Source organism: Spinacia oleracea, chromosome 6 (genome assembly GCF_020520425.1).
Source record: "Spinacia oleracea cultivar Varoflay chromosome 6, BTI_SOV_V1, whole genome shotgun sequence".
Lineage (NCBI taxonomy): Eukaryota > Viridiplantae > Streptophyta > Magnoliopsida > Caryophyllales > Amaranthaceae > Spinacia > Spinacia oleracea.
This window is the reverse complement of record NC_079492.1, coordinates 65,132,421-65,204,509: the sequence shown is the minus strand read 5'-3', so window position 1 is coordinate 65,204,509 and position 72,089 is coordinate 65,132,421. Positions and strand designations below refer to the sequence as shown.

Below are 72,089 nucleotides of genomic sequence, written 5' to 3'. Positions count from 1 at the left end.
GAGTGTGTTTTACACCTATGTTCTCCTTGATGATTAATGGGTCTATGCAGGGCTTCTTCAAGTCTCAGAGAGGTTTGAGACAAGGAGATCCCATGTCTCCTCTGCTTTTTGTCATATGTATGGAATATTTGTCCAGAATTCTTCATAATATGAGTATGTTGCCTTTGTTTCAATATCACCCAAGATGCAAGTCTATCAAGCTCACTCATCTATGTTATGCAGATGATCTGATTTTGTGTTGTAAGGGTGAGTATCCTTCTGTCTATCTGATGTTACAAGCTTTTAAGTTGTTTTCTGACACTTCAGGCCTTCATGCTAACAAGAAAAAATCATCTATATATTGCTATGACATGTCTGATGCTGATATGAGAACAGTGGAATTAGTTTCTGGTTTCACTAGAAGTACTTTGCCTTTTAAGTATTTGGGTGTACCCATCTGCTAAAAAAGATCCAGCTGCTAAAATTGTTAGGTTATGATTCATATGACAGTTCATAAATCATGCGGAAAAACCATAAAGCCAGGAAACATATTATTTACACATAATCATTTAGCATAGTTTAGATGCATACTCTTTGTTGCGTGCCTTCCCTAGCTGCGCCCGAACCGAACAAGAACAAGTCTTTAGGACTCCAAGTGTCGTCCCTCCGTAGATAGTCCACAACACGTCCGGATCCGCCTTAAGATTGACCAACTAGAATCGCCCTTAAGGTTCTAATATTTTCGGTTGGGTAGGCAAGAATATTGGCTGATTTTTCTGCTTAAAAATCTTAGTTTTGAATACTTAAAAACTTGTATATAAATAATGACCCCTAGGCCTTTATTTATAGAGTTATGGAAAAGGAATCGCAATCCTAGTAGGATACGAATTAATTGAAATTAGAATCCTACATGAATTCTATTTAATTAATTTATCTAATTAGGAATAGGAATTTAATCACACACTAACTCTTGCAGTTTTAGGAATCACGCATGAGCACAAACTCACACACACACACGGCAGCCACAAGGGCTGCCCATGCGCATGCGAGCAGCAGCCCATGCAGCGCGGCCCACGCATCCGTGGCCTTGGTGCGCGCTGGGCTTGTGGCGTGCGTGCTTGCTGGGCGATGGCCCGGCTTCGTGCTGGGCCTTCGTCCGGCAGGCCTCGTCCGATGCTAATTCGTACGATACGCTTCCGATTAAATTTCCATTTCCGGAATCTATTTCCGATACGAACAATATTTAATATTTCCGATTCCGGAATTAATTTCCGTTTCGAACAAATATTTAATATTTCCGTTTCCGGAATTATTTTCCGATTCCGGTAATATTTCCGATTCTGACAATATTTCCGTTTCCGGCAATATTTCCGATTCTGGTAATATTTCCATTTCCAATAATATTTTCCGATACGTACCATGTTTCCGTTTCCGGCAACATCTACGACTTGGATAATATTCATATTTCCGATACGATCCATATTTCCGTTTCCGGCAATATCATCGTTTCCGGAGTATTCATTTCTTGCCTGTGACGATCTTAGCTCCCACTGAAACCAAGATCCGTCGGTTCCGAATATTCATAGATGGAGTATTTAATGCCATTAAATACTTGATCCGTTTACGTACTATTTGTGTGACCCTACGGGTTCAGTCAAGAGTAAGCTGTGGATTAATATCATTAATTCCACTTGAACTGAAGCGGCCTCTAGCTAGGCATTCAGCTCACTTGATCTCACTGAATTATTAACTTGTTAATTAATACTGAACCGCATTTATTAGACTTAACATAGAATGCATACTTGGACCAAGGGCATTATTTCCTTCAGTCTCCCACTTGTCCTTAGGGACAAGTGTGCATTTCCTAATTCCTTTGTCGCTCGATGCTTGCTCTTGAACATAAGGTAAGAGTTGTCATCCTTATTATGTCCAGAGGTGTTCCTCGGTTTCAGAGTTCAACTGATCAAATAAACAGATAATCATAGCCTATGATTCATCCGAGCACGGCCATGCATTTCACAGTTTCTAGCTCTCCGAGTGGCCTTGTACAACTTTTAAGCATCTCTTCCCGATTTATGGGAGGACAATCCCAATCTTGCGATCTTGAGATTAGACTTCGTTTGATAGGTGATTACCTGAGCGTTGCCTTTATAGCCTCCTTTTACGGTGCGACGGTTGGTCAACGTCAAGGCAACCAGTTCTCAAACAAGTAATCTCAAATCACTCAGGTATTGAGGATTTAGTGTCTAATAATTTAATGAAATTTACTTATGACAGACTTTCATCTCTTACAGTAAAGTTTCATAGGTCTTGTCCGATACTAGTCTTCCCAAAGTAAGTATCTATGCAAATGATTATGACATTGCCATGTCCACATAGTTCAAGAAACAGAACTACTAGTCATCTTGCATTCTAATCGTCTAACGTTTTCTATGCGTCCAATTTTATAGAAAACTCCGATTAGGGACCATTTTCAACCTTTGACATTCAAGTTCACTTGATAGACATTTCTTAGTCACAGGACTGGTCCTGACAGTCTATCTTGAATATATCGTCAAGTTGAAGGGACTCATCATTTAATAAACCACAAATTAAATGGAAAAATGAATTTCTTTCATTTATTGTGAATGATTAACCAATAATGTTTTACAAAGATTTAAACTCTAAAACTTTAAAACATTAAACAGAGACATCAAAGCCATTCTCCAATATGCTTGATTCCCATAGCTGCAGTGTGCGAGTTGTGCTTCGCTTGCGGCAGAGGTTTAGTTAATGGATCTGATATGTTGTCATCAGTTCCAATTTTGCTTATCTCGACTTCTTTTCTTTCAACGAACTCTCGTAGAAGGTGAAATCTACGAAGTACATGCTTGACTCTCTGGTGGTGTCTAGGCTCTTTTGCCTGTGCAATAGCTCCGTTATTATCACAATACAGGGCTATTGGTCCTTTAATGGAGGGGACTACACCAAGTTCTCCTATGAACTTCCTTAGCCATATAGCTTCCTTTGCTGCTTCATGTGCAGCAATGTACTCCGCTTCAGTTGTAGAATCCGCAATGGTGCTTTGCTTAGCACTTTTCCAGCTTACTGCTCCTCCGTTGAGGCAGAAGACAAACCCAGACTGTGATCTGAAATCATCTTTGTCGGTTTGGAAACTTGCGTCCGTATAGCCTTTAACAATTAATTCATCATCTCCACCATAGACCAGGAAGTCATCTTTGTGCCTTTTCAGGTACTTCAGAATGTTCTTGGCAGCAGTCCAATGCGCCTCTCCTGGGTCTGACTGGTATCTGCTCGTAGCACTGAGTGCGTACGCAACATCCGGGCGTGTACATATCATAGCATACATTATTGAACCAATCAATGATGCATATGGAATCCCATTCATTCGTCTACGCTCATCAAGTGTTTTTGGGCACTGAGTCTTGCTTAGAGTCATTCCATGAGACATGGGTAGGTAGCCTCGCTTGGAGTCCGCCATCTTGAACCTATCAAGCACCTTATTGATATAAGTGCTTTGACTAAGTCCAATCATCTTTTTAGATCTATCTCTGTAAATCTTGATGCCCAATATGTACTGTGCTTCTCCTAGATCCTTCATCGAAAAACATTTCCCAAGCCAAATCTTGACAGAGTTCAACATAGGAATGTCATTTCCGATAAGCAATATGTCGTCGACATATAATACTAGGAAAGCAATTTTGCTCCCACTGACCTTCTTGTATACACAAGATTCGTCCGCGTTTTTGATGAAACCAAAGTCACTGACTGCTTCATCAAAACGTATATTCCAGCTCCTGGATGCCTGCTTCAATCCGTAGATTGACTTCTTTAGCTTGCATACCTTTTTAGCATTCTTTGGATCCTCAAAACCTTCAGGCTGTGTCATAAACACAGTTTCTGTTAAAACGCCGTTTAAGAAAGCAGTTTTGACATCCATCTGCCATATTTCGTAATCGTAATATGCAGCGATTGCTAACATTATTCGAATAGACTTTAGCATTGCAACTGGTGAAAAGGTTTCATCGTAATCCACACCGTGGACTTGCCTGTAACCTTTTGCAACCAATCTAGCTTTGAAAACTTCAAGTTTCCCATCCTTGTCCTTTTTCAGTTTGAAAACCCATTTGCTTCCAATGGCTTGGTAGCCATCTGGCAAATCGACCAAATCCCATACTTGGTTTTCAGACATGGAGTCTAATTCAGATTGCATGGCTTCTTGCCATTGCTTGGAGCTAGGGCTCGTCATAGCTTGCTTGTAAGTCGCAGGTTCATCACTTTCAAGTAATAGAACGTCATAGCTCTCGTTCGTCAAAATACCCAAGTACCTTTCCGGTTGAGATCTATATCTTTGCGATCTACGCGGGGTAACATTTCTAGATTGACCATGATTCTCACCAGATTCTTCTAAAGATCTCTGAGTTTCATCCTGAATGTCATCTTGAGCATTCTCTAGAGTTTGTTGTTCGACTCGAATTTCTTCGAGGTCTACTTTTCTCCCACTTGTCATTTTGGAAATATGATCCTTCTCCAAAAAGACACCATCTCGAGCAACAAACACTTTGTTCTCAGATGTATTGTAGAAGTAATACCCCTTTGTTTCCTTTGGATAGCCCACAAGGATACATTTGTCAGATTTTGGATGAAGTTTGTCTGAAATTAATCGTTTGACGTATACTTCACATCCCCAAATCTTAAGAAAAGACACATTTGGAGGCTTTCCAAACCATAATTCGTATGGAGTCTTTTCGACAGCTTTAGACGGAGCTCTATTTATAGTGAGTGCAGCTGTATTTAGTGCATGTCCCCAAAATTCTAATGGAAGTTCGGCCTGACCCATCATTGACCTGACCATGTCTAGCAAGGTTCTGTTCCTCCATTCTGACACACCGTTCCATTGTGGTGTTCCAGGAGGAGTCAATTCTGATAGAATTCCACATTCTTTCAGATGGTCATCAAATTCATAGCTCAGATATTCACCGCCTCTATCAGACCGCAGTGCCTTAATCTTCTTGCCTGATTGATTCTCTACTTCACTCTGAAATTCCTTGAATTTGTCAAAGGATTCAGACTTATGCTTCATTAGGTAGACATAACCATACCTACTGAAGTCATCAGTGAAAGTGATAAAGTAGCTGAAACCACCTCTAGCATTTGTACTCATTGGTCCACATACATCTGTATGGATTAAACCCAATAGTTCATTTGCTCTTTCTCCAACTTTAGAGAAAGGTTGCTTTGTCATTTTGCCAAGTAAACATGATTCGCATTTACCATAATCCTCTAAGTCAAATGGTTCTAGAATTCCTTCTCTTTGAAGTCTTTCTAAGCGTTTCAAGTTTATATGGCCTAATCGACAATGCCACAGATAGGTGAGATCTGAATCATCCTTTTTGGCCTTTTTGGTATTTATGTTATATACTTGTTTGTCGTGATCTAATAAATAAAGTCCATTGACTAATCTAGCAGATCCATAAAACATCTCTTTAAAATAAAACGAACAACTATTGTTTTTTTTTTATTATAAAGGAAAATCCCTTAGCATCTAAGCAAGAAACTGAAATGATGTTTTTAGTAAGACTTGGAACATGGAAACATTCTTCCAGTTCCAAAACTAGCCCGGAGGGCAACGACAAATAGTAAGTTCCTACAGCTAATGCAGCAATCCGTGCTCCATTTCCCACTCGTAGGTCGACTTCACCCTTGCTTAACTTTCTACTTCTTCTTAGTCCCTGTGGATTGGAACATAAGTGTGAGCCACAACCTGTATCTAATACCCAAGAAGTTGAATTAGCAAGTATACAGTCTATAACGAAAATACCTGAAGATGGAACGACTGTTCCGTTCTTCTGATCTTCCTTTAGCTTTGGACATTCTCTTTTGTAATGGCCTATTCCATCACAATAAAGACAGCTTGATGTGGACTTGTCCTGCTTTGATTTAGCATTGCCCTTGGACTTTCCACCTTTCTTGAATGGTCTCTCTCTAGCCTTGAGTAAATCTTTGGCTTCACAGTCCAGTACTATTTCAGCCTTTCTGACAAGGTGAATAAATTCTGCAACTGTTTCTTCTCTTGGTTCACTTAGGTATAGTTGCTTGAAGCGACCAAACCCACTGAGTAGTGAATTGAGCAAGACAGAGACTGCCATCCTTTCGCTTATTGGTGTTCCTAGTAGACTTAGGCGATCAAAATATGAACACATAAGATCCACATGGAACCTCAGTGGGACGCCTACCCTCTGTTTAGTGCGAAGGAGCTGAACATGTGTTTCTTGGACCTCCATCCTATAACACCTGTTGGGAGAACTAACCTTTAGACCAGACATTGATTCAATCAACTCATGGACGTTCAGGTCCCTGTCCTCCGTACTTCCACGACAGATATCCCTCAGATTCTTGATGAGCGTAAAAGGTTCATAGGCTACAAACCTTCTAGCCCAATCATCAGGGATATTGTTCAGCATGAGATTCATAACCTTTTTGAGATCCGCATCCCAGGCGTAAAATCTCTCAGGGGTCATGTCTCTGGCATAGTAGCTTGGCATGGGATGTGACAGTACATACTCAAGTCCATTGAGTTTGACTATTTCAACTAGCTTAGCTTCCCATTCAAGAAAATTTGTCAGGTTCAGCTTGACCATAAGCTCAGAACCCATGATGATATTTTGATTGTTGTTTGCCATATTAAAACTACAATTGAAAAGAATAAACAAATAAATAACCATTCACAGTTTCTCTTAATAAACTTAAATTCTAGCATACATGCACAATTCAGCGTTTATTAAGCATTTTATTCAAGTTATGTGTTCCGGCAGGTGTGAATAAAATGATTCCAAGATCCTAAAATCATTGAAGAACTAAGCACAGTTTGTCGACTTAATCCTAGAACATCTTAGGTAAGCAAAAGCCTTTTGCTAATAGTCTAGAAACTATTCTTGGTTGATAGGTACGTCTAAGAACTTATTAGGTAAACCTATCGAATTTGCCACGACATAAAAGGACTCCTTACTTATATCGTTGAGTTTCACCAAAACTAACATGTACTCACAATTATTTGTGTACCTTGCCCCTTTAGGACCAATAAGTAACACCTCGCTGAGCGAAAACTATTACTAGATTGATGTAAAGGATATCCAAGCAAGTGTATATTTTGGCATGGCACCTTTTAACTCAAGTTTGGAACTTAAGGCTCTTACTATGTTGGTTAGATTTTAAGTGAACTAAAATCCTTAATCATGCAACATAATCAAGCTTTTGATCTCATGCATTTTAAGACATATTTAAAACAATAAATAACTTAAAACATGCATAAGATATTTGTGATCTAGTATGGCCCGACTTCATCTTGAAGCTTTGACTTCAAAGTCCGTCTTGAAAATCTCCGTGGGAGGCACCATTTTCTTCAAATAGGATAAGCTATAACTAATTACAACTATTTGATGGTACGCAGACCATATTTGAATTGAAAAATAACTTTGGTGCTTTAGACCAATTACATTCAAATTAATGGTACGCAGACCATATTTTCTATCCTATTTGGGCCATACTAGTCACTTCATAACCTGCAAAACAGTACATATACAATATATACCATTCACCCATTCATTATCATGAATGGCCCACATAGCTGGTTAGTAAAACACATTATGCATCACGTAAACATTTGCAGCAATTAATCAAGGGCACCAATAATCTACCAATTATTCAGTCCTTATTAATTCTAATCAAGTTGTTTTAACCTTAAGGATTTGTAGACCTAATCAAGAGTTTATGACTAAAAAGCGCTCCCACTTAAACCAATAAATTCATATGCTTTACTAATTTTAAACATAAAATTGTATTTCTAGTCTAACCGGAAACATACAAATTTAATTAAAATTTAAAGCTCATATAAATTTATAATTGAATCCAAAAATTTAATTTAATTTCAGTCGCATTTAAATTAATTCATGATTTTAATTTTAGTAAAATAATTAGAATAAATTCCATTTATTATAATTATAATATTCAAAATTAAAATCCAAGAAATTAATTCAAATTATTAATTTTAAAATTAATTAAAATTACGTGAACTGAAATTTTCAAATTAAACATTCAAAACGATCTAATCGTAACGCAAACACCCTACGCGTTGCACGCCCATGGGCCGTACGCACACAGCCATTGCTGGCCATGTGCGCGCAGCCCATGCGCTCGTCGCATAGCTGCTGCTGTCCTATCGCAAGCCTCCGCACAGCGCCCCATCGCACGCGAGCTATCGCTCGCAGTGCGCGCGCGCGAGATCGCTCGCTGGGCGCGCGACATCGCTCGCTGGGCGCGCTGGCTCGCTCGCTGTGCGCGCGAGCCATCGCTCGCTGGGGCGCGACATCGCTCGCTGGGCGAGCGACATCGCGCGCTGTGCGCGCGAGTAGTGCTGGGCGCAGCGCTCGTGGCACGCGAGCTTGCGCTCGCTGCGCGCGAGGCTGCGCGCACTTGTGCGAGGCAGCGCGCGTTGTGGCGCAGCTCGCTTGCTGCCCACACGCGACTGCCTTGGCTCGCCCCTCGCCCATGCCCATTCGTTCATTGCTCGTGGCACACGACACAAGGCAGGGCTGCTGCCTTGTGCTCGTGCACTACGCCCTTGCTCATTGCATTCGTGCCGCACGGGCGACGAGCTCCCTTGCTCGTCGTCGCATGCCCGCATTATACAACACCCCTTAAGGGTAACACGAAGCGTCCATTGCTTCGTGCGTGCAAGTTATTTGAACGAATCGCATAAAAATTTAAAATTTATATTTAAAATTAATGACAAATTAATAAATAATATTAATTTCATAATTTTAGGGCGAAAAAATCGAAAATTTATTATCCAATTGATTTCCGATTGATATGGATTCAAGTCTAGGTCATAAAAATTTAAAATTTATCGTAAATTTACAATTTTTATGGTGGTTTTTAATCATAGGTTTCTAATTAAATTACAATTAATTATGAAAATCAAATTAATTCTAAATTATTCTAATTTTCAACAAATTAATCATAATTACAAATTAGATTGCATAATTAACAAGACTAGGCATTCAAACTTGTTAAACATATGCAGTAGGTCAATCAAAAATTCAAGATTTATCAACAAGAATCGCAAATATTTAATTTAACATCTTAAATTTACGAAATTTTGCATTCGAAAAACTAAAACCTTCGAAAAGTCATAGTTAGGCTTCGAATTTGAGAATTCTGGGTTCGGCAGAAAAAAATTATTTTTGTCAAAATTTTAGAATGCCTTTTACATGCGGAATTGACACAAAAATCACTCAATTCGGATGAGTAATGAAGAAACTGCCGAAAAACTGCGTACGTATAATTAAATAAACGCAATTTGCAATTAATTAACAATTACGAAAATTAATCACCCCTTTTAATTCTTGCAAATTTGTAATATTTAACCATGTTCATGCAATTTAGATTATGAAAATAATAAGGGGCTCGTGATACCACTTTTAGGTTATGATTCATATGACAGTTCATAAATCATGCGGAAAAACCATAAAGCCAGGAAACATATTATTTACACATAATCATTTAGCATAGTTTAGATGCATACTCTTTGTTGCGTGCCTTCCCTAGCTGCGCCCGAACCGAACAAGAACAAGTCTTTAGGACTCCAAGTGTCGTCCCTCCGTAGATAGTCCACAGCACGTCCGGATCCGCCTTAAGATTGACCAACTAGAATCGCCCTTAAGGTTCTAATATTTTCGGTTGGGTAGGCAAGAATATTGGCTGATTTTTCTGCTTAAAAATCTTAGTTTTGAATACTTAAAAACTTGTATATAAATAATGACCCCTAGGCCTTTATTTATAGAGTTATGGAAAAGGAATCGCAATCCTAGTAGGATACGAATTAATTGAAATTAGAATCCTACATGAATTCTATTTAATTAATTTATCTAATTAGGAATAGGAATTTAATCACACACTAACTCTTGCAGTTTTAGGAATCACGCATGAGCACAAACTCACACACACACACGGCAGCCACAAGGGCTGCCCATGCGCATGCGAGCAGCAGCCCATGCAGCGCGGCCCACGCATCCGTGGCCTTGGTGCGCGCTGGGCTTGTGGCGTGCGTGCTTGCTGGGCGATGGCCCGGCTTCGTGCTGGGCCTTCGTCCGGCAGGCCTCGTCCGATGCTAATTCGTACGATACGCTTCCGATTAAATTTCCATTTCCGGAATCTATTTCCGATACGAACAATATTTAATATTTCCGATTCCGGAATTAATTTCCGTTTCGAACAAATATTTAATATTTCCGTTTCCGGAATTATTTTCCGATTCCGGTAATATTTCCGATTCTGACAATATTTCCGTTTCCGGCAATATTTCCGATTCTGGTAATATTTCCATTTCCAATAATATTTTCCGATACGTACCATGTTTCCGTTTCCGGCAACATCTACGACTTGGATAATATTCATATTTCCGATACGATCCATATTTCCGTTTCCGGCAATATCATCGTTTCCGGAGTATTCATTTCTTGCCTGTGACGATCTTAGCTCCCACTGAAACCAAGATCCGTCGGTTCCGAATATTCATAGATGGAGTATTTAATGCCATTAAATACTTGATCCGTTTACGTACTATTTGTGTGACCCTACGGGTTCAGTCAAGAGTAAGCTGTGGATTAATATCATTAATTCCACTTGAACTGAAGCGGCCTCTAGCTAGGCATTCAGCTCACTTGATCTCACTGAATTATTAACTTGTTAATTAATACTGAACCGCATTTATTAGACTTAACATAGAATGCATACTTGGACCAAGGGAATTATTTCCTTCAAAAATGTGATATGCTAGTGGACAAAATGGTTGCAAGAATCAAAATCTGGAGCTCCAGGAATTTATCCTACACTGCTAGAATGCAGTTGATCAACTCAGTCTTGCTTAGTTTGCATATGTACTGGGCTCAAATTTATGTGCTCCTTAAGCAAGTGTTACAGGATATTAACAAGATATGCATGTCCTTCTTATGGACTGGTAAGGCTTATAGTTCTAAACCTAGCAATATTGCTTGGGAGAACTCCTGTTGTGACAAAAAGGAAGGTGGCCTAGGGAGTGGAATACTGTAATGATGGGAAAATATGTGTGGGTTGTTGCTGCTAAACAAGATAATGTATGGATTAAACGGGTGACTTCTGTTTATATAAAAGATGGGGTATAGTGGGATTACCAGCCAAATGCTTCTGCCAGCTGGTATTGGAGGAAGGTTTGTGAAACTAAAGAGAGTCTGAAACATGTTTATTCACAGGATGAATTCAGTTCCATGGCTCATTATTCAGTTAAAGCAGTCTATGAGAAGTTGGTGGATCCTAGACACCTGGTCAACTGGGATAGATTAGTGTGGAACAGGCTGAATATTCCTAAGCATAGGTTTATTTGTTGGATGGCTGTTCAAGCTAGGCTCCAAACAACAACAAAGCTTGCCAAGATTGGAGTCAGTGCTTCTCCTTTGTGTCTTCTGTGTGGTCAGCAGGATGAGGATCATAAACATCTATTTTTCTCATGTCCTTATAGTATAGTCATCAGTGCATTGAAGGTATTAAGACTTGGTTGGGTTTTTCTGCTTCTACTATTGATCTGCAGCAGCTCCTTAGAGGGATTGGCCATAGCAGACAGTCTAAGTTCAGAAAGCACGTCTGGTATGCATTTTGGAAGCAGCAGTGTATGCTGTTTGGCAGTGCAGAAATGGTAGTTTTTGGGATAAGTGTATTCCCACAGTTCAGAATGTTGTTAATAGTACTAAGTAGATAGTAAGAGATAGAATTAAGGTAGTTATGCCTAAGAAGTTTAGTAGGAGTGATTGTATTTGGTTTATGGCTCTTTGAGCTTTTGTAGTTGTGTTTGCTTGCTCTTTGGTGACAGGGTCCAACCTAGTTGGTTCGTGTCCTTTGAGTCAAGCTTAGGTTCGTGTCCTTTGAGTCAAGCTTAGGTTGTATTTTGGTTTGAGCATTAATATTATCCTTACTTGCCTAGCACACAAAAAAAAAACTTATAACTGGCGCTGAGAAACTGCTTCTTCTAGGCTCGCGCTTCCCTTGGGCTGATCCTTTGTTGGGTTGCTCTGTTTCTTTCTCTTGGATTTGTACTTGATTGGACTCGACTTAACTGTCGAGCTTTGTTAATATAGGGCCTTTGACCTACCATATACCCTTGCTAAAGGTAAGTTTTAAAATGTGTACAACAGATAGATATGACAAACTACTATATATATAAAATTGATTCAAATTCCTCTTAAATTTATCTGACATGAGTTTGTGGGTTAGACACTTTCAAGTGGGGAGTGAGGAGGGAAGTGAGGAGGGAAGAGTAAGTGCCCCTATAGATGATACTGATCCCCAAGAGTTTGCTGGCCATTCCCAAGCTTGAATGTCTACAACATGGAAACTAATGTGTGATGGCCTAGATAGTTTTTTGTGCAAGTTTTTGATGTATTATAGAACACAGTTTTTCAATCTTTTGGGGGTAGTGATAGAGAAGCAATCCCAGGAGGAATGCCCACTGGTTGTAAACTTGATTAACAGCTAATATAATATCTACTTTTGCGTTAAAAAAAGATCCTCAACCTTTAGGTTGGAAGGTACACTTTTTTACATGGTCCAAATGTTAGCTTGGTCATATGATACATGTTGTTGAGACTAATATGTAAGACAAATATTATTAACCATATTTTACCACTAATATGTAAGACAAAGATTATCATGTTTATACGATTAGATTTTGTTTTAATTTATATTTACAAATACCAACGTTTTAATACATGAGCTATACATATTCAATATACTTAGTTTGTGTTCAAAGATGTAATTTAGAGACCGTAAAAAGTCAATGGAGACAAATAGAGTATAGTATTCATGATACTAAAAGAAGAAAACTTGTTGTCAAAAAAAAAGAGAAAACTAGTGGTCAATACAAGTCGAAAACAGTGATGTGGCAACTTATGCAACACATCAAACAATAGTCACGAATTTTATTACTCCGTATTTCAGGAATATTATTATAATCTCACTAAATCATATCACAAATATAATATGCCCCCATCCCTTTAAATACAAGGAAGAAAAGAACCCATCAATAAGATAATATTAAATATTTAAAGAATAAACATAAAAATAAATAAAAAATTCCACTCAAAAAGTAAAGATTAGATTACATTAATTTAATTCATGTATTAATTATTTAGATTAATAAATTCCATTTGCTTTGTCTAATCACCCCCTCCCCCAAATGTCAACCATATTCCGGTATATAAGTACCACATTCCCTAGTGTACCAAAAATAGTCCAATATTTTCCACACTCTTATAACTCAAAAAAACACTTGTACATCAAACCAAAGTGAAAATATTACAAGAAAAATAAACTAAAAGCTAAGGCTTTGCTATTGTAACATACAACAACATGGGAGAGGAGTTCCAAGGTGGAGTTTGCGGCGGCACATGGTGGAATCCGCCCCATAATTTATTCTCCGGTGGGTTATCATCACCGTGTTCGGTTTCTCAGCTTAGTGGTGGTGGTGGTGGCGGTGGCAGCTTTGACATGGGTGGCTTTGGGTGGTCCAATGAAGTAGTTGTAAAGGGCAATATCAAGTCTAACAATAACAATAATTATAATAATAATAATAATTCAGTTTTTGATAACTTGGTTTTTCCTGATCAAATGGATTCTTCCCTTGATATTTTAGGCTTTGGCCTTTCACCTACTTGTTCAACCACAGATTGGAATCATCATAATCTTCTGTAAGTCAAATTATAGAATATAGATGATCTTTTGAGGTCTATATTTTGATTATTAAGTAATTATTTATTTACAAAATCGTGGTGTTTAAACTCACTAATTAGTTGTTTTTTATTTTATGTTATGCAGTTGTAACAATGGAAGCAACAACGAGGCTAACTTTGATTCAATGTTACAAGATAGTTTGAATAATAATGATTCAATAAGATTATGTTCTTATGAAATGGGAGGAACAACAACTTCACCAAATATTATTATGAATTCATGCAACTTTTCTACTCAAGATGCATCACCACCGTTGGCTAGCAATAGCTCCGGTGATTCGAGTACTATCACCACCTGCGACGGTGGCGGCCTTGCCACGAGCTTTCCGATGAACTCCTCCGCTTCATACTTAATCCAATCCTTGTTTGATGATTGTGATGAATCTCATCAAGTACTTCAACAACAAGAACAACCCATCAATATGCCTCATCATCAATTTATCAACAACTCATCTAACAACAACAACAACAACTATGGTTGTTCTTTGGATTCGAGTAACGAAGTTATATCGTCTAATTCTTGGGTTAAAACTAGTCCTATACCTTTGTTACAAAGTAATAAGCTTGATGGAGGGATTAGTGCGTTGATTAATGATCATGGACAAGTGTTTAGTGGCCAATACTCTCCAACAACCCTTAATAGCATCCGTGCTAGCTTGTTGAATTCTTTGCAATCGAGATCTCGAGCCCCTTCTTCTTCTACTAGCCTTGCTAACAAGGTAATGATCATAATATATGTCTCGAGAGAAGGTTATCCTGATTTATTTTTTTAAAATAATAATATTGTAGGTCTATATTTGTGATACTAGGGTTTCTAATTAAGGAAGTTCTTCAACTTGAACATGCATTAATTTTGGTATAAATTTGAACTTGTAGGTTAATAGTGAAGAACACCACCGTGATTCAAAGAAAAACACTAGTAACAATGATCAACCACCAACTAAGAGGCTGCGGATTGAGACTCCTTCTCCCTTGCCAACGTTTAAGGTATGTACATTTACTTAATCATTTTTAGTAAATTTATGTATAATAAATTGTGTTATACTTCATCCGTTTCTTAATAGATGCATCATTTGATTCGCCAGGTCCGTAAAGAGAAGCTAGGAGATAGGATAACTGCCCTTCAACAACTAGTTTCGCCTTTTGGGAAGGTATACTAGCTTTAAACAAGATAATGAGTTTACATGCTTTTTTTTGGTAGAGAGAACATTGTTATTCTCAAGTACGATTCCACTCTATATTATTAACAAAAAACGCGCTAATTATATGAACTTATGATTCTTGTACTGTGTTTGTAGACTGATACAGCATCGGTTTTACACGAAGCGATCGAGTACATCAAGTTTCTCCATGATCAAGTTCATGTAAGTTGTATTATATTATCATGTTCATTTCCTAATGAAATAAAACTATAATTAATTATGTAAAGTTTAAGAATATATTTAAGGATTCGTTATTAATTATTGATTGTATTATTATCTTCAGGTATTAAGCACTCCATATTTGAAAAGTGAAACTGCTATGCAACAACAACAGGTAACAAACAAAACCTAGTTGTTTGTTTATGATTAAATTTAATATTTATCATAATTGTTTAGTTAAATACAAATTAATAGAGTGATTGTAGGAGAAAAAATGGCCAGATCAAAGGAAGGTCTATGTTTGCTCAAAAAATGACAAGAAATTGCCTAATAATAATAATTAATTTATTAAATAATTTTTGGTCATTAGTTATTAATCCAATGAGAATAGATCCAACTAGGGTTCAACTAGTTTAGTTGTATAAAACAAAAAAGGAGAATTGAATTAACTATACCAAGATTGAATATATAATATGTATTTCATGTACTATTAAAAAATATATAATACTCATAGTAGTAAGTAATTAAGTATTTCATGTCTTTTGTAATATTCTTAATTTATTTATCAGTAATCATAGCGGGGCTTTAATGATGCGGTGATTCATGAGTCTGAATCTCATGTCATACAATCCATGTACCACTTGTGTATCACTTCTTTCTATTAATTGATATTAATGTAAATTTAGAAATGAAAAAAAAGTGGTTTACTAATTACATATATTAAGCAATGGGAAGAAGTGATACGTAAGTGGTACACAATTTTTTTATTATTATTTGTCACTTCAAACATCACTACATAATTCGTACACAATAAATATCAGCTGGAAGAAAAACCTACTCAATAAATATTGATTTAAACAAATGCAAAAACTAACGATTTGTTAATTGATTTGTGTTCATTATACCCTTTGCTTGTGTTTGATTTTAAATTTGAAAGTGAAAATGACTAACTTTTACTACTTTTACCATTCAAACATTTATGACTAGCTTAATTTAATTTTCATAGTCTAATTGATAACATGAGAAAAGAGCACCCTTTCTTTATTTGGGTTTGTAAGGTAAACTTGAAGGGAAGGAGTACAAATCATCATTAAAAAGGACCTATGAGACATTGAGACTTAACCTACAAATAAAGTTCAAGAATGTTAATCACGTTTATTTGAATTGAGGATTGATTTTTTTTTTGTTAATGAATCTTGTAGGAAAGTGACAAACTAAAGGATGATGAAGAATCTAAACAAGATTTAAGAACTAGAGGGCTATGTCTTGTGCCTATATCAAGCACCTACCCGGTCGCCCAAGAGACCCCAGTTGATTTTTGGACACCTACATTTGGAGGAACGACAACAACATTCATGTAGCTTATAGTAGTATATAGGTGATGATAATGGAACTTGATCGATACCCTTTTCAACCACAATTGTTAAAAACAAAGTAATTAGTACTGTTGTCTATATGAATATTATAGTTACTACCTCCGTTCAGAATCAGTTGTCATACCGACGTACAATTAATTCCGGACGGAGGGAGTATGATAAAATAAGAGTTAGGATGGAATGGTATGGTATGCAAGGTGCCACATTTTGCTTTAGGGTGAACAATTGTTGGATCAAAGCAAGAGGTAAAGTGGGGAAAAAGGAGAGAAAAAAATAGGATGAAAAGGGGAAAGAAAGGAAGGGACCCTTTGAAAAGATACATATGACAGGCAAATGTTTGGTCCACTATTACAGGAATAATGATGTTTGTAGGACATACCTAAATAGTTAGGGACAAATGTGGTTGTTTTTTTTAAAAAAAAAAAAAAAAATTAATTTTGATTTTGATTTTTAATGTTTGATTAATTAATTGAAGTACTTTGGTTGTAATAATAGAAGGGTTAGGAGCAGGAACAAGTGCTAAATTTAGCTGGAACTTTTTTAGACCTTTAAATTAGTTTTTTTAGGGTAGAAAGATTATTGTAAAGATTTGGCTTAAGTTAGCATAATATGTTCCTGCTTCTTGTTTATGTAAAAGGAATATTTTGCAATACTTGCATCAACCACCCCTTTTTCTATTGCAAATTTGGAAAGAAATGAAGTAAATTAATTTATTTTGATCGTTTTTGTTACAAGTAATTATGTTCATTGATTGTTTGTTGGATCGTTTCTATGACCAGCTCACATGAGTTATCTCTCTCTATTTCGTTAGTGTAAATTATCAATATACTTCTTGCGTAACTTTTACGCGGGGTTTGATAACTTTTAACTTATTTTGATTAACTTTTTTTATTATGAAATTGTTTTTGATTGATAAACTTTTTAAATTGTTACATGCTTACCTTTATACATTAAGAGTGATTTTAAAGAATAATTTTTATTGAAAAGAAAAAATTTATCACTAAAAAATAAATATTCTTTACATTATATCTGGTAAATTTACACCCACCTTGCAATATTTATTGTACACCAGATATAATTAAGAGATTGTGGTAACCTAACTATATAATTAGGCCGGGGTAATTTTCTGCCAGGAGCAATATATTTCCTTGTTATTATTGTAAATATTGTTTTGGCAAAATCTCTATCAATCACCGGTACATGTCGATCTGAACAATTTAACTAGAGAGGTCAGACTGGCCAATAGAAAAATTAGGTAATATACTATGAGAATTATACAATTGTACTCAAATTTTCGAAGGAGGAAGGGGGGTAGGAAGCTAGGAACTATAAATTCATCACTAAATTTTACGTTTAAGACAGGGGGCTTGTCCCACTCAAGCCATAACGAGATAGAGTACGACCAATAACATTATTATTATTATTATTATTATTATTATTATTATTATTATTATACAAATAAAGATTTTATACAAATAACATTATTTGAGAATAATTAAATTTTAAAAAGCATTGGGTGATAATCCTCGGCCGTAAAGTGAGCAAGCAAGAAAATCTTACACACGAAAATATGCGGGAACTTATGTCATAAGTGATCCCTAAGTTGAAATGCTTCGAATTTTGTGATGTGTTTGGAATGTTATGGTGAAGTCAGACTTAGATGGATTCCCTCTTCCTGATATTAGAAAGATTTTTTAAACAAAGAAAGTCTTCATATGTATGTGGAAGTCTTGTTTAATCTTATAGGAAAAAAATATGCAATTAACTGTTGATCCGTTGATTAATTAGTATTCAGTCGACGATCTATCGATCACTCATTAACATAGTTAAAGGCATTTGGAATATCCCTTGAAAACTTCAACACTTCAGTGTAACGACATAAAGCATTCTTTTGATATTTTCATCGATCAATGAAAAATTCACCATGTCTTTATGAAAGCAAATAGAATAGTCGGTCTAATAAATTATTGATTGGAGAAGCAACTGATCTGATAAACTGTTGATTGGATAGCAAATGTAGGAAATTTGTCACCTCTTTACTAATAATATGAGAAGGCTTGATTAAGAAGTAAACAACTAAATTGATATGACATAAATAAAAGCATTTCTTTAACGGTTGAAAAGCAATCATATTATTGACTAGTATATTCTCTTTGGCTCATGCATGCTTCTCTATGATCAAAGTTTTCAGCTTTTCAAATTGATGCAATATATTGTTAGACATAAAAAGACATATCATTACCAAATTCGTTAATAAAGAATCAAGACAAGTACTCCCTTGGGTACCCTTTGAGTGTCCCCAAATCAAACTCAACTAGCATTTGGTACACGCGATGCATGTGAACATTTAAAATTTTTAGTTTTTGTACGTAATTGGAGTTATAATATTTTATAATTGTTTTTAGATAAATTTTAAGTAAGTGTATTATTGATAATTTATATAAATGTGAAAATGTTCAAGAACTGGCTTATACTTAGTATGATAGATAGAGATTTATGTTTTTAGAATTTTAAAATTAATTAGGGTGTTTTTAAAAGGTATCTAAGGCATCATTGTGATGTTACTAAAGATTGTATAAACTTTAATAATTAAAGAGTAAACCTTTGAATTCTTTTTTTTTCCTTCAAAATATATTATTTTTTCTTTTGAATCACCTTTAAATTTCTTTTTGTGGCTTATCAAATGTTTGTTTGTCTTCAATTAGAAGTTTTTTTTACCCATCTAAAAGGGAATTTTCTTTTTGGAACTTGGCTGTGAATTTAATTTTAGATTCCTGTAGGCATCTGAAATGGGTTAAAGACTTAAAAGTAATGTTTGTGGTTTGAGGTCCTGACCTAGTGGTTAAAATTGAGGGTGTATATCTTATATGTACCATAGATTTTAGGTTCGAATTGAATCTCCCCATTCTCAAATTTATAATTTGTATTACCCTTATAACTCATCAAAATCTAATTAGCGGAAGTATCGTACGTGTTCTCTATGCTGTCTTTCTTTTGTTATGTCAAGTTATTTTGAGTCATATTAGCCGACCCTAAATCATTTTATTGTTGTTGTTGTTTTATGTACGGAGACGAACGTAGAGTACTTAATTTTGAAGTGGTGGATTTAGAATTTTTCAGGATTTTGATTCTTGTAAAAGAAAGAAAAAAAATGGGGCTATCTTGATTGTACAAGTGTAGGAAAAGAAAAGGTATATATATGGGATCTCCAGATCTCGATATAACTGTTTTTTTTGACGTGGAAGAACAATTTCATTAATAATAAGCCATACGGCATCTACAATGATAAAATAGATCTGCATACCACATATTCAAAGAAAATACATAACTGTTACAATCAAAACAATTACATACTAATCTGCATCTTAAAGCACATCTCGTACTCCACCGCTTCTAGCTTAACGCGAGCAGTGATTTTCGATGTTTTCGCATCTTTCCAAGTAGAGCCCTTCGCAATTTGCGCACGAATTGTTCTGAAGTTGATGATAAACCCTAAACCTGTACGAATCCTAATTTCCTTCCCAATTATTGAAACACTAAAAAAATCCCATACATCTATGAAAATCAAGAACCTAGAAAACTCTAGGAAAAACCCAAATAAATTGGGAACAACCCAAGAATAAATTGGGAACAAATCAACGGAAAACAAAACCAAAACAAGACAAACCATAAAGAAAAATAATGCAAAAATAAGAAAAATGGTCGGAAATAGTCTAATTATATTTCCAAAGAAATTAGACTATTTTCGGCCTAAGCGGCACAGAAAATTGAAACCCTAAAAGATGAGAGAGAAGAGAGAAAAAGGAGAGAGAGAGAGGGGAGCGGCGATATAACTTGAGATCTTCAAATCTGCGCTATTGTAGATCATTCATGTGGACGCTCCAAATTCCTTCTCATTCTTCTTATTATTATAGATCCTTCTAATTGGATATCCATTTCTCTCCATCTATTTTTTTAAAAATATACTACGTAGTATGTAGTAATACAACCTCTAGTTTTTATAATCGTTTGTGTATTTGAGAATTGAGATGGACGTACTACTCTCTGTTTGTTAATGTTCTTTTTATATAAAATTTTGACACATACTATTTAGCATCTATGAGGATTTTAGTTTAATATTTATGAAAAAATATAGTTATATGAGATCTTGTTTGGTTCGTCTTAATGAGTGCTACTACCTCCGTTTTTAAAAGTTCTTTACGCTTTGGAATATGTGTCCAAGTTATGCAGTAGTCCAGTTCTTTATTACTAATTACTTCCTCTGTTCCACAGTAGATGCATCGTTTCTCATTTGTGCACTATTCAACAATCAATTTTGACAATCATTTTTTCACTGTTGTGTAAGAAAAAACATAGTCAAGTGAGATCTTGTTAAATTCGTATTAATGCAAGGATTCCAAATATCAACTTTTTATAATTTTGACTTATACGCATTTAGAGATATTAATGTTCAAAGAAGCGTATTGGCATACGTGCAAATAGAAATAATGCATTCTTTGCGAAACGGAGAAAATATTTGTTAAAGATTTTACGTATAATTAAGATTAATTTAGTTAATGCATAAAAATAAAAGCTCGAATACGCGCCATCAAAAAGGTTTTGTTTTCTTTTAACCTTCGGAGGATGATGCAATACTTGCGTATGTATTGCGTCATAGACAACATAATGCTCATCGATGGGTACAATAGCAAGTTACAAAAGAAAATGTAACTATCTAAGCTAGTACAATAAGGAAGCTACAAAATGGTGGTGCAACACCTCCAAATCCACACAATCTTCTCAAATTACAAACCATAAATTTGTACCAAAATCCACTGAGTTTATGACAACTTCATATTGTTTGGTGTGGTCCCATGTAAACTAATGCATGAAACTTAATCAAAAGATAGTTTGGTAGAGCCCTTAAAATTCTTTTAAGAAGTTCAAGACAAGTCTAGATTGATTGAAATTGGAGGGAAACTTCACTCATGTGTGTGTGATAATGAGAAGAAGACAAAATATACTCCTAAATACTTAGTCAAATAATGATTTTCAAAACCTACAAAATTTAATTCTTTATCAAATATCTCAAGTTGAAAATGATAAACAATGAAGAATTAACCAAATTCAATTTACTTTAGGGCCCTACTTCAACAAATTCTTATTTATATTTGGTGTACGATAAATATTGTACACCGAAGTTAAAGTTAACGTAAAATGGTTAAAAGTTACCCATATATATGTAAAGTTATCTATTTTTTAGTGATAAAATTTATCAATTTAATAAAAAATATTTCTTCAAAATTACTAATAATGTATAAAATTAATCATTTATCAACTTTTTTTTAATAATATAAAAGTTAGAGAAAAATGGGTAAAAGTTATGTTGGTGTACAATAAATTTATTGTACACCTTGTGTGCATGCAAGACCTTTTTCTACACTATATAAAGATCATGTTGTTAATTTATTAGGTCAGAATTCCTTTTTTTCAATGCTAATTTAACAAGCTAATAGTACAAAATCTATCTCGTTTCCAAATACACCTAGAGATAGGTTGTATCCATAGGTAGGTTTTTTTCTCATTTGATCAGTTTAGTTTATGTGGAGAGGTTTAAATGGACAAAAGATGATAAAATTAGAAGGAAAAAAGTCGTTAGAAACATCTAACTCTAGCTTTATCCAAGCACTAGTATAAAAAATGACAAATGCTTGGGTGAAAATGCCCATAAGTGTTGTCAGTTCGGCTTCAAGAACAAGATTGAAGTTTTCTAAATCTTGTTACCTTTTTAGGTATATTTAAGGATGCATTCTTTTCACCGAATAAAACTTGAACTTATTGAAACGGATTTAGATTGAATTTACTATGATAAACGAAGTTAGATCTAACAGAAACTTATTGGACCATCAAACTTGATTAGAAGAGAGTGTGACTAAACTTATGAGACCTAGTTGAAACTTATTGAACCTGATTGAAACTTATCTAACTTAATTATTGAATTTAATCTTTTTTTTTTCAAGGTGTAGAGAACACCCCTAAGTTACTTAGGTCATGTTGTACTAAAAAAATATGGTTGATCATGTAATTGTTTTTTTATAAGCATATATTATTAATTAGTGTGAAATATTTTCCATCACATATTAAATATTTTCCTTTCAGAAAAGTAAAAATACATCAAAAAATCAATAATAGGAAATAAGTTTTAAAAAATGAATGATTGTGGGCTTTGTACAATTGGAGATTTGGAGTATTGTACTCGACCCAAGAACCAAAATCCATGTCAATTGGGTGTGCCATTATTGAGAGGATATATAATGTGGATCTTCTGCACGGCCCATTATCTATGCATCGACCCGAGCGTACTATTGGCTTGTTGCTACTTGCTAATTTGGGTTTTCATTCTCCACATGTAGTGTAATAATGAAAATAATGAGTATTTGAGGGCTGAGAATCCCTGACCCAATTCAACAATCCGTGGACTATAGACCGTGGTGCACATAAAGCATGATGCACCAAAAGAACATATGTGCATAAACAAAAGAACATGACACTACGGCAAAAGAACATGCGATATAATATTTCACTTTTTTGTTATAAATATAATATATTATTTTACTCCCTCCGTCCCTTAATACTTGCACCGCTTTCCTTTTCGGGCCGTCCCTTAATACTTGCACCGCTTCTATAAATGGAAATCTTTACCAATATTATATTATTTCTCACACTTACCTACTACCCCACCTACACCCCTATTCCCTACAAAAAATCATTTAAAAATCAACACCCCTCACTCACCACTCCTCACCCCTTACACATTTCCCACTAACTATATTAAAAAAATACTACACTATCAACAAACACCCATTAAATTAATAAGTCAATTCAAATGTCTTAAACTCCGCACCGGTCAAACCGGTGCGAGTATTAAGGGACGGAGGGAGTACTATTTATTAAAAACCTAAATAAAAAAAATACTCATGTTCTTTTCTCGTAACCAGATGTTCTTTCAATTATATAATAGTGTTCTTAAGGTGCACCATTCTCTATGTGCACCATGATCCACCTTCTAAATTGCGCCAATTCAATAGTCCGACTTGAACCGACTTAAAGTTATTAAGGGAAATCGAACTGGACCTATACATATCGAATTGGGACGACCTAAATTCCACCCGATCTGGCCATTATCACTAGTCCTAATATCAATTTCTACAAAATTTTGATATTTTAAGACACAATTCGAAATCGACTTGAAATGAAACCCAACCCTAACTCATTGTCCCGAAATTGCCACCCCTTTTGAACTTGAACTCCTTTCAATTTCATACTTTATGGTAACTATCTGAATTTACATGTTACGTTTGTACAAAGTGAGTATGTCTCTTATGACACAACCATCTGCATAAGACGGTTAATGTCATTATTAAAAAAAAATAAACTACTCCATATTTGATTGGAGAGTATAATTAATAAATAGTAGAAAATAACTATTTGCTTAAAAATATAACTATTTGGTAAGAAATTGGTCTTATACATGACCATCTTAAATAATATCTATACCTAGTATCTAAAAAGGATAACCATAGATTATTAGAAGCCATGTATCATCTCTCATTTTCATTCATCAATTCGTTTTTTTTTTTTTTTGTTTTTTTTTATTTATTATTGTTTCTAAGTTTTACAACTTTAACTCATCCCCACTTCATCTTCCTTATTCAACATTAAATTACCAATAGTCCAATATACACATTAACCTCTTCCACTTCACCACTTTAACATTTAATATTAATTCAACATATAATTTTATATTTTTCAACCTTCAAATTACACCTATATTTAATTCATATATTACTAAAAATCACAAGTCCTCGCTAATTAAAACTTTAAAAGATAGGTAAACAACCACTATACAGCCGTCCGTTCTTTGAACGGACTCAAAAGCTAGTTTTGTATCAACGGAGGGACTTCAATTCTCACGCTGGTACTGTTGTTCATTAGACTTTTAAGAACATTGCATAAACAGAAAACAAAATAACAAATGATGAGGCAATTACTAATTCTTTTGTTCAATTTTGCAACATATATACTTAGGCTGAGCAAATTCTTACAGATCAAATCAAGGATATACCGAAACAAACGTATTTGACAATGCAATCAAGTACCAGATTTCCAAACAACATACTTTATATTACACAAAATACATCAATTCATATGACACAAAGTACTTAATTTTATATGACACAAAACAATATGCAGGTATCTACTAGTAATAAGGCTCAAGCATCACCCTTAAGCTTCTTTGCAATGGTGGCAAAGTATTTTCCCTGGTGGAAAGCTTGCTCGAGTTCAAGCTCAGAAGGTTGTCTTGATCCATCACCGGCAAAAGTTCCTGCACCGTAAGGTGATCCTCCTTTGATATTCTCCATCTCGAACATGCCTGCTCCAAATGTGTACCCGATTGGAACAAAGATCATTCCATGGTGGGTGAGTTGTGTGATGGCTGTCAACCTGCATACATCCAAATATTACAATATGTCCTTAGTTTTAAAAGGCGTGAGGCGCACACAAAGGAGCAAAATTCCCCGAAGCCTAGCTACAAGGTGCAAGGCGAAGACACGCAACTTTCGTACCCAAGGTGTACAAATTTTGAAATTTTTTGTGATATTGGGACTAAGGAAGGTTCAAGTAACTTTTTAGTCACTCGTTATTCAATTAGATTCTCAAAAAAAGTGCGCCACATCTTACATAAAACAGCCTAAAGTAGAAAAAAAAGAGGAGTTTGCATGACCCTGTCGTTGAAAAAGACACGGAAAATATGGAAAAATTTAGGGTTTTCTCTCTCCTCTTTTCAATATAGTAAATTCTAACTTTTAGGGAACCATTAAAGTCACGTGGTTTTGGCGCGTAAGGCGCTGCACCTAAGAAAAAGGCGCAAAGGCGCGCGCCTTTTGGAGGGTGCCTGAGCCTGTCATGGCTAGACGCCAGGCCCTGTAACTAGGCGTGCTTTTTAAAACTAAAAACATGTTTACTCTGACAGGAGAGGAACCCGGACAAGAAAGGAGAAAACTTTCAAGAAAAGAGAAACTCACGGGGTAGTTTCCTGTCCGCCACCTTGAGATCCCGTACTGTAAAAGATGCCTGCAGGTTTCCCTGCAAGTTGCTGTGTTCTCCAAAGTCCTCCAGTAGCATCCATGAATGCTTTAAATTGAGCTGCCATCATACCAAATCTAGTTGGGAAACCGAAAAGAAACCCATCTGCTTCAGCAAGCTCGTTAGGTGTGATGATCGGAACATCACTCTTTGGGGGTGCACTCATTTTTGAAAGCACGTCCTCAGACAGTGTTTCGGGTACCTTCAGAAATATAATAACCGAGAATTTTCATCAAAATGTCATTATTATCTTACAATACAAACATGTAATTAACTATACAAAGTTCAAGTAGTTAGAAAATAAGGTAAGTTTTAAAATGCACACCTGCCAGAGTTTTGCTTCAACTCCTTCAACAGACGAGGCTCCTTTTAGTATCTCTTCTGCTAACTTCTCGACATGGCTATACATTGAATAGTAACTGCACCAGACTAATTTTCATTAATTCCGAACAGAACAAAAAATTGATTGCATCATGCCTTTGAATCGGAAGTGACTCTTAAAATCGAATCGTAGAATCATAAATCGAATCGTTGACCATGTTTGAATCATGAAATCATAAGACTCTACGATTTGAATCGCGATTTTAATAACCATGATAAAGATGAACAAAGTCAACTACAGCACAGTCATACTCATGCCAACCTCAACCTGGATTAGTGGATTATCAGTCACTGTATGCCTCCATGAAGAGGAAATTTATATATAGAAACGCCTGGATGTTTGATGGGGCGAGAAATGTTTCTTAAAAGGAAAGAAGTCATTTCAAAAGAGAAAATAACTCTATAAACCCTGATACCTAAAGAGTATTGCACAAATAATCCAAGTATGGAATAGGGATCAAGCTATTACTGTTGTATGAGGCACATACAGGCGTGTATAATCTGTTAAACCGGGGAAAACAAGGGATGAACTCATTGTGTAATCTTTTACCCATAAAAAAAAAAAGAAAAATGTCATAATCCAACTGAAAGTAGTGAATTCTAGAAGGTGCAAGCGTGGTAGGTAAATAACCAGATATCACACTCTTGTTGCAAGATGGCAACCATAGAAGCAAAGCTTTCTCCTTGCCAAAATTTCAACATATTTGACAGAAAGTCAAAACATATGACAAATGATAGTCATTTCTCTTTCGCAAAGTTTCACATCTAATGTAGAGAGACTACAAAAGTACAAAGTTCTTCATTTTTCCGGTCTGCATCATTATAACAACGCTACATCACCTATTTACATTATGAGAAACGTATCGTTCTTCCTAGGATTTAGTTAAATATATCATCCCGGGATGTAATATAAAACTAAAATTTCCAAGATAAGTTAATTAATGGAAAAACTAAAGAACGATTAACAAATAACAAGTTGTAGACATATTGGTCTAAAAGGACCACAAAGGGTGTAAAGTCAAAAGGTGAGAAAGGAAGATAGCAACTTCCCACTTTGTAACAAACAATGCATCTTCGTACCATGCCTCCCAAAAAGCTACTTTCTCCAACCAGGATCACATTATTGATGCATCTTACTTCCTCCGTTTTTTTTTTAAATGACACAATTATTTAGGCACGTTTGCCAATATACGATTTTAAACATTATTATATTTAGTCAATGGACATTAAAAAAATTATAAATATTTGATATTTAAGACGAATCTAATAAGATCCCACAAGACTATGTTTTTTATTAAATATAAATCACAAAAAGAAGTCAAATGAGGTTGTGTGAATAGTACCTAAAACTCAATTGTGTCATGTAAATAAGATTAGAGGAAGTATAATTTTGGGAGACTAGATGTACTATTTGCACCCAACTAAGTACCCAAAATGGTATCAACTTATAATTTTGGGTTAGCCATTTGACTCTCTTTATTCCCACTTGAATTACCAACAAGCAAAGTTAGAGGTACGGACATAACAAATGATCAACAACGCAACACGGATACTTCAAATTAGACCATGTCCAACCTAACACCACTAGACTATTCAAGTACCCGAGTTTGAGTAACACTCCCTCAGTCTCAGAATACTTGCACCGGTTCGAGTCGATACGTTTGCCAATGCGCAACTTTGACCACCAATATCTTTAACTACATATTATAAAAACTTATGAAATATTAATATTTTGAAAATATATGTTAAGATGAAGGCAATAATATATTATATGCTAACTTTTGTTTTCATATACTACAAATAAAATAGGGTCAAAGTGAATTATGTGAATAGTGCAAAAAGTCAAATCGGTGCGTGTATTCCGGGACGGAGGGAATACAATACAAGGTAAGAGAGGAAAAAGAACTCATACTCTTCCAGTTAGGAATATGAAGGCAACAATGGAGACACATAATCTGGGTTTGAGTACCATAGATTGTGGAATTTGTGACTCAATCGTGGATATTTCAAACAACCCCAATTCAAATTGATCATTTAGGTTATTATAAGTTCCAAAGAAATGTTTTTTTTTTCTTTTTTTTGGAAAACAGTGTAGAGGAAATGAATTTCGACATCCATTTTACCCAGATTTAAAAAAATAAAAAAAAAAATACGATGAATGAAATCATTGGATTAAGCAGGAATATCAACCAACATGCAATCTGTAAAACTATGGAGTATATAACAATGAAACAAAAGACAATTAACCCATTAAAAAGAACAGAAATTCAACTTTCATGAAAATTAAACAAGAATATCAACTCTAAAACAATAATGAACTGCCCACCACAAGCAACCCCAGAAATTTCAAAAATACAGATCCAATAAGCTCTATAATCATAATCCAATGTAGAACATACAAGGTGTACCCAGGTGATACCGTGGTACTAAGACTTGTGATCGAATTTCATCTAAGTTCCGTGACACATTTAAACCCAAAAGAAAATTCATAATCCAATCACAAAAACGCAAACAAGAAAAACCCAGAAGAAATTGCATTTTATAAACGCTATAAATTTCAATGAGATACAGAATTAATCAATTAATTAATTAATTAAAAAAAAGGGAGAGGATTTAGGAAAGAAAATTACACGATGTAGATTTTGGCCGCCATTTCAGAGATGTAAATCCTTGTGTTTGTTCTGAACTCTGGTTGTAATTGTTGCGGGAAAATCAACAAGCATGTATTAATTAATTAATTAATTAATTAATTAATTAAATATGAAATGATATGAAATGTTGGAATAAAAGGTATTTATAGAAGGTGTTTAGGTAACCGTACTAGGAACAATTGTGTCATCTACGAGGGCTGCAAAGAAAGGACGCTTACCTACTTCTCTGGCAGCTTTTTTTGAGGAGTAAACTATACTGGAGGTCCCTAAACTTTGGCAAAAGGAGCAGTTTAGTCTTTCAAGTTTCAAAATGAGCATTTTAGTCCATCAAAATGGATGGAATCAGCTACTTTTGTTAACACCGTTTCATTTTCTATTAATTTCAATAAAATAATAATAAAACCGCTTTAAAGAAAAGGAAAATTAATTTACACGTGTATAAATAAATGAAAAGGGCTGATTTTAATTATTACTTAGCTTTTTCAACTTACTTAACTTTTTCATATGGTTTTTTCTCCATTTACCCGTTTCACCTTTTTATATTCCCCTTTTCTAGGTTTTTCCACAACTCTTCCTAATCAAATCGAATTTAGTGAGTAACCCAAGCAAATTTACTCTAAATTTTCAGCAATTATCGCCATAAACTTCAGCTAATTGTTGTTCTTCCACAACTCTAAAGTTTCAAATTCTCTTCTCCCAGATGTCTGCTATTACCACTAGTTCTTCTTCTACCTTTTTCTCTCTCTTTCTCTCTCCTCTTTTATTATGGATTCTCTTCAATCTGCTTCTCTTTCTTAATTCCTGGATTTCTCCAACAATTCCATTGTAATTTCACATTTTCACTGATTTCCCCCTTTTTTTGTTCCCCTGTTTTTTTATTTATTTTGGGTTGGTTTCGATTTTTTTTCTTATTTATTCTGGGTTGGTTTCAATTGAAGAGATTCTGGATGGGTTTCGTTACCACATCGTGACCCACACCCCTGCTTCCCCATTTTCTCTCTCCTCCCTTTCTGAAAAAAATTGATCTCCGATCTCATTTGGGGAAACCACTTTCTTCTTCATAATCCTATTCAATAATTCCGAGAAAAATAGTTGCTTCAATATTTCAAAACTTACTCCGTATTTCAAAAGATTGTTACCAAGAAAAATAGAACGATGATGATTGATGGTGATCATGATGAAGATCAACGATGATTGATGGTGATCATGATGAGGATATCAAGCTCAAGTTGATAGATGATTATTGTGATCTTTGAAGGTGCACGATTATTGTGATCTCAAGCTCAAGTTGATAGATGATTGATGGTGATCATGATGAGGATTACAGTGGAATTTTACACTTAGACCCCGCATTGTTTTTTGATCCACAAAGTTATGTTAGCTAGCTAGGCTGTTGATAAGAATATAATTGAAAGAGTATGGTTGAGCAGAGTACTAGTAGTCGTAGGCTCGTTAGATTTCATGTATGAGTTGCTGACTTGCTGATTAAACATGAGATTGAAGATGATGATGATGATGATGCATGGAGTTTATGGGTTTGAGCTCGGATGAATTTTACCGGAAATGTAAGTTACTTGGGTGTGCACACAAGGTGTTTGATAAATTGTCTCTGAGAAATGTTGTTGATTAACCTATGCTTGTTGGGTGTGTTAATTTGGGGGATTTGATTAGTAGGAAGCGTTGATCCTTTTCTTTTTTTTATTAAGTGTTGAATAATTTTGGTACAAATGGCCTTGTTAAATACTTTGAACTGCTAGTTTTTTGTAAAAAGCTAACTTAAAAGGGTTTCCCTTTATTTAATTATTGTTAATATGTAAAAGTAACTGTTATTTTGTCCTTTTCTGCCTTTTATATTAATTTGCCTTTATTTTTAATTCATTTAGCAGACGTTAGTAACAGAAGTCAAAAAACAGCGGTTTCCGTCCATTTTGAGCGACCTAAATGCTCCTTTTGAAACTTGAGGGACCTAACTGCTCCTTTTGGCAAAGTTTAGGGACCTCCAGACCTATTTACTCCTTTTTTGAGACGTATTTCATGACACATCGTATACGATGAGACGGGGATCTGCTTCGGATCGGTTGGAGTCTGTTCGGGTCAAGTTATGTTTGAGGTTTAAAAGTCTAAGGTTTGGTGGCAGATCAATTTAAATGGAGTACTCCCTCCGTTCCTTTTTGTTGTATCCGTTTCCTTTTTAAGCGTTTCTTTTTGTTGTATCCGTTTCTATTTTTGGACATACATTTTATCCTAAAATACCCTTACATTTCTATCTAATTACCAAAATACCTAAAGATTCTACCCGTATTCCCACCTAAATTTCCCCACCCCTATTATTTAATTCTTTTCTCTTCCCCATATACCCACTCTCTCACCTCATTTATCACCCATCATTATCACTCCTCACTCTTACCTTATTTCTTTATTAATTTCTGTATTTTTTTATTTTTATTTTTTTTATTATAATCTCTTACATACAATCATTTTTCTTACACCCAATCATTACACTTATGCCAATACAAACCAAGATTCCAATTTTCTTAAAAACCCCCCACTTTGCCAAATGGATACAACTTAAAGGAACGGAGGGAGTAATAACTATCGGGTTTATTGTTAACTGGTTTTAAAGCCCGTGCATCAAACTGATTTTTTTTTTTTTGTTTTTTTGGTTAAGGAGTGTTAATTTATTTATTTTTTTGCTTTTGTTATTGGATTGCGCTTTTTTGTTATATCGGGTCGTAGGAATTCAATATTTATACATTTAAAAATATACGGAGTAGATACACGATTTTCATGTCAGACATAAACACATACTACCTCCGTTCCTTAATGTTCTTTACGCTTTGTTATATGTGTCAAAAGTATGAAAACTTTGACCGTGGATTCTCACTGTTATATACATCAAAATGTTATCATGTAAGATCTTGTTAGTTTGGTCTCGTTGTGTATTTTTACAATATCAAATTTTTATATTTTTTTCACATACGGAAATGGATATATAAGTCGTTAAATATTGCATTGGAGTCCGTGCAAATAGTAACCGTAAAGAACATTAAGGAACGGAGGTAGTATTTGGTTATGCAAATTAAAAAAATATTGTAAGAGTAGTTTTATATGCTAAAAGTAATTTTTCTACTTTCAATTATTTTTTCTTTAAAATAAATGATTTCCTTTAAATATTTGTCATCCTCGCTATCCCATTCTATCAATTTGGTCTCATTCTTTCCGAAAATAAAAACCATAATCTTATTTAAACTTTATATACTCTCTATATTAGTACCAAATTTATTAAATAATAAGAGTTATGATTTAAATTAATAAAATTAAATATATTTACAATGTTTCATGCGTAGTGTTTGATTAATAAAAAGTTTACTCCGTATCTAATTTCAAAATAGAAACTTTATCTTTTGAAAAAAGTGAAAATCTATATCATTGTTTTTTATATTTATCATATAAAAATCAACTACTTTTTGGGTTGGGGCGATACCCCCGGGTTCTTACATTAATAACATTCACACTTAGTTAGATTTATTTTGCAATGATAACATGAAACATGTCATATTCTAGTGGTAAAAGATTTATTGTTTAAACTCAAGGTTGGGGGTTCACTTTTTTTTTAATGTATATAAAGATTACATAGGGTAAAAAGCTCATAAACAGAGTGGCACGTATCACATAATATTTCTTTCAAACGCTTTTTACTATATAGTATAGATGTAATTATATCTCAGTTTGATTAAATAAAAATGTTAAGTTCAACAATTAACTTATAATCTAGTGTAAATATATACTTTTCCTAATATCACTTCATCTATCTTCTATTATTAAAAACTTATAAAAAAATATTATTATTATTAAAAGTAGCAAATATGGTCGGGACTCGGGAATGTAACTTACAATTTTAAAATGGAAGAAAGATATTCTCTCCATCCCAATTTAATCGTTATGACATGTACGTTGCCACTAACTTTTATTACCTATCTTTATCTAATATCTCTCGTCGCATATATCTACTTTTCTATCATAATACAATAAATAAGACAAGTTTGATACAACGATTAATTTTTTTTATTTTTTTGCCTTTTATTTGGATAGGAGGATACACAACAACTAACTTCAATCAACTAACTTGAATCCAAACTCTAATGGAATTTTTATCATAGGGATCTATCATGCATGAAGTGTCCTTGTAGACAGTGGCGGAGCCAGGATTTCACGGATGGTGGGTCACCATTCTACGCCGCTCACCATACAATCATAAATCAATGTTTAAATTGAAAAAAAAAAATTAATACTTAAAAAAAAATATTCCAAATGTAACAAGTATTAATTATTACAACCAAACTTCAAAATTACAACTGCTCTCTACGGGTTTTCATGTTTTGATATCTATTAATTATATCATCCATATTAACATTCAAAAACAAATATTTATGCTTAAAACAAATCTATTAATTATATCATCCATATTAACATTCAAAAACAGGGAGAGTCAACACCAACTTCAAAAGCAAGTAGACCTGGTCATGAGTTTTATGCTTCCCCGTCTCAACAAGTTTCCTAGAAAGCTCATTAATAGTCTTCAAATTCCAGAATCTATCATCTGTTCTCATAGTAACAATGAAATTTTGAAGTGCACGATCAAAGACAATTATTTCATCACTTGGAAAATCATTGGGATAGAATTTAGCAAGTTGAATCAATTTTTCTTTGTCAAAAGAAGCAAATTGATTAGAGGGATTAAAGCAAGACATACACACAAGTAATTCTTTAGTTACCTCGGAGAACCGATTTTCAAGTTCTTGTAATTGAAGATCAATCGCACTTAGAAAAACATCAACTCATAAATGATGAAGATTTGTCACTTGTGGGCCATTACCTCTAGCCATCCTTCTCCCAGGAACAACATATCTCTCCTCCATATTTGGAACCTCAATGCCATGTTTAACCATAAAAGAAGTGACTTTCTCCATATGAGAATCCCATTCTTCATCTCTCATCTTTTGCAAATTGAACTTCGTTACATCAACCATAGCCATTGCATTTACAATGTCTTGATCATGTTTTTGCAATGCCACATTCAATTCATTTGTAATCCCAAATATAGCAACCATCAAGTGTGCCACAAACACAAAATCAAAAGACATCAACATGTATGTAATAGCTTGTGCTCTATTCGAATCAGTTGTATTAGAAACTCCAACAATTGCATCAAGTGACTTAAGGATCGTGGGATATAAATCAAGCACATTCAAAATTGATTTAAAGTGAGTGCCCCAACGAGTGTCACAAGGTCTACCCAAGCCACGTTCTTGATTTAATCTCGTTCCTGTTTCAAGTTCACCTAAGGATAATGCTTCTACAACACGTTGAGCTTGTATTTCTCTAAGAAATTCTTTCCTCTTAGGTGAACCCCCCACAAAATTCAAGAGATTTGCAAGTACATCAACAAAAAGCCAAGCACAATCTGAATTCTTCTTAGCAAGGGCAACTTGTGTCAACTGAAGTTGATGAGCAAAGCAATGTACAAAGTATGCTTGTGGACATTCATTCAATATGAAAGTTTTGAGGCCATTGATTGAACCTTGCATATTGCTTGCCCCATCATAACCCTGACCCCGAACTTGAGAGAAAGTTAAAGAGTACTCCATGAGTAATGACTCAATAGCAGCTTTAAGAGTCAAAGAAGTAGTATTGGGAACATGCACAACACCAAGAAAACGTTCACACACTTCCCCCCTTTTATTAACATATCTCAAACAAAGAGCCATTTGTTCTTTATCAGAAACATCGGCAGACTTGTCAGCAAGGATAGCAAAAAAACCCTTATCACCCTTCTCACCCATCTCACCCTTCATATCTTCAAGTATTGCATTAGTTGTCTCTTTTGCACAAGCATTGATAATATCTTTTTGAACAACAGGAGAAGTAAGTTGACAATTACTAGGGGCCTTTTTCAAAACAACTTTTGAATATTCAACATCATGTTCTGAAAGTAGAGTCAATAATGCAATAAAGTTACCTCTATTCAATGAACTTTCAGATTCATCATGACCACGAAAAGACAACCCTTGGAGTAAAAGTCATCTGATGGCTGTAATTGAAGCCTCCAATCTCTTACGATAAGCACTCATAGTTTCCTCTGTTTGCTTTGATAAAGCGGTGACAATGCTACCCTTTAGTTTCTTGAATAACTCCATAGCCATCACAGCCTTATGGTAAACACCCATGTGTGTACTTGCATGATCTTTAATTGTAGATAATCTATTCCAAGCGCGGAAACCCTCACCAACAAAAGCTTCAGCTCCAACTGAATGTTCATCCTTGAACAAATAGCAAATAAAACAAAAAGCAGCATCTTTGGAGACACTATACTCAAGCCAAGTTCGCCAAGTATCAAACCATTTAACATTAAATCGACGTTTTTTCATACCAAAAAGTGATTGAGGAAACTTGAATTCTTTAGGTTGACAAGGCTTTCTTTGAATGTAAGTTCTCCTCACTAAATCTCTATCACATGGATGAAAATCAGTCATCTTTCTCCTCATTCTGGGGTCATGTGGAAGATTGACAATATCAAGTTCACTTAACCTTTCACCACTAATAGGAGCTCTAAGATAGGAACTAACTTGAGGAAAAGATTGATCATCTTGATTTTGAGAGGAATTATGTGATGGAGAATATTGTTGCTCACTTGCTTGATGTGGAGAAATATTTTGTTCACTTGCATGAGGCGAGGGAGGATTTTGTGGAGGAGGGGGATTTTGTGGAGGAAGATGATCTTGTGTAGGAGGATGATCTTGTTGAGGAGGCGTTTTTTTAAGAAAAAAACTAGAAATATCCTGTGTTTTCTTCCTTTTCATTCTGAAAATTAAGTCACAAATACAATCAAGTACTTAACATTGAAACAATATAAAAATCCTAAATCAACAAATTCCTAAATCAACTATTTTAATATCAAAATCAACAAATTTCTAATTCCTCCACAATTCAACAATTCCTTAACAATTTAATTCAATTCAATTCAACAATTCAATTCCTCACAAATTCAATTCAATTCAACAATTCAATTCAATTCAAAAATTCAATTCAATTCCTAATTCCTCAACAATTCAATTCAATTCAACAATTCAATTAAATTCAATTCAACAATTAAAATGTTTAATAATTAAAATTATTACCTCAATGCTCAAAACTCAAATCTGAAATCACAATTCACGAGTCACAATTCAAGGCAGAAGGTGAGAAGACACTGCTCGACGGCGGCTCGTCGGCTCCTCCTCGAGTCCTCGCCAGTCGCCTCCTCCGCTCCTCCGTCGCCCGTCGGTGCTCGGCGCCTCGGCTAGTCGCTGCTTCTCAGCTCCTCCTCTTCCTCGCCTCCTCAGTGCTCGACGGCGACGGTGCTCGCCTGCTCGGTTCTTATTCCCCGAATCCCAGCGACCACGGCTGTTCTGCTGCGGATGAAAATATCTGGGTTTGTTCTTCGTTGGTCGGAAGACTCGGAACTCGAATGACCTGGTGGAGACGTGGAGTGGTGGGCCGGTTGCGGCCTGCCGGCCTGCGTGGCTGGCTGAGTGGCTGGCTGCGTCGATTCATCGAAGAGGGAGGGAGTCAGCCGTCAGGGATTAGGTTTTGTGTTTGCTTTCCAACTTTCACAAACCCTGAGAGATAGAGAGCGCGTTATTTTTTTTCAAAATTAATTTTTTTTTTTTTTTTGAAAAAAAAAATATTGGTGGGTCACGTGACTTAGGTTGCCCAAGCCTAGGTCCGCCACTGCTTGTAGAAGCTTTATTTTGGAACATGTGCAAGTAGTACTTTGTATCACCGTATGATTTTTCAGTTTGTGTACCCAAATATATGGCGAGGATAGACATTTTTATCCAAAAAACTGATAATTGTGAGGGATCGAAAAATACAGACGTGTGTATCTTTCCGAAGGTAGTGGCTCGAACGACTTTTCCCTCGGGATGTGGCAATCATATTAAGTAAAACAGGGACTAATTGCGGACATTAGCCTCTTTTTACTAGTCTGTAGGAGTCGCCATTCAGTTTTACAACAACATTGAAGAAAACTGGCAAAACCCAGTTATCGTGATATGCCTAGAGTGCAAACATATTTGACTCACAACGGCCATAGGTTCCCTTGTGATCTTTGTTGTGGATCGAGATCGCTCAACGTACATCTAGCGGAGTAGAGATTGAGAGTTTGGGGGACGTTTACTAATACGGGGAGTGCCCAACATTATCCCACGCGACGGTCCTTACTAGTTTAATGTGACGACGAAAGGGACATGCGTTATGCAACATTACTAATCTGAATTCGTTTTAATGCACATATAATTAACTAAGCAACGTCAAAATAGTGATTTAAATTGATTTAAGGTGCTTAGCAATAAACCAATTTGTCCAGAGATAATCTTATTAAGTGTGATTTAATAAGACAGATTTATATGGTGATGAAAGCGGTAAAAATGTAGATTTCAGGTTACAGTAAAGCGCTGGCTATACTGCAATTCTCAGGAACACTAACACTTATCTAGCTTTCCTTTTAGCTTTCGAACCTCCTGGTAACTGACTGACTATGGGATGGGATTCTTTCAGTGTTTCGTGTGTTTATGCTAGAGATTGGATCAGAACTTCGGCAACGTTTGGACTGAACTGGGCGATCGAGCGAGCAGGGTCTGCTTAACAGTGTGTTAATGCAACAGACGGTCTAGAATACGGGACAGAGAGAGAGAAGTTTCGTCAATACTCAAGCTTAGGGTATTATGTGGTGATTGTGTGGTATTTTCCTGATTTTAGAGGCTCTATTTATAGTGTAGCATGCCGGAATAAGATAAGTTTGAAGAAATAAGAGTTTTATGAAAAGCCACTTGCAGCTCTAGAATTTTATAGCGCTCTGATCAGGGTGCTATTATTTTTCCATCGCTTACCAGGGAAGCGCCATATCTTGTTAGGTTATGATACATATGACAATTCATAAATCATGCGGAAAAAACCATTTAGCCAGGAATACATATTATTTACACATAATCATATAGCATATTTAGATGCATACTCTTTGTTGCGTGCCTTCCCTAGCTGCGCCCGAACCGAACAAGAACAAGTCTTTAGGACTCCAAGTGTCGTCCCTCCGTAGATAGTCCACAACACGTCCGGATCCGCCTTAAGATTGACCAACTAGAATCGCCCTTAAGGTACTAAAGATTTTCGGCACTCTTAGGTAAGAAATGTGTCTGAATTTTCTCTCAAAAACTCACTTTGAATACTTGAATAATCTCTTAAAATATGTGACCCTAGGCACGTATTTATAGAGTTATGGAAAGGGTTTTGGAATCCTATTAGGATACTAATTTATTTAATTATAACCCTACTAGGACTCTAATTAAATAATCATTATCTAATAGTTTTAGGATTTAATCACACTTCGAATCCTGATTGCTTCAGGATTCCCGCACAAGCAATGCACGAGCACCGTACACCCGCGCAAGCCTTGCGGCCCACGCTAGGCGCACAGCGCTCGGCCCATTGCTGCGCTCTGCGCGCGCGCCCAAGGCCTTGGCTGGGCCTGGCCTTGCGCTGGGCCTGGTCGAGGCTTGGCGTGCGCTGGTGTGCGTTGGCTCGCTGGGCGACGGCCTGGCTTCGTGCTGGGCCTTCGTCTAGCGGGCCTCGTCCGATGCTAATTCGTACGATACGCTTCCGATTAAATTCCCGATTCCGGAATTCATTTCCGATACGAACAATATTTAATATTTCCGATTCCGGAATCAATTTCCGTTTCGAACAAATATTTAATATTTCCGTTTCCGGAATTATTTTCCGATTCCGATAATATTTCCGATTCTGACAATATTTCCGTTTCCGGCAATATTTCCGATTCTGGCAATATTTCCATTTCCGATAATATTTTCCGATACGTACCATGTTTCCGTTTCCGGCAACATCTACGACTTGGATAATATTTATATTTCCGATACGATCCATATTTCCGTTTCCGGCAATATCATCGTTTCCGGAGTATTCATTTCTTGCCTGTGACGATCTCAGCTCCCACTGAAACCAAGATCCGTCGATTCCGAATATCCATAGATGGAGTATCTAATGCCATTAAATACTTGATCCGTTTACGTACTATTTGTGTGACCCTACGGGTTCAGTCAAGAGTAAGCTGTGGATTAATATCATTAATTCCACTTGAACTGAAGCGGCCTCTAGCTAGGCATTCAGCTCACTTGATCTCACTGAATTATTAACTTGTTAATTAATACTGAACCGCATTTATTAGACTTAACATAGAATGCATACTTGGACCAAGGGCATTATTTCCTTCAGTCTCCCACTTGTCCTTAGGGACAAGTGTGCATTTCCTAATTCCTTTGCCGCTCGATGCTTGCTATTGAACATAAGGTAAGAGTTGTCATCCTTATTATGTCCAGAGGTGTTTCTCGGTTTCAGAGTTCAACTGATCAAATAAACAGATAATCATAGCCTATGATTCATCCGAGCACGGCCATGCATTTCACAGTTTCTAGCTCTCCGAGTGGCCTTGTACAACTTTTAAGCATCTCATCCCGATTTATGGGAGGACAATCCCAATCTTGCGATCTTGAGATTAGACTTCGTTTGATAGGTGATTACCTGAGCGTTGCCTTTATAGCCTCCTTTTACGGTGCGACGGTTGGTCAACGTCAAAGCAACCAGTTCTCAAACAAGTAATCTCAAATCACTCAGGTATTGAGGATTTAGTGTCTAATAATTTTAATGAAATTTACTTATGACAGATTTTCATCTCTTACAGTAAAGTTTCATAGGTCTTGTCCGATACTAGTCTTCCCAAAGTAAGTATCTATGCAAATGATTATGACATTGCCATGTCCACATAGTTCAAGAAACAGAACTACTGGTCATCTTGCATTCTAATCGTCTAACGTTTTCTATGCGTCCAATTTTATAGAAAACTCCGACTAGGGACCTTTTTCAACCTTTGACATTCAAGTTCACTTGATAGACATTTCTTAGTCACAGGACTGGTCCTGACAGTCTATCTTGAATATATCGTCAAATTGAAGGGACTCATCATTTAATAAACCACAAATTAAATGGAAAAATGAATTCTTTTCATTTATTGTGAATGATTAACCAATAATGTTTTACAAAGATTTAAACTCTAAAACTTTAAAACATTAAACAGAGACATCAAAGCCATTCTCCAATATGCTTGATTCCCATAGCTGCAGTGTGCGAGTTGTGCTTCGCCTGCGGCAGAGGTTTAGTCAATGGATCTGATATGTTGTTATCAGTTCCAATTTTTCTTATCTCGACTTCTTTTATTTCAACGAACTCTCGTAGAAGGTGAAATCTACGAAGTACATGCTTGACTCTCTGGTGGTGTCTAGGCTCCTTTGCCTGTGCAATAGCTCCGTTATTATCACAATACAGGGCTATTGGTCCTTTAATGGAGGGGACTACACCAAGTTCGCCTATGAACTTCCTTAGCCATATAGCTTCCTTTGCTGCTTCATGTGCAGCAATGTACTCTGCTTCAGTTGTAGAATCCGCAATGGTGCTTTGCTTAGCACTTTTCCAGCTTACTGCACCTCCGTTGAGGCAGAAGACAAACCCAGACTGTGATCTGAAATCATCTTTGTCGGTTTGGAAACTTGCGTCCGTATAGCCTTTAACAATTAATTCATCATCTCCACCATAGACCAGGAAGTCATCTTTGTGCCTTTTCAGGTACTTCAGAATGTTCTTGGCAGCAGTCCAATGCGCCTCTCCTGGGTCTGACTGGTATCTGCTTGTAGCACTGAGTGCGTACGCAACATCCGGGCGTGTACATATCACAGCATACATTATTGAACCAATCAATGATGCATATGGAATCCCATTCATTCGTCTACGCTCATCAAGTGTTTTTGGGCACTGAGTCTTGCTTAGAGTCATTCCATGAGACATGGGTAGGTAGCCTCGCTTGGAGTCCGCCATCTTGAACCTATCAAGCACCTTATTGATATAAGTGCTTTGACTAAATCCAATCATCTTTTTAGATCTATCTCTGTAAATCTTGATGCCCAATATGTACTGTGCTTCTCCTAGATCTTTCATCGAAAAACATTTCCCAAGCCAAATCTTGACAGAGTTCAACATAGGAATGTCATTTCCGATAAGTAATATGTCGTCGACATATAATACTAGGAGAAAGCAATTTTGCTCCCACTGACCTTCTTGTATACACAAGATTCGTCCGCGTTCTTGATGAAACCAAAGTCACTGACTGCTTCATCAAAACGTATATTCCAGCTCCTGGATGCCTGCTTCAATCCGTAGATTGACTTCTTTAGCTTGCATACCTTTTTAGCATTCTTTGGATCCTCAAAACCTTCAGGCTGTGTCATAAACACAGTTTCTGTTAAAATGCCGTTTAAGAAAGCAGTTTTGACATCCATCTGCCATATTTCGTAATCGTAATATGCAGCGATTGCTAACATTATCCGAATAGACTTTAGCATTGCAACTGGTGAAAAGGTTTCATCGTAATCCACACCGTGGACTTGCCTGTAACCTTTTGCAACCAATCTAGCTTTGAAAACTTCAAGTTTCCCATCCTTGTCCTTTTTCAGTTTGAAAACCCATTTGCTTCCAATGGCTTGGTAGCCATCTGGCAAATCGACCAAATCCCATACTTGGTTTTCAGACTTGGAGTCTAATTCAGATTGCATGGCTTCTTGCCATTGCTTGGAGCTAGGGCTCGTCATAGCTTGTTTGTAAGTCGCAGGTTCATCACTTTCAAGTAATAGAACGTCATAGCTCTCGTTCGTCAAAATACCTAAGTACCTTTCCGGTTGAGATCTATATCTTTGCGATCTACGCGGGGTAACATTTCTAGTTTGACCATGATTCTCACCAGATTCTTCTAAAGATCTCTGAGTTTCATCCTGAATGTCATCTTGAGCATTCTCTAGAGTTTGTTGTTCGACTCGAATTTCTTCGAGGTCTACTTTTCTCCCACTTGTCATTTTGGAAATGTGATCTTTCTCCAAAAAGACACCATCTCGAGCAACAAACACCTTGTTCTCAGATGTATTGTAAAAGTAATACCCCTTTGTTTCCTTTGGATAGCCCACAAGGATACATTTGTCAGATTTTGGATGAAGTTTGTCTGAAATTAATCGTTTGACGTATACTTCACATCCCCAAATCTTAAGAAAAGACACATTTGGAGGCTTTCCAAACCATAATTCGTATGGAGTCTTTTCGACAGCTTTAGACGGAGCTCTATTTATAGTGAGTGCAGCTGTATTTAGTGCATGTCCCCAAAATTCTAATGGAAGTTCGGCCTGACCCATCATTGACCTGACCATGTCTAGCAAGGTTCTGTTCCTCCGTTCTGACACACCGTTCCATTGTGGTGTTCCAGGAGGAGTCAATTCTGATAGAATTCCACATTCTTTCAGATGGTCATCAAATTCATAGCTCAGATATTCACCGCCTCTATCAGACCGCAGTGCCTTAATCTTCTTGCCTAATTGATTCTCTACTTCACTCTGAAATTCCTTGAATTTGTCAAAGGATTCAGACTTATGCTTCATTAGGTAGACATAACCATACCTACTGAAGTCATCAGTAAAAGTGATAAAGTAGCTGAAACCACCTCTAGCATTTGTACTCATTGGTCCACATACATCTGTATGGATTAAACCCAATAGTTCATTTGCTCTTTCTCCAACTTTAGAGAAAGGTTGCTTTGTCATTTTGCCAAGTAAACATGATTCGCATTTACCATAATCCTCTAAGTCAAATGGTTCTAGAATTCCTTCCTTTTGAAGTCTTTCTAAGCGTTTCAAGTTTATATGGCCTAATCGACAATGCCACAGATAGGTGAGATCTGAATCATCCTTTTTGGTCTTTTTGGTATTTATGTTATATACTTGTTTGTCGTGATCTAATAAATAAAGTCCATTGACTAATCTAGCAGATCCATAAAACATCTCTTTAAAATAAAACGAACAACTATTGTCTTTTATTAAAAAGGAAAATCCCTTAGCATCTAAGCAAGAAACTGAAATGATGTTTTTAGTAAGACTTGGAACATGGAAACATTCTTCCAGTTCCAAAACTAGCCCGGAGGGCAACGACAAATAGTAAGTTCCTACAGCTAATGCAGCAATCCGTGCTCCATTTCCCACTCGTAGGTCGACTTCACTCTTGCTTAACTTTCTACTTCTTCTTAGTCCCTGTGGATTGGAACATAAGTGTGAGCCACAACCTGTATCTAATACCCAAGAAGTTGAATTAGCAAGTATACAGTCTATAACGAAAATACCTGAAGATGGAACGACTGTTCCGTTCTTCTGATCTTCCTTTAGCTTTGGACATTCTCTTTTGTAATGGCCTATTCCATCACAATAAAGACAGCTTGATGTGGACTTGTCCTGCTTTGATTTAGCATTGCCCTTGGACTTTCCACCTTTCTTGAACGGTCTCCTTCTAGCCTTGAGTAAATCTTTGGCTTCACAATCCAGTATTATTTCAGCCTTTCTGACAAGGTGAACAAATTCTGCAACTGTTTCTTCTCTTGGTTCACTTAGGTATAGTTGCTTAAAGCGACCAAACCCACTGTGTAGTGAATTGAGCAAGATAGAGACTGCCATTCTTTCGCTTATTGGTGTTCCTAGTAGACTTAGGCGATCAAAGTATGAACGCATAAGATCCACATGGAACCTCAGTGGGACGCCTACCCTCTGTTTAGTGCGAAGGAGCTGAACATGTGTTTCTTGGACCTCCATCCTATAACACCTGTTGGGAGAACTAACCTTTAGACCAGACATTGATCAACTCATGGACGTTCAGGTCCCTGTCCTCCGTGCTTCCACGACAGATATCCCTCAGATTCTTGATGAGCGTAAAAGGTTCATAGGCTACAAACCTTCTAGCCCAATCACCAGGGATATTGTTCAGCATGAGACTCATAACCTTTTTGAGATCCGCATCCCAGGCGTAAAATCTCTCAGGGGTCATGTCTCTGGCATAGTAGCTTGGCATGGGATGTGATAGTACATACTCAAGTCCATTGAGTTTGACTATTTCAACTAGCTTAGCTTCCCATTCAAGAAAATTTGCCAGGTTCAGCTTGACCATAAGCTCAGAACCCATGATGATGTTTTGATTGTTGTTTGCCATATTAAAAACTACAATTGAAAAGAATAAACAAATAAATAACCATTCACAGTTTTTCTTAATAAACTTAAATCCTAGCATACATGCATAATTCAATGTTTATTAAGCATTTTATTCAAGTTATTTGTTCCGGCAGGTGTGAATAAAATGATTCCAAGATCCTAAAATCATTGAAGAACTAAGCACAGTTTGTCGACTTAATCCTAGAATATCTTAGGTAAGCAAAAGCCTTTTGCTAATAGTCTAGAAACTATTCTTGGTTGATAGGTACGTCTAAGAACTTATTAGGTAAACCTATCGATTTTGCCACGACATAAAAGGACTCCTTACTTATATCGTTGAGTTTCACCAAAACTAACATGTACTCACAATTATTTGTGTACCTTGCCCCTTTAGGACCAATAAGTAACACCTCGCTGAGCGAAAACTATTACTAGATTGATGTAAAGGATATCCAAGCAAGTGTATATTTTGGCATGGCACCTTTTAACTCAATTTTTAAGTTTGGAACTTAAGGCTCTTACTATGTTGGTTAGATTTTAAGTGAACTAAAATCCTTAATCATGCAACATAATCAAGCCATAATTTTATGCATAATTAAGACATATTTAAAGCAATAAATAACTTAAAGCATGCATAAGATAAAGGTGATCTAGTATGGCCCGACTTCATCTTGAAGCTTTGACTTCAAAGTCCGTCTTGAAAATCTCCGTGGGAGGCACTATTTTCTTCAAATAGGATAAGCTATAATTAAAACTAATTACAACTATTTGATGGTACGCAGACCATATTTGAATTGAAAAACAACTTTGGTACTTTAGACCAATTACATTCAAATTAATGGTACGCAGACCATATTTTCTATCCTATTTGGGCCATACTAGTCACTTCATAACCTGCAAAACAGTACATATACAATATATATATACCATTCACCCATTCATTATCATGAATAGCCCACATAGCTGGTTAGTAAAACACATTATGCATCACGTAAACATTTGCAGCAATTAATCAAGGGCACCAATAATCTACCAATTATTCAGTCCTTATTAATTCTAATCAAGTTGTTTTAACCTTAAGGATTCGTAGACCTAATCAAGAGTTTATGACTAAAAAGCGCTCCCACTTAAACCAATAAATTTATATGCTTTACTAATTTTAAACATAAAAATGTATTTCTAGTCTAACCGGAAACATACAAATTTAATTAAAATTTAAAGCTCATATGAATTTATAATTGAATCCAAAAAGTTTAATTTAATTTCAGTCGTATTTAAATTAATTCATGATTTTAATTTTAGTAAAATAATTAGAATAAATAAAATTTATTATAATTACAATATTCAAAATTAAAATCCAAGAAAATAATTTAAATTATTAATTTTAAAATTAATTAAAATTACGTAAACTGAAAAATTTCAAATTAAACATTCAAAACGATCTAATCGCAACGCAAACACCCTACGCATCGCACGCCCATGGGCCACACGCACACAGCCATCGCTGGCCATGTGCGCGCAGCCCATGCGCTCGTTGCATAGCTGCTGCATCTTCCATCGCAAGCCATCGCACAAGTGGTGCTCGTTGCGCGCGCGCCAGCGCTCGATGCACGCGAGCCATCGCTCGCTGTGCGCGCTCGCCAGCGCTCGCTGCGCGCTCCAGCGCTCGATGCACGCGAGCCATCGCTCGCTGTGCGCGAGCCATCGCTCGCTGTGCGCGAGCAATTGCTCGCTGCGCGCGATCGACGCTGGGCGCAGCGCTCGTGGCATGCGAGCTTGCGCTCGCTGCGCGCGCTTGCGCGAGGCAGTGCGCGTTGTGGCGCAGCTCGCTTGCTGCCCACACGCGACTGCCGTGCCTTGCCTTCGCCCATGCCCATTCTGTTAGGTTATGATACATATGACATTTACATAGATCATGCGGAAACAACCATTAACCCAGGAAACATATTATTTACACATAATCATATAGCATAATTAGATGCATACTCTTTGTTGCGTGCCTTCCCTAGCTGCGCCCGAACCGAACAAGAACAAGTCTTTTAGGACTCCAAGTGTCGTCCCTCCGTAGAAAGTCCACAGCACGTCCGGATCCGCCTTAAGATTGACCAACTAGAATCGCCCTTAAGGTACTCAGAAAATTCGGCACTTTTGGGGCAAGATGGGTGTTTGAATTTTCTCTCAAAAACTCACTTTTGAATACTTTGAAACTTGTCTGTAAATTATGACCCCTAGGCCTTTATTTATAGAGTTATGGAAAAGGAATCGTAATCCTAGTAGGATGCGAATTAATTGGAATTAGAATTCTACATGAATTCTACTTAATCAATTTATCCAATAGGAATAGACATTTAATCATACACTGACTCTTGCAGATTCAGGAATCTCGCATGAGCTCAAACTCACACACACACGGCAGCCACAAGGGCTGCCCACGCATGCGAGCAGCAGCCCACGCAGCGCGGCCCACGCATGCGCGGCCTTGTGCGCGCTGGGCTGTGGCGTGCGTGCTTGCTGGGCGATGGCCTGGCTTCGTGCTGGGCCTTCGTCCGGCAGGCCTCGTCCGATGCTAATTCGTACGATACGCTTCCGATTAAATTTCCATTTCCGGAATCTATTTCCGATACGAAAAATATTTAATATTTCCGATTCCGGAATTAATTTCCGTTTCGAACAAATATTTAATATTTCCGTTTCCGGAATTATTTTCCGATTCCGGTAATATTTCCGATTCTGACAATATTTCCGTTTCCGGCAATATTTCCGATTCTGGTAATATTTCCATTTCCAACAATATTTTCCGATACGTACCATGTTTCCGTTTCCGGCAACATCTACGACTTGGATAATATTCATATTTCCGATACGATCCATATTTCCGTTTCCGGCAATATCATCGTTTCCGGAGTATTCATTTCTTGCCTGTGACGATCTTAGCTCCCACTGAAACCAAGATCCGTCGGTTCCGAATATTCATAGATGGAGTATTTAATGCCATTAAATACTTGATCCGTTTACGTACTATTTGTGTGACCCTACGGGTTCAGTCAAGAGTAAGCTGTGGATTAATATCATTAATTCCACTTGAACTGAAGCGGCCTCTAGCTAGGCATTCAGCTCACTTGATCTCACTGAATTATTAACTTGTTAATTAATACTGAACCGCATTTATTAGACTTAACATAGAATGCATACTTGGACCAAGGGCATTATTTCCTTCAGTCTCCCACTTGTCCTTAGGGACAAGTGTGCATTTCCTAATTCCTTTGTCGCTCGATGCTTGCTCTTGAACATAAGGTAAGAGTTGTCATCCTTATTATGTCCAGAGGTGTTCCTCGGTTTCAGAGTTCAACTGATCAAATAAACAGATAATCATAGCCTATGATTCATCCGAGCACGGCCATGCATTTCACAGTTTCTAGCTCTCCGAGTGGCCTTGTACAACTTTTAAGCATCTCATCCCGATTTATGGGAGGACAATCCCAATCTTGCGATCTTGAGATTAGACTTCGTTTGATAGGTGATTACCTGAGCGTTGCCTTTATAGCCTCCTTTTACGGTGCGACGGTTGGTCAACGTCAAAGCAACCAGTTCTCAAACAAGTAATCTCAAATCACTCAGGTATTGAGGATTTAGTGTCTAATAATTTAATGAAATTTACTTATGACAGACTTTCATCTCTTACAGTAAAGTTTCATAGGTCTTGTCCGATACTAGTCTTCCCAAAGTAAGTATCTATGCAAATGATTATGACATTGCCATGTCCACATAGTTCAAGAAACAGAACTACTAGTCATCTTGCATTCTAATCGTCTAACGTTTTCTATGCGTCCAATTTTATAGAAAACTCCGACTAGGGACCATTTTCAACCTTTGACATTCAAGTTCACTTGATAGACATTTCTTAGTCACAGGACTGGTCCTGACAGTCTATCTTGAATATATCGTCAAGTTGAAGGGACTCATCATTTAATAAACCACAAATTAAATGGAAAAATGAATTCCTTTCATTTATTGTGAATGATTAACCAATAATGTTTTACAAAGATTTAAACTCTAAAACTTTAAAACATTAAACAGAGACATCAAAGCCATTCTCCAATATGCTTGATTCCCATAGCTGCAGTGTGCGAGTTGTGCTTCGCTTGCGGCAGAGGTTTAGTTAATGGATCTGATATGTTGTCATCAGTTCCAATTTTGCTTATCTCGACTTCTTTTCTTTCAACGAACTCTCGTAGAAGGTGAAATCTACGAAGTACATGCTTGACTCTCTGGTGGTGTCTAGGCTCTTTTGCCTGTGCAATAGCTCCGTTATTATCACAATACAGGGCTATTGGTCCTTTAATGGAGGGGACTACACCAAGTTCTCCTATGAACTTCCTTAGCCATATAGCTTCCTTTGCTGCTTCATGTGCAGCAATGTACTCCGCTTCAGTTGTAGAATCCGCAATGGTGCTTTGCTTAGCACTTTTCCAGCTTACTGCTCCTCCGTTGAGGCAGAAGACAAACCCAGACTGTGATCTGAAATCATCTTTGTCGGTTTGGAAACTTGCGTCCGTATAGCCTTTAACAATTAATTCATCATCTCCACCATAGACCAGGAAGTCATCTTTGTGCCTTTTTAGGTACTTCAGAATGTTCTTGGCAGCAGTCCAATGCGCCTCTCCTGGGTCTGACTGGTATCTGCTCGTAGCACTGAGTGCGTACGCAACATCCGGGCGTGTACATATCATAGCATACATTATTGAACCAATCAATGATGCATATGGAATCCCATTCATTCGTCTACGCTCATCAAGTGTTTTTGGGCACTGAGTCTTGCTTAGAGTCATTCCATGAGACATGGGTAGGTAGCCTCGCTTAGAGTCCGCCATCTTGAACCTATCAAGCACCTTATTGATATAAGTGCTTTGACTAAGTCCAATCATCCTTTTAGATCTATCTCTGTAAATCTTGATGCCCAATATGTACTGTGCTTCTCCTAGATCCTTCATCGAAAAACATTTCCCAAGCCAAATCTTGACAGAGTTCAACATAGGAATGTCATTTCCGATAAGCAATATGTCGTCGACATATAATACTAGGAAAGCAATTTTGCTCCCACTGACCTTCTTGTATACACAAGATTCGTCCGCGTTCTTGATGAAACCAAAGTCACTGACTGCTTCATCAAAACGTATATTCCAGCTCCTGGATGCCTGCTTCAATCCGTAGATTGACTTCTTTAGCTTGCATACCTTTTTAGCATTCTTTGGATCCTCAAAACCTTCAGGCTGTGTCATAAACACAGTTTCTGTTAAAACGCCGTTTAAAAAAGCAGTTTTGACATCCATCTGCCATATTTCGTAATCGTAATATGCAGCGATTGCTAACATTATTCGAATAGACTTTAGCATTGCAACTGGTGAAAAGGTTTCATCGTAATCCACACCGTGGACTTGCCTGTAACCTTTTGCAACCAATCTAGCTTTGAAAACTTCAAGTTTCCCATCCTTGTCCTTTTTCAGTTTGAAAACCCATTTGCTTCCAATGGCTTGGTAGCCATCTGGCAAATCGACCAAATCCCATACTTGGTTTTCAGACATGGAGTCTAATTCAGATTGCATGGCTTCTTGCCATTGCTTGGAGCTAGGGCTCGTCATAGCTTGCTTGTAAGTCGCAGGTTCATCACTTTCAAGTAATAGAACGTCATAGCTCTCGTTCGTCAAAATACCTAAGTACCTTTCCGGTTGAGATCTATATCTTTGCGATCTACGCGGGGTAACATTTCTAGATTGACCATGATTCTCACCAGATTCTTCTAAAGATCTCTGAGTTTCATCCTGAATGTCATCTTGAGCATTCTCTAGAGTTTGTTGTTCGACTCGAATTTCTTCGAGGTCTACTTTTCTCCCACTTGTCATTTTGGAAATGTGATCTTTCTCCAAAAAGACACCATCTCGAGCAACAAACACTTTGTTCTCAGATGTATTGTAGAAGTAATACCCCTTTGTTTCCTTTGGATAGCCCACAAGGATACATTTGTCAGATTTTGGATGAAGTTTGTCTGAAATTAATCGTTTGACGTATACTTCACATCCCCAAATCTTAAGAAAAGACACATTTGGAGGCTTTCCAAACCATAATTCGTATGGAGTCTTTTCGACAGCTTTAGACGGAGCTCTATTTATAGTGAGTGCAGCTGTATTTAGTGCATGTCCCCAAAATTCTAATGGAAGTTCGGCCTGACCCATCATTGACCTGACCATGTCTAGCAAGGTACTGTTCCTCCGTTCTGACACACCGTTCCATTGTGGTGTTCCAGGAGGAGTCAATTCTGATAGAATTCCACATTCTTTCAGATGGTCATCAAATTCATAGCTCAGATATTCACCGCCTCTATCAGACCGCAGTGCCTTGATCTTCTTGCCTAATTGATTCTCTACTTCACTCTGAAATTCCTTGAATTTGTCAAAGGATTCAGACTTATGCTTCATTAGGTAGACATATCCATACCTACTGAAGTCATCAGTGAAAGTGATAAAGTAGCTGAAACCACCTCTAGCATTTGTACTCATTGGTCCACATACATCTGTATGGATTAAACCCAATAGTTCATTTGCTCTTTCTCCAACTTTAGAGAAAGGTTGCTTTGTCATTTTGCCAAGTAAACATGATTCGCATTTACCATAATCCTCTAAGTCAAATGGTTCTAGAATTCCTTCCCTTTGAAGTCTTTCTAAGCGTTTCAAGTTTATATGGCCTAATTGACAATGCCACAGATAGGTGAGATCTGAATCATCCTTTTTGGCCTTTTTGGTATTTATGTTATATACTTGTTTGTCGTGATCTAATAAATAAAGTCCATTGACTAATCTAGCAGATCCATAAAACATCTCTTTAAAATAAAACGAACAACTATTGTCTTTTATTATAAAGGAAAATCCCTTAGCATCTAAGCAAGAAACTGAAATGATGTTTTTAGTAAGACTTGGAACATGGAAACATTCTTCCAGTTCCAAAACTAGCCCGGAGGGCAACGACAAATAGTAAGTTCCTACAGCTAATGCAGCAATCCGTGCTCCATTTCCCACTCGTAGGTCGACTTCACCCTTGCTTAATTTTCTACTTCTTCTTAGTCCCTGTGGATTGGAACATAAGTGTGAGCCACAACCAGTATCTAATACCCAAGAAGTTGAATTTGCAAGTATACAGTCTATAACGAAAATACCTGAAGATGGAACGATTGTTCCGTTCTTCTGATCTTCCTTTAGCTTTGGACATTCCTTTTTGTAATGGCCTATTCCATCACAATAAAGACAGCTTGATGTGGACTTGTCCTGCTTTGATTTAGCATTGCCCTTGGACTTTCCACCTTTCTTGAATGGTCTCTTTCTAGCCTTGAGTAAATCTTTGGCTTCACAGTCCAGTACTATTTCAGCCTTTCTGACAAGGTGAATAAATTCTGCAACTGTTTCTTCTCTTGGTTCACTTAGGTATTGTTGCTTGAAGCGACCAAACCCACTGTGTAGTGAATTGAGCAAGACAGAGACTGCCATCCTTTCGCTTATTGGTGTTCCTAGTAGACTTAGGCGATCAAAATATGAACACATAAGATCCACATGGAACCTCAGTGGGACGCCTACCCTCTGTTTAGTGCGAAGGAGCTGAACATGTGTTTCTTGGACCTCCATCCTATAACACCTGTTGGGAGAACTAACCTTTAGCCCAGACATTGATTCAATCAACTCATGGACGTTCAGGTCCCTGTCCTCCGTACTTCCACGACAGATATCCCTCAGATTCTTGATGAGCGTAAAAGGTTCATAGGCTACAAACCTTCTAGCCCAATCATCAGGGATATTGTTCAGCATGAGACTCATAACCCTTTTGAGATCCGCATCCCAGGCGTAAAATCTCTCAGGGGTCATGTCTCTGGCATAGTAGCTTGGCATGGGATGTGATAGTACATACTCAAGTCCATTGAGTTTGACTATTTCAACTAGCTTAGCTTCCCATTCAAGAAAATTTGTCAGGTTCAGCTTGACCATAAGCTCAGAACCCTTGATGATGTTTTGATTGTTGTTTGCCATATTAAAACTACAATTGAAAAGAATAAACAAATAAATAACCATTCACAGTTTCTCTTAATAAACTTAAATTCTAGCATACATGCATAATTCAATGTTTATTAAGCATTTTATTCAAGTTATGTGTTCCGGCAGGTGTGAATAAAATGATTCCAAGATCCTAAAATCATTGAAGAACTAAGCACAGTTTGTCGACTTAATCCTAGAACATCTTAGGTAAGCAAAAGCCTTTTGCTAATAGTCTAGAAACTATTCTTGGTTGATAGGTACGTCTAAGAACTTATTAGGTAAACCTATCGAATTTGCCACGACATAAAAGGACTCCTTACTTATATCGTTGAGTTTCACCAAAACTAACATGTACTCACAATTATTTGTGTACCTTGCCCCTTTAGGACCAATAAGTAACACCTCGCTGAGCGAAAACTATTACTAGATTGATGTAAAGGATATCCAAGCAAGTGTATATTTTGGCATGGCACCTTTTAACTCAATTTTTAAGTTTGGAACTTAAGGCTCTTACTATGTTGGTTAGATTTTAAGTGAACTAAAATCCTTAATCATGCAACATAATCAAGCTTTTGATCTCATGCATTTTAAGACATATTTAAAGCAATAAATAACTTAAAACATGCATAAGATATTTGTGATCTAGTATGGCCCGACTTCATCTTGAAGCTTTGACTTCAAAGTCCGTCTTGAAAATCTCCGTGGGAGGCACCATTTTCTTCAAATAGGATAAGTTATAACTAATTACAACTATTTGATGGTACGCAGACCATATTTGAATTGAAAAACAACTTTGGTACTTTAGACCAATTACATTCAAATTAATGGTACGCAGACCATATTTTCTATCCTATTTGGGCCATACTAGTCACTTCATAACCTGCAAAACAGTACATATACAATATATACCATTCACCCATTCATTATCATGAATGGCCCACATAGCTGGTTAGTTAAACACATTATGCATCACGTAAACATTTGCAGCAATTAATCAAGGGCACCAATAATCTACCAATTATTCAGTCCTTATTAATTCTAATCGAGTTGTTTTAACCTTAAGGATTTGTAGACCTAAAAAGTGCTCCCACTCAAACCAATAAATTCATATGCTTTACTAATTTTAAACATAAAATTGTATTTCTAGTCTAACCGGAAACATACAAATTTAATTAAAATTTAAAGCTCATATAAATTTATAATTGAATCCAAAATTTAATTTAATTTCAGTCGCATTTAAATTAATTCATGATTTTAATTTTAGTAAAATAATTAGAATAAATTCCATTTATTATAATTATAATATTCAAAATTAAAATCCAAGAAATTAATTCAAATTATTAATTTTAAAATTAATTAAAATTACGTGAACTGAAATTTTCAAATTAAACATTCAAAACGATCTAATCGAAACGCAAACACCCTACGCGTTGCACGCCCATGGGCTGTACGCACACAGCCATTGCTGGCCATGTGCGCGCAGCCCATGCGCTCGTCGCATAGCTGCTGCTGTCCTATCCGCAAGCCTCCGCACAGCGCCCACCGCACGCGAGCTATCGCTCGCAGCGCGCGCGCGTTACCGCGCTCGCTGGTGCGCGAGATCGCTCGCTGGTGCGCGCGAGCCATCGCTCGCTGGGGCGCTGCATCGCTCGCTGGCGCGCGATATCGCTCGCTGGTGCGCGCGAGCCATCGCTCGCTGGTGCGCGCGAGCCATCGCTCGCTGGCGCGCGAGATCGCTCGCTGGTGCGCGCGAGCCATCGCTCGCTGGCGCGCGAGATCGCTCGCTGGTGCGCGCGAGCCATCGCTCGCTGGCGCGCGAGATCGCTCGCTGGTGCGCGCGAGTGATGCTGTGCGCAGCGCTCGTGGCACGCGAGCTTGCGCTCGCTGCGCACGAGGCTGCGCGCTGTTATGCGAGGCAGCGCGCGCTGTGGCGCAGCTCGCTTGCTGCCCACACGCGACTGCCTTGGCTCGCCCCTCGCCCATGCCCATCCGTTCATTGCTCGTGGCACACGACACAAGGCAGGGCTGCTGCCTTGTGCTCGTGCACTACGCCCTTGCTCATTGCATTCGTGCCGCACGGGCGACGAGCTCCCTTGCTCGTCGTCGCATGCCCGCATTATACAACACCCCTTAAGGGTAACACGAAGCGTCCATTGCTTCGTGCGTGCAAGTTATTTGAACGAATTGCATAAAAATTTAAAATTTATATTTAAAATTAATGACAAATTAATAAATAATATTAATTTCATAATTTTAGGGCGAAAAATCGAAAATTTATTATCCAATTGATTTCCGATTGATATGGATTCAAGTCTAGGTCATAAAAATTTAAAATTTATCGTAAATTTACAATTTTTATGGTGGTTTTTAATCATAGGTTTCTAATTAAATTACAATTAATTATGAAAATCAAATTAATTCTAAATTATTCTAATTTTCAACAAATTAATCATAATTACAAATTAGATTGCATAATTAACAAGACTAGGCATTCAAACTTGTTAAACATATGCAGTAGGTCAATCAAAAATTCAAGATTTATCAACAGGAATCGCAAATATTTAATTTAACATCTTAAATTTACGAAATTTTGCATCCGAAAAACTAAAACCTTCGAAAAGTCATAGTTAGGCTTCGAATTTGAGAATTCTGGGTTCGGCAGAAAAATACTATTTTTGTCAAAATTTTAGAATGCCTTTTACATGCGGAATTGACACAAAAATCACTCAATTCGGATGAGTAATGAAGAAACTGCCGAAAAACTGCGTACATATAATTAAATAAACGCAATTTGCAATTAATTAACAATTACGAAAATTAATCACCCCTTTTAATTCTTGCAAATTTGTAATATTTAACCATGTTCATGCAATTTAGATTATGAAAATAATAAGGGGCTCGTGATACCACTGTTAGGTTATGATACATATGACATTTACATAGATCATGCGGAAACAACCATTAACCCAGGAAACATATTATTTACACATAATCATATAGCATAATTAGATGCATACTCTTTGTTGCGTGCCTTCCCTAGCTGCGCCCGAACCGAACAAGAACAAGTCTTTTAGGACTCCAAGTGTCGTCCCTCCGTAGAAAGTCCACAGCACGTCCGGATCCGCCTTAAGATTGACCAACTAGAATCGCCCTTAAGGTACTCAGAAAATTCGGCACTTTTGGGGCAAGATGGGTGTTTGAATTTTCTCTCAAAAACTCACTTTTGAATACTTTGAAACTTGTCTGTAAATTATGACCCCTAGGCCTTTATTTATAGAGTTATGGAAAAGGAATCGTAATCCTAGTAGGATGCGAATTAATTGGAATTAGAATTCTACATGAATTCTACTTAATCAATTTATCCAATAGGAATAGACATTTAATCATACACTGACTCTTGCAGATTCAGGAATCTCGCATGAGCTCAAACTCACACACACACGGCAGCCACAAGGGCTGCCCACGCATGCGAGCAGCAGCCCACGCAGCGCGGCCCACGCATGCGCGGCCTTGTGCGCGCTGGGCTGTGGCGTGCGTGCTTGCTGGGCGATGGCCTGGCTTCGTGCTGGGCCTTCGTCCGGCAGGCCTCGTCCGATGCTAATTCGTACGATACGCTTCCGATTAAATTTCCATTTCCGGAATCTATTTCCGATACGAAAAATATTTAATATTTCCGATTCCGGAATTAATTTCCGTTTCGAACAAATATTTAATATTTCCGTTTCCGGAATTATTTTCCGATTCCGGTAATATTTCCGATTCTGACAATATTTCCGTTTCCGGCAATATTTCCGATTCTGGTAATATTTCCATTTCCAACAATATTTTCCGATACGTACCATGTTTCCGTTTCCGGCAACATCTACGACTTGGATAATATTCATATTTCCGATACGATCCATATTTCCGTTTCCGGCAATATCATCGTTTCCGGAGTATTCATTTCTTGCCTGTGACGATCTTAGCTCCCACTGAAACCAAGATCCGTCGGTTCCGAATATTCATAGATGGAGTATTTAATGCCATTAAATACTTGATCCGTTTACGTACTATTTGTGTGACCCTACGGGTTCAGTCAAGAGTAAGCTGTGGATTAATATCATTAATTCCACTTGAACTGAAGCGGCCTCTAGCTAGGCATTCAGCTCACTTGATCTCACTGAATTATTAACTTGTTAATTAATACTGAACCGCATTTATTAGACTTAACATAGAATGCATACTTGGACCAAGGGCATTATTTCCTTCACATTCGTCCATAGCTCGTGGCCCACGACACAAGGCAGGGCTACTGCCTTGTGCTCGTGCACCATGCCCCTGCTCATTGCATTCGTGCCGCACGGGCGACGAGCTCCCTTGCTCGTCGTCGCATGCCCGCACTATACAACACCCCTTAAGGGTAACACGAAGCGTCCATTGCTTTGTGCGTGCAAGTTATATGAACGAATCGCATAAAAAATTTAAAATTTATATTTAAAATTAATGACAAATTAATAAATAATATTTAACTTCATAATTTTAGGGCGAAAAATCGAAAATTTATTATTCAATTGATTTCCGATTATTATGGATTCAAGCCTAGGTCATAAAAATTTAAAATTTATCATAAATTTACAATTTTTATTGTGGTTTTTAATCATAGGTTTCTAATTAAATTATAATTAATTATGAAAATCAAATTAATTCTAAATTATTCTAATTTTCAACAAATTAATCATAATTACAAATTAGATTGCATAATTAACAAGGCTAGGCATTCAAACTTGTTAAACATATACAGTAGGTCAATCAAAAATTCAAGATTTATCAACAAGAATCGCAAATATTTAATTTAACATCTTAAATTTACGAAATTTTGCATTCGAAAAACTAAAACCTTCGAAAAGTCATAGTTAGGCTTCGAATTTGAGAATTCTGGGTTCGGCATTTGACGCTACGTGTTACCCTTAAGGGGTGTTGTATAGTGCGGGCACGCGACGACGAGCAAGGGAGCTCGTCGCCCGTGCGGTACGAATGCAGCGAGCGACAAGCAAGGCGCGCGCGCAAGTCCCAGGCCTGGGCGTGTGTGTTGTGCGGTGGGCGAGGGCGATGGGGCAAGGCACAAGCGAGTGAGCAAGACGCGTGTGGGCAGCGATGGGGCTACGCCACAGCGCGCCTGGCTCGCCCAAGCAAGCAAGACAGAACGCGCAAGCAGGGAACGATCCCTCGCCCAGCGCGCTCTGCCTTGTGCAGCAAGCAGACGCAACAAAGCAATGAGGGTGCGCGCAGCGTAGCTTGCGTTGGCTGCGTGTGCGTGTGGCGTTGCTGCTTGTGCCTTGTGCAGCGATCAGTCGAGCGGGGCGCAGCAGCCTCGTGGCTCGATGGGGCTTGGGCGCAAGCCCAAGTGCCTCGTCTTGCTACGATTGTTACGTTTTGATTTTAATTTTAGATTTTCAGTTCGGAAATAATTTTAATTAACTTTAAAATTAATAATTTAAATTGTTTTCTCTGAATTTAATTTTGATTATTATAATTATTATAAATTTTAATTTATACTAATTATTTTACTAAAATTAAAACCTTGAATTAATTTAAATTTAATTGTTTAATTCAACTGAAAATAAAATTAAATGGATTCGATTATAATTTTATATGAGCTTTAAATTTTAATTAAACTTGTATGTTTCCGGTTAGACTAGAAATACATTTTATGTTTAAAATTAGTAAAGCATATAAAGTTATTGGTTTAAGTGGGAGCCTTTAGTCATAAACTCTTGATTAGGTCTACAATCCTTTAAGGTTAAACAACTTGATTAGAATGAATAAGGACTGAATAATTGGTAGTTTATTGGTGCCATTGATTAATTGCTGCAAATATTTATGTGATGCATAACATGTGTTTTACTAACCAGCTATGTGGGACATTCATGATAATGAATGGGTGAATAGTATATATTGTATATGTACTATTTTGCAGGTTATTGAAAAGTGACTAGTATGGCCCAAATAGGATAGAAAATATGGTCCGCGTACCATTAATTTGAATGTAATATTGGTCTAAAGTACCAAATTTTATTGCTTTTAAATATGGTCTGCGTACCATCAAATAGTTGTAATTAGTTTAATTATAGCTTATCCTATTTGAAGAAAATGGCGCCTCCCATGGTGAAATTCAAGACGAAGTTTCCAATCCATTTTCAAGACGGACTTTGAAGTTGAAGCTTCAAGATGAAGTCGGGCCATACTAGATCACATTTATATCTTATAAATGTTTAAGTTATTTATTGCTTTTAAATATGTCTTAATTATGCATGAGATTATGGCTTGATTATATTGCATGATTAAGGATTTTAGTTCACTTAAAATCTAACCAACATAGTAAGATCCTTAAGTTCCAAACTTAAAAATTGAGTTAAAAGGTGCCATGCCAAAATAACACTTACTTGGATAACCTTTACATCAATTTTAGTAATAGTTTTCCGCCATAGCGAGGTGTTACTTATTGATTCTAAAGGGGTAAGGTACACAAATAATTGTGAGTACATGTTAGTTTTGGTGAAACTCAACGATATAAGTAAGGAGTCCTTTTATGTCGTGGAAAAATCGATAGGTTTACCTAATAAGTTCTTAGATGTACCTATCAACCAAGAGTAGTTTATAGACTATTAGCAAAAGGCTTTTGCTTACCTAAAATATTTTAGAATTGAGTCAAAATACATAATGTTCTTAGTTCTTCAATGATTTAAGGATCTTGGAATCATTTTATTCACACCTGCCGGAACAATAAATTCTAATAAAATGCCAATAACTTGTTTAAATTGCATGATTGCTTTAATTTTCAAGTTATTACTCATGATAAATGTTTAGAATTTTCATGCTTCAATGTATGTTTTGATTATTTTTTATAATTAAATATCTTGCACTGTAGTAAATCCTTTTAGAAAGGTAACAGTAAATTTCCTCGATTGGTTTTGAATCCAAGAACGATTCACGGAAATGAGAGAAAATGAGCAATACAAAATGTACGTTTCTTTTAGCGACTTTTATTGTTGTTTTCGAGTATCAAAGTCGAATGGGAAACCGATTGGTGCTTTTGAATTCAAAATACAATGTAGTTTTGAGATCATAAAACATTGAGTTTAAACGCTCAGCTTTACCAATGGTTAACAACCTAATATCTTCGACCATTTAATTCTCGAATGAGTCTAGCCCCTAGACATTCGAATAAGATCGATGCTTAGAGAATTTTAGAAGCTTCTGGTAAGATCATCTAGTTGAAACAAAATATTCAACATAAATCAAATGGTAAGAACTTTGTTGGAGTGACATTAGACATGTCTAAACAATGTATAAAAGTCATTACTAAAGAATTCAATTCTTAAGACTATAAGAAAGGGTACAAGAAATAGGAAAACAAGGAACAAATGAAAGAAATTTTACAATTTCGTTTCTACCTATAAGTTTATGTTTAAAGAGAAGTGACCTAGCAATCAAAATTCCTTGGTATCATATACCGCTTGAGGTTCTTACTTCGATAATAACTCAAACAATGGAAGCTAGGATACACTAATGACCTACAAGTGGGAAATGAAGCATGAAAATGCTACATTAGTTGTAGGGTCATCTAGTTTGTTTTAAGTCCTTTCAAAGGCTGGAACTTAATGGCTATTTTGTTCCATAATCAGCATACCTAAATTTCTGCTTCAAACACAGAAAGACCACATTCAGAAGAACGAAAACAATGCTTGTTTGTATGTTATTTGAATGATATGGTCATTTACGGGTTGGGTCAATATGCTTGATTAAAACAAACAACTCTTTAACAATAAAAACTTTACTAGGTTCAAAATCAATCTCTTGATTTGAGTTCCACTAATCTTTGGCATTGTTATTTAGACCATATCAACAAGTGAACATTCAAAAGCACTATTTTGATGGACTTTAAAAAGTTGATTGATTTCTAGATCGATTTAAGACAAGCTAGTCTTACTTGTTGAAAGTAACAAAAGATATGAACTATTAGACAATAGAGTTCAAAGCTAAAGAAAGATTTTATGACTTTATTATTTCACCTAGATTTGAGTTCAAATAGATTTATTTACTCAAAGTGATATAAATTTGAATCTGTTTGGCTAGTTCAAAGATTCATAGAAAAGTATAAAAACGTCCACTTGGTAAGAAATCATAACGGTCTAGGATAGATCATGTTAATGATTACTTGAGACCAAAAATGATCATCATCAATGATTGTGTGTTGTAATTTCACGATCTAGCTCCATAAGATATGACATATCTGAAGGAAATAATGCCCTTGGTCCAAGTATGCATTCTATGTTAAGTCTAATAAATGCGGTTCAGTATTAATTAACAAGTTAATAATTCAGTGAGATCAAGTGAGCTGAATGCCTAGCTAGAGGCCGCTTCAGTTCAAGTGGAATTAATGATATTAATCCACAGCTTACTCTTGACTGAACCCGTAGGGTCACACAAATAGTACGTAAACGGATCAAGTATTTAATGGCATTAAATACTCCATCTATGAATATTCGGAACCGACGGATCTTGGTTTCAGTGGGAGCTAAGATCGTCACAGGCAAGAAATGAATACTCCGGAAACGATGATATTGCCGGAAACGGAAATATGGATCGTATCGGAAATATGAATATTATCCAAGTCGTAGATGTTGCCGGAAACGGAAACATGGTACGTATCGGAAAATATTATTGGAAATGGAAATATTACCAGAATCGGAAATATTGCCGGAAACGGAAATATTGTCAGAATCGGAAATATTACCGGAATCGGAAAATAATTCCGGAAACGGAAATATTAAATATTTGTTCGAAACGGAAATTAATTCCGGAATCGGAAATATTAAATATTGTTCGTATCGGAAATAAATTCCGGAACTGGAAATTTAATCGGAAGCGTATCGTACGAATTAGCATCGGACGAGGCCTGCCGGACGAAGGCCCAGCACGAAGCCGGGCCATCGCCCAGCAAGCACGCACGCCACAAGCCCAGCCAAGGCAGCGCCCAGGCCTACCGCAAGGCAGGCCCAGCGCGCGCCAAGGCCACGGATGCGTGGGCCGCGCTGCGTGGGCTGCTGCTCGCACGCGCATGGGCAGCCCTTGTGGCTGCCGTGTGTGTGTGAGTTTGTGCTCATGCGTGATTCCTAAATCTACAAGAGTCAGTGTATGATTAAATTTCTATTCCTAATTGGATAAATTAATTAAATAGAATTCATGTAGGATTCTAATTTCAATTAATTCGTATCCTACTAGGATTACGATTCCTTTTCCATAACTCTATAAATATAGGCCTAGGGGTCATTATTTATACAACAAGTTTCAAAGTATTCAAAAGTGAGTTTTTTGAGAGAAAATTAAAACACATCTTGCTCATAAAAGTGCCGAATTTTCTAGTACCTTAAGGGCGGTTCTAGTTGGTCAATCTTAAGGCGGATCCGGACGTGCTGTGGACTATCTACGGAGGGACGACACTTGGAGTCCTAAAAGACTTGTTCTTGTTCGGTTCGGGCGCAGCTAGGGAAGGCACGCAACAAAGAGTATGCATCTAATTATGCTATATGATTATGTGTAAATAATATGTTTCCTGGGTTAATGGTTGTTTCCGCATGATCTATGTAAATGTCATATGTATCATAACCTAACAGTGGTATCACGAGCCCCTTATTATTTTCATAATCTAAATTGCATGAACATGGTTAAATATTACAAATTTGCAAGAATTAAAAGGGGTGATTAATTTTCGTAATTGTTAATTAATTGCAAATTGCGTTTATTTAATTATACGTACGCAGTTTTTCGGCAGTTTCTTCGTTACTCATCCGAATTGAGTGATTTTTGTGTCAATTCCGCATGTAAAAGGCATTCTAAAATTTTGACAAAAATAGTATTTTTCTGCCGAACCCAGAATTCTCAAATTCGAAGCCTAACTATGACTTTTCGAAGGTTTTAGTTTTTCGAATGCAAAATTTCGTAAATTTAAGATGTTAAATTAAATATTTGCGATTCTTGTTGATAAATCTTGAATTTTTGATTGACCTACTGCATATGTTTAACAAGTTTGAATGCCTAGTCTTGTTAATTATGCAATCTAATTTGTAATTATGATTAATTTGTTGAAAATTAGAATAATTTAGAATTAATTTGATTTTCATAATTAATTGTAATTTAATTAGAAACCTATGATTAAAAACCACCATAAAAATTGTAAATTTATGATAAATTTTAAATTTTTATGACCTAGACTTGAATCCATAACAATCGGAAATCAATTGGATAATAAATTTTCGATTTTTTCGCCCTAAAATTATGAAATTAATAATATTTATTAATTTGTCATTAATTTTAAATATAAATTTTAAATTTTTTATGCGATTCGTTCATATAACTTGCACGCACGAAGCAATGGACGCTTCGTGTTACCCTTAAGGGGTGTTGTATAATGCGGGCATGCGACGACGAGCAAGGGAGCTCGTCGCCCGTGCGGCACGAATGCAATGAGCAAGGGCGTAGTGCACGAGCACAAGGCAGCAGCCCTGCCTTGTGTCGTGTGCCACGAGCAATGAACGAATGGGCATGGGCGAAGGGCGAGCCAAGGCAGTCGCGTGTGGGCAGCAAGCGAGCTGCGCCACAGCGCGCGCTGCCTCGCACAAGAGCGCGCAGCCTCGCGCGCAGCGAGCGCAAGCTCGCGTGCCACGAGCGCTGCGCCCAGCATTACTCGCGCGCACAGCGCGCGATGTCGCCCGCCCAGCGAGCGATGTCGCGCCCCAGCGAGCGATGGCTCGCGCGCGCAGCGAGCGATGTCGCGCGCCCAGCGAGCGATGTTGCGCGCGCGCACTGCGAGCGATAGCTCGCGTGCGATGAGCGCTGGCGCGCGCAGCGAGCACAATGTGTGCGGAGGCTTGCGATAGGGAAGCAGCAGCTATGCGACGAGCGCATGGGCTGCGCGCACATGGCCAGCAATGGCTGTGTGCGTACGGTCCATGGGCGTGCAACGCGTAGGGTGTTTGCGTTACGATTAGATCGTTTTGAATGTTTAATTTGAAAATTTCAGTTCACGTAATTTTAATTAATTTTAAAATTAATAATTTGAATTATTTTCTTGGATTTTAATTTTGAATATTATAATTATAATAAATGTTATTTATTCTAATTATTTTACTAAAATTAAAATCATGAATTAATTTAAATACGACTGAAATTAAATTAAATTTTTGGATTCAATTATAAATTGATATGAGCTTTAAATTTTAATTAAATTTGTATGTTTCCGGTTGGACTAGAAATACATTTTTATGTTTAAAATTGGTAAAGCATATGAATTTATTGGTTTAAGTGGGAGCGCTTTTTAGTCATAAACTCTTGATTAGGTCTACAAATCCTTAAGGTTAAAACAACTTGATTAGAATTAATAAGGACTGAATAATTGGTAGATTATTGGTGCCCTTGATTAATTGCTGCAAATGTTTACGTGATGCATAATGTGTTTTACTAACCAGCTATGTGGGCCATTCATGATAATGAATGGGTGAATGGTATATATTGTATATGTACTGTTTTGCAGGTTATGAAGTGACTAGTATGGCCCAAATAGGATAGAAAATATGGTCTGCGTACCATTAATTTGAATGTAATTGGTCTAAAGTACCAAAGTTATTTTTCAATTCAAATATGGTCTGCGAACCATCAAATAGTTGTAATTAGTTATAGCTTATCCTATTTGAAGAAAATGGTGCCTCCCACGGAGATTTTCAAGACGGACTTTGAAGTCAAAGCTTCAAGATGAAGTCGGGCCATACTAGATCACAAATATCTTATGCATGTTTTAAGTTATTTATTGCTTTAAATATGTCTTAAAATGCATGAGATTACGGCTTGATTATGTTGCATGATTAAGGATTTTAGTTCACTTAAAATCTAACCAACATAGTAAGAGCCTTAAGTTCCAAACTTAAAAAAAAAAAATTGAGTTATAAGGTGCCATGCCAAAATATACACTTGCTTGGATATCCTTTACATCAATCTAGTAATAGTTTTCGCTCAGCGAGGTGTTACTTATTGGTCCTAAAGGGGCAAGGTACACAAATAATTGTGAGTACATGTTAGTTTTGGTGAAACTCAACGATATAAGTAAGGAGTCCTTTTATGTCGTGGCAAAATCGATAGGTTTACCTAATAAGTTCTTAGACGTACCTATCAACCAAGAATAGTTTTTAGACTATCAGCAAAAGGCTTTTGCTTACCTAAAATGTTTTAGAATTGAGTCGACAAACTGTGCTTAATTCTTCAATGGTTTTAGGGTCTTGGAATCATTTTATTCACACCTGCCGGAACAATAAATTCGAATAAAATGCTAATAACTTGTTTGAATTGCATGGTTGCTTTAATTTCAAGTTATTATTCATGATAAATGTTTAGACTTTGCATGCTTCAATGTATGTTTTAATTATTGTTTATAATTAAATATCTTGCACTGCAATAAATCCTTTTAGAAAGGTAACAGTAAATTTCCTCGATTGGTAGTGAATCCAAGAACGATTCACGGAAATGAGAGAAAGTGAGCAATTTAAAATGTACGTTTCTTATAGCGACTTTTATGGTTGTTTTCGAATATCAAAATCGAATGGCAAACCAATTGGTGCTTGTGAATTCAAAATACAATGTAGTTTTGAGATCATAAAGCATTGAGTTTAATACGCTCAGCTTTACCAATGGTTAACAACCTAATATCTTTGTCCATTTAATTCTCGAATGAGTCTAGTCCCTAGACATTCGAATAGATCGATGCTTAGAGAACTTTAGAATCTTCTGGTAAGATCATCTAGTTGAAACAAAATATTCAACATAAATTAAAATGGTAAAGAACCTTGTTGGTGACATTGGACATGTCCAACAAAGTATAAAAGTCAACACTAAAGAATTCAATTCTTAAGACTATAAGAAAGGGTACAAGAAATAGGAAAACAAGGAACAATGAAAGGAATTTACGATTCCGTTTCTACCTATAAGTTTATGTTTAAAGAGAAGTGACCTAGCAATCAAACTTCCTTGGTATCATATACCGCTTGAGGTTCTTACTTTGTAATAACTCAAACAATGGAAGCTAGGATACACTAATGACCTACAAGTGGGAAATGAAGCATGGCAATGCTACATTAATTGTAGGGTCATCTAAGTTTGTTTTAAGTCCTTTCAAAGGCTGGAACTTAATGGCTATTTTGTTCCATAATCAGCATACCTAAATTTCTGCTTCAAACACAGAAAGACTCACTTTCAGAAGAACAAAAACAATGTTTGTTTGTTTATTTGAATGAAATGGTCAATATGCTTGATTAAAACAAACAACTCTTTAAAGAACTTTACTAAGGTTCAAATCAACCCCTTGATTTGAGTTCCACTAATCTTTGGCATTGTTGCTTAGACCATATCAACAAGTTAACATTCAAAAACTCTATTTTAATGGACTTTTGAAAGTTGGTTGATTTCTAGATCAACTTAAGACAAGCTAGTCTTACTTGTTGAAAGTAACAAAAAAATGTGAACTATTGTTAGAACGCCTAGACAATAGAGTTCAAAGCTAAAGAAAGATTTTATGACTTTATTATTTCACATGGATTTGAGTGAATATAGGTTTATTTACTCAATGTGATATAAGTTTGAATCTGTTTGGCTAGTTCAAAGATTCAGAAGTATAAAATCCACTTGGCAAGAAATCATAAAGATCTAGGTTAGATCATGTTCATGATTACTTGAGACCAAATATGATCATCAATGATTGTGTGTTCACAATCTAGGTCCATAAGATATGGCATATCTACGTTGGAATGATCGAAGTCAATTAGTACTTGATTCGATCAATGATGAATCATAAAGACTTTTCCTATAATTTCTAAAACAAAATGCTCAACTACCACCAAACTAAACCAAATTCGTCAAAGCTATTGAAAAGTAATTTCAGAATATCTTTTCATAATATATCTAAAGAGTTCCTAAACTCAGTGGGAGCTTAGTGTTTGTTATTCAACAAACTAAGGCCCAAGCATAGATATATGTTTCATTGTGATTTATTCAAATGAGACACAAGGGTATTGTTTCTACCACGAATTTTTGAGAACATAATGTTTGTTTGCTCGAAATAATGTCCTTTTGGAGATTCGTTTCCAAAATGACAAGTGGGAGAAAATAGACCTCGAAAGTTTTCGAGGAGCGAACAACAAACATAAACGGACATTCCGGAGGCTTTTCGAAGTACTTCAGAAAATCCGAACTTATTCTTTAAGGACTTTAGAAGTGGCTTTAAAGAATAGATATCTCTTAGAAGACTTTACAAGTGCTTCAAGGAGAACAGAATATTCAAAGGACTTTCAAGTGGCTATTGATATTCTATTGTTTGATGCTCTATACCCAAGTAGGCATAGAATTCAAGTCACTGAAACTATGAGATTCTTCTATTAGATAGTGAAGAAACATAGAGATCAGGTCAATGAAACTATGAGATTCTTCTATTAAATAGTGAAGAAACCTACAACTTGCAGTCAAACTATTATCATATAGATTAATGAGTTTGTGACTTGTAAGAAAGCTATGACGAAACCCAGATTCCCTAAAATGGTTAGAGGCCATATATAGACTCAAATGTTTTAAATGGTTAGAGGCCATAAAACATACTCAATGTTTTGATGACAAAATTGAAATTTTGTTGATTTGCAAGAATAGTTTCACACCTATTGGTTGCAAGTTTGTTTTAAGGATAAAAACCATCAAACATGGAATTGTGTTCACACACAAAGCTAGATTAGTTGCTAAAGGTTACAAGCAAATTCATGGCATGGATTGTGTTGAAACCTCATGCAAAATCGTAATGCTTAAGTCTATAATTCAAGCAATGATTGCATATTGGTACATATGGAAATTGGATGACAAAACGTATTCCTCAATCAAATGATGGAATACAATATGTACATGGTATGTCATAGAATTTGTGGATCCAAATAAATGCTTGAAAAGAAAGCTAGCTTACGAAATCTAAGTACAGATTTAAGCAAGCAATTGGGAGTTGGAACTGTATTTTAGTGAAGCTAATAAGTATTTTAGTTTCATAAAATGTACATGATTCTTATAGATGTATAAGAAGTTTAGTGGGAGTACATAAAACTTAATTGGTCCTATGTGTATCACACACATATCTCTCTATTGTGAAATAACATTCAAATGCTAATGACTTAGATTTGAGATTATTCATCAATGATGGACCATGGCGAAACTTAGTACATACTGGGTATTAAGATCTATTTACAAAGATCTTATGATATTGTTTTGGATTAAGTAATGGCATTTACTAAATCAAACACGAAAGTCTCCATTGGAGATATTCGACCCATGTGAATAAATCTAAGTAAAGAATGTTTGAACTATGTATAAGCATTTACTAAGTTAAAACATCAAAGAATCTAATGAGATTCTTCACCTATATTATATGTCAAAGAATTTAGCTGGATTCAGTATCTACTGAAATTGAATGAGCTAAAGTTACATGAAAAGAATTCAATTGGGAATTATTCTGCAAAAGAATTTATCATGTATGATATAATATGAGGATCGCCAAAAACGTATCGTATGACTTTAGCCATGACGAACATATACCAATCTCTATTGATCTAAGTGAAGATCAACTAGATTGAGATCAAGAATACTTATGGTACTTGAAAAAGGTACATAGGAATAGTTCTTGATTCAAGGAAATAAAGATATGCTAAATATTGATGCTACACGCATAAACACTGGCAAAGGATCAAGCAAGACCCTTTGGAGTTAACCATTGATAAAGACGAGCTGTAGAGCATCGTGTTTTGAAAATGGCAACATGGGTTGGAGACCATGAGTTGTTGCGTGGGAAATTAAAATAATGATTTCTATGTTCTAAGATATAGTTGAGAGTATTCCACATATCTGTGAACTGCTTGGATAAGTAATTCCAAACAAAGCATCACTAGCAACCTATAAAGTTGAAGTAAAAGAAATTATTGCCTAAGAAGCAATAAAACAGGGTTGTTTAAAGTTCTTCACTGAACTTGGGTAGATCACCTATCTGCTGGCTTGATGATTCTTCATTGAAAAATGCGTAGAACCACTCTTGAAGCAAGAAAAACGTCTGCTAACTTGATGGTTCTTCATTGCAAAATGAGTAAAACCACCATCGAAGTAAGAAAGACTAGATCACATAATAAACAAACTCGAAAAGATCTTATCATCATATCTCGAAGAACATTCGATGAAAAGGATATTAAGATTGGCAAAGCATGATAACTAAACCTATGCAACAAGTGAGAAGCAACACTCACGTTGTAGCACTGGAAATCAAGCATAGCTTTGAATTCCATGAATTGTTTTAGAAGATGGGTTTGAGGCCCATGGTTATAAAACATTGGGGTTGAACATTTATCATATATGAAATGTATTTTCATATTCCATTTAATCTTGGTTTAGTATTAAATGATGAGTCCCTTCAAATTTGACGATATATTCAAGATAGACTGTCAGGACCAGTCCTGTGACTAAGAAATGTCTATCAAGTGAACTTGAATGTCAAAGGTTGAAAATGGTCCCTAGTCGGAGTTTTCTATAAAATTGGACGCATAGAAAACGTTAGACGATTAGAATGCAAGATGACTAGTAGTTCTGTTTCTTGAACTATGTGGACATGGCAATGTCATAATCATTTGCATAGATACTTACTTTGGGAAGACTAGTATCGGACAAGACCTATGAAACTTTACTGTAAGAGATGAAAATCTGTCATAAGTAAATTTCATTAAAATTATTAGACACTAAATCCTCAATACCTGAGTGATTTGAGATTACTTGTTTGAGAACTGGTTGCTTTGACGTTGACCAACCGTCGCACCGTAAAAGGAGGCTATAAAGGCAACGCTCAGGTAATCACCTATCAAACGAAGTCTAATCTCAAGATCGCAAGACTGGGATTGTCCTCCCATAAATCGGGATGAGATGCTTAAAAGTTGTACAAGGCCACTCGGAGAGCTAGAAACTGTGAAATGCATGGCCGTGCTCGGATGAATCATAGGCTATGATTATCTGTTTATTTGATCAGTTGAACTCTGAAACCGAGGAACACCTCTGGACATAATAAGGATGACAACTCTTACCTTATGTTCAAGAGCAAGCATCGAGCGACAAAGGAATTAGGAAATGCACACTTGTCCCTAAGGACAAGTGGGAGACTGAAGGAAATAATGCCCTTGGTCCAAGTATGCATTCTATGTTAAGTCTAATAAATGCGGTTCAGTATTAATTAACAAGTTAATAATTCAGTGAGATCAAGTGAGCTGAATGCCTAGCTAGAGGCCGCTTCAGTTCAAGTGGAATTAATGATATTAATCCACAGCTTACTCTTGACTGAACCCGTAGGGTCACACAAATAGTACGTAAACGGATCAAGTATTTAATGGCATTAAATACTCCATCTATGAATATTCGGAACCGACGGATCTTGGTTTCAGTGGGAGCTAAGATCGTCACAGGCAAGAAATGAATACTCCGGAAACGATGATATTGCCGGAAACGGAAATATGGATCGTATCGGAAATATGAATATTATCCAAGTCGTAGATGTTGCCGGAAACGGAAACATGGTACGTATCGGAAAATATTATTGGAAATGGAAATATTACCAGAATCGGAAATATTGCCGGAAACGGAAATATTGTCAGAATCGGAAATATTACCGGAATCGGAAAATAATTCCGGAAACGGAAATATTAAATATTTGTTCGAAACGGAAATTAATTCCGGAATCGGAAATATTAAATATTGTTCGTATCGGAAATAAATTCCGGAACTGGAAATTTAATCGGAAGCGTATCGTACGAATTAGCATCGGACGAGGCCTGCCGGACGAAGGCCCAGCACGAAGCCGGGCCATCGCCCAGCAAGCACGCACGCCACAAGCCCAGCCAAGGCAGCGCCCAGGCCTACCGCAAGGCAGGCCCAGCGCGCGCCAAGGCCACGGATGCGTGGGCCGCGCTGCGTGGGCTGCTGCTCGCACGCGCATGGGCAGCCCTTGTGGCTGCCGTGTGTGTGTGAGTTTGTGCTCATGCGTGATTCCTAAATCTACAAGAGTCAGTGTATGATTAAATTTCTATTCCTAATTGGATAAATTAATTAAATAGAATTCATGTAGGATTCTAATTTCAATTAATTCGTATCCTACTAGGATTACGATTCCTTTTCCATAACTCTATAAATATAGGCCTAGGGGTCATTATTTATACAACAAGTTTCAAAGTATTCAAAAGTGAGTTTTTTGAGAGAAAATTAAAACACATCTTGCTCATAAAAGTGCCGAATTTTCTAGTACCTTAAGGGCGGTTCTAGTTGGTCAATCTTAAGGCGGATCCGGACGTGCTGTGGACTATCTACGGAGGGACGACACTTGGAGTCCTAAAAGACTTGTTCTTGTTCGGTTCGGGCGCAGCTAGGGAAGGCACGCAACAAAGAGTATGCATCTAATTATGCTATATGATTATGTGTAAATAATATGTTTCCTGGGTTAATGGTTGTTTCCGCATGATCTATGTAAATGTCATATGTATCATAACCTAACAATATCTACGTTGGAATGATCGAAGTCAATTAGTACTTGATTCGATCAATGATGAATCATAAAGACTTTTCCTATAATTTCTAAAACAAAATGCTCAACTACCACCAAACTAAACCAAACTCGTCAAAGCTATTGAAAAGTAATTTCAGAATATCTTTTCATAATATATCTAAAGAGTTCCTAAACTTAGTGGGAGCTTAGTGTTTGTTATTCGACAAACTAAGGCCCAAGTATAGATATATGTTTCATTGGGATTTATTCAAATGAGACACAAAGGTATTGTTTCTACCACGAATTTTTTGAGAACATAATGTTTGTTTGCTCGAAATAATGTCCTTTTGGAGATTCGTTTCCAAAATGACAAGTGGGAGAAAATAGACCTCGAAAGCCTTCGAGGCGAACAACAAACATAAATGGACATTCCGGAGGCTTTTCGAAGTTCTTCAGAAAATCCGAACACTTATTCTTTAGGGACTTTAGACGTGGCTTTAAAGAATAGACATCTCTTAGAAGACTTTACAAGTGCTTCAAGGAGAACGGAATATTCAAAGGACTTTCAAGTGGCTGTTGATATTCTATTTGTTTGATGTTCTATACCCAAGTAGGCATAGAGTTCAAGTCACTGAAACTATGAAATTCTTCTATTAGTTAGTGAAGAAACATGGAGTTCAGATCACTGAAGCTATGCGATTCTTCTATTAGATAGTAAAGAAACCTGCAACTTGCAGTCAAACTATTATCATGTAGATTAATGAGTTTGTGACTCGTAAGAAAGCTATGACGAAACCCAGACTCCCTAAAATGGTTAGAGGCCATATATAGACTCAAATGTTTTAAATGGTTAAAGGCCATAAAACATACTCAATGTTTTGATGACAAAATTAACATTTTGTTGATTTGCAAGAATGATTTGAAGGAAATAATGCCCTTGGTCCAAGTATGCATTCTATGTTAAGTCTAATAAATGCGGTTCAGTATTAATTAACAAGTTAATAAATTCAGTGAGATCAAGTGAGCTGAATGCCTAGCTAGAGGCCGCTTCAGTTCAAGTGGAATTAATGATATTAATCCACAGCTTACTCTTGACTGAACCCGTAGGGTCACACAAATAGTACGTAAACGGATCAAGTATTTAATGGCATTAAATACTCCATCTATGAATATTCGGAACCGACGGATCTTGGTTTCAGTGGGAGCTAAGATCGTCACAGGCAAGAAATGAATACTCCGGAAACGATGATATTGCCGGAAACGGAAATATGGATCGTATCGGAAATATGAATATTATCCAAGTCGTAGATGTTGCCGGAAACGGAAACATGGTACGTATCGGAAAATATTGTTAGAAATGGAAATATTACCAGAATCGGAAATATTGCCGGAAACGGAAATATTGTCAGAATCGGAAATATTACCGGAATCGGAAAATAATTCCGGAAACGGAAATATTAAATATTTGTTCGAAACGGAAATTAATTCCTGTTAGGTTATGATACATATGACATTTACATAAATC

General features: G+C 36.6%; 3 protein-coding genes across 3 annotated transcripts; 1 reads left to right on the top strand and 2 right to left on the bottom strand.

Annotated features, from left to right (window-relative positions):
- The first annotated feature begins 13,259 nt into the window (after positions 1-13,259).
- LOC110786564 (transcription factor bHLH112) lies at positions 13,260-17,252 on the top strand. The gene is made up of 7 exons (XM_021991123.2): positions 13,260-13,754; positions 13,882-14,515; positions 14,673-14,783; positions 14,882-14,947; positions 15,095-15,160; positions 15,282-15,332; positions 16,360-17,252. Exons 1-7 carry the CDS (start codon positions 13,417-13,419, stop codon positions 16,516-16,518), a joined length of 1,425 nt encoding a protein of 474 aa, XP_021846815.2. The 5' UTR covers positions 13,260-13,416; the 3' UTR covers positions 16,519-17,252.
- Positions 17,253-24,566: 7,314 nt separating this feature from the next.
- On the bottom strand, positions 24,567-28,875 carry LOC110786563 (probable NAD(P)H dehydrogenase (quinone) FQR1-like 1). The gene is made up of 4 exons (XM_021991122.2): positions 28,671-28,875; positions 25,985-26,078; positions 25,599-25,861; positions 24,567-25,017 (listed from the first exon to the last, which is right to left on the bottom strand). Exons 1-4 carry the CDS (start codon positions 28,691-28,693, stop codon positions 24,786-24,788), a joined length of 612 nt encoding a protein of 203 aa, XP_021846814.1. The 5' UTR covers positions 28,694-28,875; the 3' UTR covers positions 24,567-24,785.
- Positions 28,876-33,157: 4,282 nt separating this feature from the next.
- On the bottom strand, positions 33,158-35,551 carry LOC110786562 (uncharacterized). Its single transcript, XM_056832294.1, has 3 exons — positions 34,810-35,551; positions 33,568-34,677; positions 33,158-33,396 (listed from the first exon to the last, which is right to left on the bottom strand). The coding sequence occupies exons 1-3, from the start codon at positions 35,549-35,551 to the stop codon at positions 33,158-33,160; spliced, it is 2,091 nt and encodes a 696-aa protein (XP_056688272.1).
- Positions 35,552-72,089: the final 36,538 nt, after the last annotated feature.

Bases quoted from the DNA above. Each gene is read 5' to 3' on its own strand.
- LOC110786563 (XM_021991122.2), bottom strand. From the start codon at position 28,693: ATGGCGGCCAAAATCTACATCGT. The intron at 26,079-28,670 runs GTAATTTTCTTT...AGTCTGGTGCAG, and splicing joins GCGGCCAAAATCTACATCGT to TTACTATTCAATGTATAGCC. The intron at 25,862-25,984 runs GTGTGCATTTTA...ATATTTCTGAAG, and splicing joins TTGAAGCAAAACTCTGGCAG to GTACCCGAAACACTGTCTGA.
- LOC110786564 (XM_021991123.2), top strand. From the start codon at position 13,417: ATGGGAGAGGAGTTCCAAGGTGGAGTTTGCGGCGGCACATGGTGGAAT. The intron at 14,948-15,094 runs GTATACTAGCTT...CTGTGTTTGTAG, and splicing joins TAGTTTCGCCTTTTGGGAAG to ACTGATACAGCATCGGTTTT. The intron at 15,333-16,359 runs GTAACAAACAAA...TGAATCTTGTAG, and splicing joins CTGCTATGCAACAACAACAG to GAAAGTGACAAACTAAAGGA.
- LOC110786562 (XM_056832294.1), bottom strand. From the start codon at position 35,551: ATGAAAAGGAAGAAAACACAGGATATTTCTAGTTTTTTTCTTAAAAAA. The intron at 34,678-34,809 runs GTAAGAGATTGG...CTCTACTTTCAG, and splicing joins GGAAACTATGAGTGCTTATC to AACATGATGTTGAATATTCA. The intron at 33,397-33,567 runs GTAATGGCCCAC...CTTTTGACAAAG, and splicing joins TGGGAGAAGGATGGCTAGAG to AAAAATTGATTCAACTTGCT.